The sequence below is a fragment of the Coffea arabica genome, chromosome 11c (genome assembly GCF_036785885.1).
Source record: "Coffea arabica cultivar ET-39 chromosome 11c, Coffea Arabica ET-39 HiFi, whole genome shotgun sequence".
NCBI lineage: Eukaryota > Viridiplantae > Streptophyta > Magnoliopsida > Gentianales > Rubiaceae > Coffea > Coffea arabica.
The window spans coordinates 2,994,135-3,064,790 of NC_092330.1; the positions used below are offsets into that span (position 1 = coordinate 2,994,135).

Consider the following 70,656-nt stretch of genomic DNA (forward strand, 5'->3'; position numbering starts at 1 on the left):
ATTTGAGAGTATTGTTATTAGAGTACTATTGATATTATGTTGTTGATATTATGGGAGTTGTATTACTTATTTACTAAGTCATTTAGTCTCCCAACTCTTGTGATTTTTTGATTTTGCATGTAGTATCAGAGTTTTAGATTCAAAATACTGATCTTGGGGTGAGTTGGATACAAGGTTTGCCCAGAGTATTCAGCTGTTGAGTTAGATTACAAAATTGGTCCTAATGAAGAATAGACCAAAAAAATAGTCCTGAATTGTCATATAAATTGTAGCTGTGAAGGCAACGATTGGGGAAGAAACCTATAAATTGAGTTGTGATTACAAAGTGATGTTGGGTGAATTTGTAATGGAGATTATTGTTCGTGATTATAGTGAACCTAATTCAATGGAGAGCTTCATTTAACGGAGACAATGTTGGCATATTAAATCAAACCTAAAAATAGAAGTTTCTATGTTGTTATTTAGTAACAGTATTTTAGTCGAGTTTTTAGTAGTGTTATTGGAGTCAAATTATTGCGGTTTTATTGTTTAGGAACTGGTGTTGTATTAGGTAATTCTTATAGTATGATTACTTTTTTACTGAGTTATCTAGTTTATAAATAATGAGTCATATTATTATGATTGGTTGAGAAAAGTGAAAATTTGAAAGTATCGTTATTATAGTATCATTGATATTACATATTAGATATTATTTCTCTTTTCTTACACATATTTGTATGCATGCAAATTGCCTTCCCCTTCATTGGTTTATTTATGTGTGTTAAAAAATTTAATCTCCCAACTCTTACGATTTTTTGGGTTTTACATGAAAGACTCAAAAGGAACGCTAAAAGCTGAAGAACAATTGGCGTAGTTACTATCCCCTCATGATATCATAAAAGTTTGACGTTATTAGATATTTAATCAATAGGTTCAGCTAAAGTGGCTAATACGAATTTTTAGCCTCACCTATTATACATTCCATCTTGTACACTATATTTCGTAGATATTCTCCAGGCATGGAAACCCTTCAATTTACGTGTTACTCTAAAAGAATGGTACATTAATTAAGTTAAATGACTTATCAAGTTTAGAATGAAAAATTGGTGAGAATGCAAGTTACAAGATACAAATGAAATAGATGATTTTTAAAGAGATTACTTAATGAATTAATGAATATTTAAGGGGCTTTATTGTCCCAATAGGCTAATCTAGAGGGGTAAATAGGTTGATCATATTTCCTCAAACTGAAGATAAAGAGTTGTTAAACTGTTGCCAAAAAGATACCGACTTTTGGGGTTCTCACGGGATTTATGGTTAGTAAAACTGTTGCCAAAAAGCTTTGGGCTTTGGTTAAGGTAAAGAGTTGTTTCTTACAGTGCAATTCCATGCCTCATTCTCGAGCCTTTCATGTAACGAGCATTACTTAATTAGGATCTAAAAATGGGACCGGACCAGAAGTGCACCGTCTTGAGAGAGGGAAGTGGGCAGTTTCGAACTTCTGATAAATACATCGAGCATGTTCTTGTTGATTATTTTAACTACTGATTATAGAGTCTATTTTTGTATAATTAGTTTTTGTGATATTTTTGGTTACTTTTGTATTCTAATTATAAATTTTTAATAATAAAAATACTATAATCTAAAATCACCCAAAAAGTAATTTTGTTAATTTCAATTTTTATAATAAGATTTTGTAAAATCTAAAACAATTGTCCCTTAAATTGGTTGAGATGGTATAATTGATGTTATACTTTTCTGTCAATTCAAATTCGAATATCTCCTGCGACAATGTCTGTCGCATAGGATTTGCCTAGTGCGTCTTACCTGCATGTGATTGGCGGACGGAGCGGAGTTTACTCAAGGTGGCGGCCTTGCTTATGTGGCCGATTTTCCACTTCGTGTCCACAACTTCTACCACATCCACCGCCACAGTTCAAACCATTTTGAGTACTGATATATTAGTACTAATCCACATGATTTAACAGTGGCATATTCAAAATTGACCACTTCGCGTCCACAACTTCTACACTTTTACCACATCCACCGACACATCAGTAACCATTTTGAGTACTGATATATTAGTACTACCCAACATGATTTAACAGTGGCCTATTCTTTCGATATAGTAATATGCTGAGTTGGTTGAATTGCAGGCCGGCTCTGATTCCCGGAGCTAGAGAACGCTTCACCTCAATGTATTCGATGCATCTGTGGTTTAATTCTGGAGGAAGACTGGGTACAAATGCAGTTTCTGTTGATGGTGGGTTTCCTTCGTTTATACCTGCGGAAGTTAAAGAAATCAAGGATCCGTTTGCTCGAGCTTTGGCTCAGAGGATTCAAAGACTTCCTGTAAAGGTATATATGCTTTTTTATTCCTCTGCACTACATGTTGTAGCATAATTTGTCTTTGATCATCTAGCAAGTTTCTGTTTAGAATATTGCTCAAGAGGTGAGGCCCAGGATCATAATATGCATCACCCACCCGATTGGATCGATAAAAGGAAAGAATCTTAATGTGTGTGTGTGTGTCCTTCTGACTTAAAAGACATTTCACTTCTATTCTGATGATTATATGCTCTGACAAGTAAATTGAGTAGTGGTGGTCCCAGACAAGTCTGCAGAATTTCTCCTGTCTGACTGCAACTTATCTTTGACCTGTTTTTGATTCCTCATATTCTGCCTCTCCTAAAGCTGCAGGTTGGATTTTCTGAGAGTTGTATAATGAGCAGCTGTGTGAAGCCAAGGTTTCAACGTGATACCAATCCAGCTGTCCTACTCCATTGTTTCGACAGGTTTTCTACTCTTGTAATTTTCACTAGTTACTGGACACCTTTTTGTTTTTATTTCTTTTGTAATTATTACTACTTTTGTTATCCTTACTAGTTACTGATATTTACTACTTTTGTCTCTTTTCCCTTTTGCCCTTTTTCTTGCCTGGTGTGCATTCGAATGAGTAGCTCTTGTTTAGAATGGACACGAACATACCCATTACTTGAGGACGCTGCAGTGGAGACTTGGGCAATAGACATTCTTGGATGGGGTTTCTCCGACCTAGGTTCGTCTTCAATTTCAGCACAGAGATGCAATCATATTCTTCTCTTAGTTCAGGTGCTTTTGATTTGTGTTATGGTTCTTGTTCATTAATCATCTTAGCTAATCCTCAATTGGTGTAGAAAGACTTCCTCCCTGTGACGCAGCATCCAAAAGATATCACCTTTACCAGGTACTTTGGGAAGATAGCATCCTGGATATATGCTGATTGATTGTTACCATCCGTCACGCAAATGCTAGGAATAACCTAATTTGCAGTTATTGTCAGTTCTTAGACATTGATCTAACTTTGTGAGCTTCTATTAATTATAGCTTTGGAGGACTCACATCAAACGACCGATGATATTAGTCGGACCAAGCCTTGGTGCAGCAGTCGCCATTGACTTTGCTGTCAACTTTCCAGAAGCTGTAAGCAGTTTTCTTTCAACTGAGATTTTCCTTGAATTTGACGTATAACCACTCAAGTTTCTAAAGTATTCAATGGCAATAAGGCCAACACATTCGTTGATACATTACCAGATGTACAAAGAAAATCAATAGGGGTTAACACAGATAATAAGGTTTATACATCTTGTGTAAGGGAAGTTCAAGTTAGAGTTGCGTCGCGAGCAGTCTCCCGTTGATAGGCTACTGAAAAATGCGCCAGTGGCCCGGGGATTTGCATTTTGTGTAGACTTTTTTCTACCATGGACTTCAATAACCTCCAAAAAAAAACAAAGAAAGATGGAAGTGCTTGAAGCCTTATCCTGCTAGATGTTGGGGAAACCGGGTATTTTCCCACTCAAAATTACAACTAGTGATTAAACCGATTCAGTAATTCTCAGGAAAGATCGTTGAAACAATCTCCTTAGACAGAATTACCATTCCAAGTAAATTCCCAGGAAAGGCTGGAGGGGTCACAAGCGGTCCCACTTAAAACCCAGTCTCCTAAACAGAACTTACGTGCACGGTGTATTATCACAACTATACCCGTGTATACATAAATAATACGTAAACACGAATAAGAAAATACACCCAAAAGAATCGTATAATACACTATGAATAAACCCGACAAATATATATTGAATACTATACTACAATAGAAAAGAAACTAATAAATAAATGCGGAACAAATAAAAGAGATAAGGAAAGAACACACCCGAAAAATTGATAACGGAGTTCGGCCAATTTTGCCTACTCTCCGAGCACCACTCAAGCAGCCCGCTTTTATAAATTTTGGGAGAAGAAAGACTTACAAAAGAATTACAAAATCCTTTTTGGTGTAATTTTTTTGTTTTCTTTTTCTTTTGGTACTTTTCATTTGGTAGAACTTGAGAGTTATTTATAACTCTCAAGCCATGCTCCTACCATTAATCCTACTGATGTGGGATTAAGATTTCTGCCACCAAAGTCCACAATTGTGAGTTGTGGAAAAAATTGTCAAAGTCCACAATTGTGGCTTTGATTCAACAAATCTCCACCTTGGCATAAATCTAATCCCACCCCAAAAATACAAACCTTCTCCCTCAAACAAAAACAAACGGTACTTGTAGTGCTTCCAAATTTTGCGCCCTCAAGCGCCAACTCAAATATGCAGGATATTGACCAAGTCTAAACAATGTTCAAACTTGAATCTTGTAACCACCTTGGTCAGCATATATGCAGGATTTTCCGTAGTCCGAATCTTCTGAAGAAAAATCTCATCTTCTTCGAGAATTTCCCGCACAAAGTGATAGCGAACATCAATGTGCTTCGTTCTTGCGTGCAAGACCTGGTTCTTTGCTAAGTGAATAGCACTCTGACTGTCACAAAACACATCAATGTGTTTTTGACCAACTCCCAAGTCTTCAAGCAATCCTTGAAGCCAAATTGCCTCCTTCACAGCTTCTGTAATCGCCATGTACTCTGCCTCCGTTGTTGACAAAGCCACCGTTGACTGCAAAGTAGACTTCCAACTAACTGGCGCCTTGACAAATGTGAACAAGTAGCCAGTTGTAGAACGTCGCTTATCCAAATCACCTGCATAGTCAGAATCACAATATCCAACTACACATTGACCAAGTGATTTATCCTGCTCAAATACTAATCCAACATCTACGGTATTTTGGATATACCGTAGAATCCATTTCACAGCTTGCCAATGACCCTTGCCTGGATCATGCATAAACCTGCTTACCACACTAACTGCCTGTGAAATGTCGGGTCTCGTACACACCATTGCATACATCAAGCTACCAACTGCATTAGCATACGGGACTTTCGCCATGTATGCTTGCTCTTCATCCGTCTTTAGAGATAATAGGCTACTAAGTTTCAAATGAGGAGCAAGCGGAGTACTTACAGGTTTTGAATCTTCATTCATGCCAAAACGTTGTAGTACCTTCTTCAAATACTGCTTTTGTATCAGACAAAGCTTGCCGCTCGTTCTATCCCTGCTTATCTCCATGCCGAGAATCTTCTTGGCTTCTCCCAAATCTTTCATCTCGAACTCTTTGCCCAACTGAACCTTCAATTTGTCAATTTCAACTTGGCTCTTTGATGCTATCAGCATATCATCAACGTACAAGAGTAAGTAGATGTAGGAATCATCTCGTAGCTTGCGCAAATACACACATTGATCGTATTTGCTTCTTGTGTACTTCTGACTCATCATGAACTGGTCAAATCGTTTGTACCATTACCTCGGTGATTGTTTCAATCCGTACAACGATTTGCTCAGTTTACAAACCCAATTTTCTTTATCAGCAACTTTAAATCCATCTGGCTGAGACATATAGATTTCCTCCTTCAAGTCACCGTGAAGGAACGCAGTCTTCACATCAAGTTGAACTAGCTCCAAATTTAACTGCGCTACCAAGGCCAACAAAATTCTAATAGAGGAATGTTTAACAACTGGAGAAAATACCTCATTATAATCAACTCCCTCCTTCTGAGCGTAGCCTTTAGCCACCAATCTTGCCTTGTAGCGAACATCAATCTTGTCAGGAAATCTTTCTTTCTTTGTAAATATCCATTTGCATCTAATTGCCTTCTTGCCCTTCGGTAGTTGTGTCAACTTCCACGTCTTGTTCTTCTGAAGAGATTGCATCTCTTCTTCCATAGCATCTTTCCATCTATCATTTTCTGTACTTTGAACTGCTTCAGAAAATGTGGATGGAACATCATCAATCACTGGAAGTGCATAAGCCACCATGTCAACAAAACGAGCAGGTTTATGAATTTCTCGTCTTGCCCTATTGACGGCAATTGACTCTTGCTGCTGTTGAGGTTCTTGGGTTGAAACCTCTTCCTCATCTGACTCCTCTTCTGCCATAGGAGAGTCACTAATGGTGCTGTTTGCTGGACTCACCACTATTTGCTCAAACTCCACCTGTTTCGGCGTACACTCCACCTGTTGAGAAGTACCACTGGTTCCATCTTGTGTTACCTTATTCAACATGGCAGATTCATCAAAGGTAACATCCCTGCTGATAATGATTTTCTTTGTTTCTAGACACCACAACCGATATCCCTTAACTCCAGCACTAAAGCCCATAAAGAAAGCCTTCTTTGCACGTGGATCCAATTTTGATTCATTTACATGATAATATGCAGTAGAACCAAAAATACGCAAAGAATCATAATCTGGTGATGCGAGACGCGGAAGCAACTTCGGATCTAGAGGAACACGATGAAGATTGGATGGAGTTGAACCTGAACTTGGACCACTCAAGAACAGATTTAACGGTAGATTTAACGGCTCAGCGAGGGTACTTAACTGCAGCTTAGCCCGCTATCTGGAGTTTGAACACTTGCATTTTCAATTGTAAGCAGCATTTTAGTAGTCGTGCAAGGATATTCCAACTCAATCCCTTCAATGGCCGGTTTCTCTTGAATTTGGATGGCACGTACCAAGGCTTGGAGGGACTTAGCTCGTGCTCGTGTCACCGGGCCTAGGGGCACCTTCACAGGGTCTACTTGTACACTTTGGGTCTCGTGCTCAATCGCATCATTCCCCTCTTCTTGAAAAGGATTTGCCCTCAAATCGTACTCGTCCCCTGCAATAAATGGATTTAGATCAGCAACATTGAATGTAGCACTAACATTGTACTCACCAGGCAGATCTAAGCGGTATGCATTGTCGTTGATGCGCTCAATGACTTGAAAAGGCCCATCTCCTCTTGGTGACAGCTTGCTTTTCCGTTGGTTTGGAAATCTCTCCTTGCGCAAATGTAACCAGACCCAATCACCTGGTTCAAAGACAAGCTTGCGCCTGTGCTTATTAGCTTGTTGGACATATTGGGCCGTCCTCCTCTCGATATTGGTACGAACCTTGTCATGTAATGATCTCACGAACTCAGCTTTCTTCTTGCCATCTAAGTTCATATGCTCAGAAGAAGGTAATGGCAACAAATCTAAGGGAGTTAAGGGGTTCAAACCATACACAACTTCAAAAGGCGAGAATTGTGTAGCACTATGCACAGCCCTATTGTATGCAAACTCAACATGAGGTAGACACTCCTCCCATGACTTGATATTTTTCTTTATGGTTGCACGTAGGAGTGTGGATAAAGTCCTATTGACTACCTCAGTTTGTCCGTCCGTTTGAGGATGACTAGAGGTAGAGAACAACAATTTGGTTCCCAACTGACCCCATAAAGATTTCCAAAAATAGCTCAAAAACTTGACATCTCTATCAGATACTATAGTCCTAGGTATGCCATGCAAACGAACAACCTCTTTAAAGAATAAATCAGCAATGTGTAAAGCATCATCCGTCTTATGACATGCAATAAAGTGAGCCATTTTGGAGAACTATCTACCACAACAAATATAGAGTCATGGCCACGCTTTGAACGAGATAACCCAAGCACGAAATCCATGGAAATGTCAACCCAAGGTTGGTGAGGTATGGGTAAAGGAGTATACAAACCGTTTGGGTTGACCCGAGACTTAGCTTTGTGGCACACGCCACATCTTTCAACAATCCTCTCCACGTCCTTGCGCATGCGAGGCCAATGGAAGTGTTCCTGTAATACAGCTAATGTCTTGGTGACACCAAAGTGTCCCATTAGTCCACCACTATGTGACTCCTGAATAAGTAAGTTACGTATGGACCCTCGAGAAATGCACAACTTGGTAAGATAAAATAAGAACCCATCATGTACGAAGAATTTTTTAAAGTCAGATTTTCCCCAATTCGCATAAGCGTTCGCAAAATCCAAGTCATTCTTATACAACTCCTTCATGAGTTCAAAACCTAGGAGTTTAGCATCTAAAGTAGTGAGCAAAATGTGTCTACGAGATAAAGCGTCGGCTACGACATTAGATTTACCTGTTTTGTATTTGATGACGTATGGAAAAGACTCAATGAAGGCTACCCATCAGGCATGTCGTTTGCTCAGTTTTTTTGTCCTTTTAGGTGCTTGAGAGACTCATGGTCAGTTTTGATGACGAATTCCCGGGCACGTAGGTAGTGTTGCCATGTCTCCAAAGCACGTACAAGGGTAAACATCTCCTTGTCATAAGTTGAATAGTTGAGGACCGCGCCATTTAATTTCTCACTAAAGTAGGCAATCGGTCTCCCTCCTTGCATGAGTACGGCTCCTACTCCTACACCTGATGCATCACATTCCACTTCAAAAGTGAGATCAAAGTTAGGTATTGCAAGGAGTGGTGCATGTGTGAGTTTGTGTTTCAGCAATTGGAAAGCCTTATCTTGGGCTTCCCCCCAAAAGAACTTCTCGTTCTTCTTTATGACTGCGGTAAGAGGTGCAGCGATGGTGCTAAAATCCTTCACAAAACGACGGTAGAAGCTTGCTAATCCATGAAAGTTGCGCACATCACTTACTGAGGTAGGTGTTGGCCACTCTTGGATGGACTTAATCTTCTCGTCATCTACGTGAATGCCCTGCGCACTTACAACATATCCTAGAAACACAACACGATCAGTGCAAAATGTGCACTTCTTAAGGTTGGCATATAGCCTTTCCCTTCGAAGTACTTCAAAGATGGCTTTGAGGTGCTCAAGGTGTTCCTCTAAGCTTCTGCTATAAATCAGAATATCATCAAAGTAAACCACTACAAATTTCCCAAGAAAAGGTCTCAAAACATGGTTCATAAAACGCATGAAGGTACTAGGTGCATTAGTTAAACCAAATGGCATTACTAACCACTCGTATAGACCATGTTTAGTTTTGAAAGCGATTTTCCACTCATCTCCCTCTTTCATTCTTATTTGGTGGTAACCACTTTTCAAATCAATTTTAGTAAATATAATGGCACCATGCAATTCATCTAACATATCATCTAACCTAGGGATAGGGTGACGATATTTTACCGTGATTGCATTGACTGCTCGACAGTCGGTGCACATTCTCCACGCTCCATCTTTCTTTGGCACGAGAATCACTGGTACAGCGCATGGACTTAGACTTTCTCTAGCCCAACCTTTCCTTAGCAATTCCTCCACTTGCCTTTGCAATTCCTTTGTTTCCTCAGGACCCATTCTATAGGCTGGTTTGTTAGGCAATGGTGCTCCAGGAATGAGATCGATTTGGTGCTCGATTCCCCTTAGTGGTGGTAGTCCATCAGGTACATCCTCAGGAAATATGTCCTCAAATTCCTGCAAGAGAGGTAAAATAGTAGAAGGTAAGGAGTCAGTGGATATGGATGAAGTGACCAACTTTTCTTTGCACACAAGCATAAGTAAGAGTTGGTTGGAAGACAAAGCTCGCCTTACATCTTTGGCTTTTGCTAGCAAGCTTAGCTTCCCCTTATTTTCTTCTCTCATAGCCGACCCACTTGTTGCCTTTTTCTTCCCTAGGGGTTCGGCCCTTCTCTCTCCTTTTTCTTCCTCACTTTTCTCTCGCTTTTTCCTCTCAAGTTCTAGCTCATACTCCTTTTGGAGCCTCATTTAATCTTCATACACTTGTTTTGGGGTGAGAGGTACAAGTGTCACCTTTCTATTGCAATGAGTAAAGACATATTTATTAGCTCTTCCCTTGAATTCGACATCGCGATCATATTGCCAAGGCCGTCCAAGAATGAGGTGACTTGCTTGCATTGGCACGACATCACAAGTAATCTCGTCTTCAAACTTGCCAATTCGGAATGACACTTTCACTTGTCTAAACACACGTATTTCCCCTTCATTGTTCAACCATTGAAGGCGATAAGGTCTTGGATGTTTGATAACTTGGAGCCCTAGCATTTCTACCATGAGTAGACTAGCGACATTGGCACAACTCCCACTATCAATAACAACACTACACACCTTATCCTTGATATGACACCTTGTGTAGAAAAGGTTGTCCCGTTGTACCTCCATTTCCTCCTCTTTGGCGCGGGTAGTGAGGACCTTTCGAACCACTAGGCATCCAATCTCCTCATGCGTAGGTATCTTCTCACTCGATTCATTCTCTTCCTCTTCTAGAGGTGGCATCCCCTCGTACTCCTCTTCCTCATCTGATACAATTTCCCCATTTGGCAACATCAGCATGGTCCTTTGGCTGGGGCATTGAGAAGCGATGTGGCCAAATCCTTGACACTTAAAGCACTTGGTGTCTCGGCCACGTGGTTTGGAAGCTGCATTATTAGCCTTAAAGTCAGGCTTGGGCGTCGCCTTGGAAGGGAGGCCATTCGGCCTTGGAGGGTAAGAAGGAGCTGCGGCCTTCTCCTCCCTTTTTGGTTGAGAAGTGCGCCAATTTCCAGCTTGATAAGTAGTGCTTTGTCGTGCAGTACCCCTCCTCTTGAAGCGCCGTTCAATTGTAACCGCCTTCTCTAACATTTCATTCATGTCGAGGTAGTGTTGGAGTTCCACTACTTCAGCAATCTCGGGCCTCAATCCATGTAGAAAACGAGCTATCGTGGCCTCTCCATCTTCACGCAAATCCGCCTTCATGATGGCCATTTCCATCTCCTTGTAATAATCCTCAACTGACATGGACCCTTGGTTGAGAGCTTGTAGCCGACGGTGTAGATCTCGACTATAGTAGCTCGGAACGAACCTTTTTCTCATCAGACTCCTCATTTCCTCCCAAGTTTCCACAGGTCTCTCACGATTTCTCCTTCGGCTTAGTCTAAGTTGGTCCCACCAAATGGAGGCGTAGTCAGTGAATTCTACGGCTGCTAGTTTCACCTTTTGCTCCTCCGTATAGGTGTGACATTCATAGACTAACTCAATTTTCCGTTCCCATTCCAAGTACGCCTCGGGGTCCGACTTGCCTTGGAATGAGGGAATCTTGAGTTTGACACCTTTAATGGTGTCATCTCCTCGACGTTGGAACCTTTGATCATTTTGGTGCCTCCCCTCAAACGCTTCCTCTTCATCGTTTGAGTATGCCGATTCTTTGCCCTTACTCGGGGTAGGTGGAGGTTTCGAGTTCTCCAACTGATCAATTCGATCATGCAATGGTTCAATTTCATTCTTAAGCAATCGTTTGAACTCCCTCATCATGGCTTCCAACTGTAGTTTGATGTCCATGGTTTGTTCACCAACTTCACTAGACATATTTAGTCCACCTGCAAAACAAATAAACAAAACGAGTTCCTCTCTTTTTTTTTTAATACAATGTATAGGTCACTCACACTCGTGTTTCACTCAAGTGTATCACTCTCTAATAATCTTACCAAGCAATTCCTTGGCTTGCTAGTTACTCGAGTTGAACAAACCAGGCGTCACCGCAGTGTACGTTCTTGACTAGTCAACAAGTGACACACAGGCTAGTAGCAATAAATGGAGGTTAATGACTAAGACCTAGACACGACTCAAGACTCAGAATATAGCTGGACAATAACTAACAACTCAAAAGAAAGTAAGACAATTAACTTGAATGCTGAAATTTTGAAAATCCTAGAAAACTCTACCCGAAACCCAATTTTCTGGAATTTGTTGAGCTGCTGGTCCGTGGTCTTTTTGGTAAGGGTTTTGGAGTATTTTGGGTGGCCTTAGGCTGCTCAAATAATGGGCACTCTACTACCTAAAACTCAGCCCAATCGGGTGTCACAATTGCTCCAACGATTTTAGGAAAATTCAAGAATTCAAGATTCGGAAATTGGAAAGTTTGATCTGATTTGGACACTTGGGGTTGCCAAGGATTGGAAACCTTGGAGTTTGGTTAGATTTGGGAGTCCCAAGTGGTTCAAATTCGAAATTTTGGGGCTGGTCAGATTTGGAAGTCAGATTTTGCACCAAATTTGGTAAACTTGTAGGCTGTCAAGAATTGGAGGTTGTTCAGATTCGGAAGTCCAAGTTTGAATCAGATTTGGTGGCTTGAAGGTTGACCAAGACTAGGGCTGTTCAGATTTGGAAGTCCAAGTTTGAATCAGATTTGGTAAAACTTGAAGGCTGGTCAAGAATTGGAGGTTGTTCAGATTTGGAAGTCCAAGTTTGAATCAGATTTAGTAAAACTTGAAGGCTGGTCAAAAATTGGAAACTAGAGCCGTCTTTCTTGAAAATTTTTGTTTTTGACTTCTGTTGGGGTGTTTTCACACAATAGCCAGCTAGTTTAGACCACAATCTCACAGCAATTAACGTAAACAACTTGGACAGATTTGGTTTCAAGATCAAAGTTCCATGAAAACAAGAACACGGTTGAAGGTTTATTTCAGGTTTCAAGACTGCCAAGATTAACCTCTTTGATCCAAGAAGCTCAAGACTTCCCCAATAAGGTTTTGATGTTCGAGTTTTGCAAAGCAACAACACAAAGGTTCAAGAAACAAGTGCAAACAGATTCGGTATCCCAGCAAATTAATTCCAGCAACGACTCAAGGGAATGACAATAAGGTATGCATCACAATAGATTTTTTTTTTTGGATTTAAACAGAACATAAACACAAGACAAAACTGGACCGAAAATTTCGTACAACAACTAAACAACAAAGACAGATTTCTGACAAGGAAACAACCAAGACAGATTTAGGACTTGACAAACCCGAGCACTTGAGCTACGAATTTAGAAGACTAAAACAGATCTAAAAACAATAAAAAGGGATATTCGTGATACCTCTAACCAGCTCTGATGCCAGCTGATGCGAGACGCGAAGCAACTTCGGATCTAGAGGAACACGATGAAGATTGGATGGAGTTGAACCTGAACTTGGACCACTCAAGAACAGATTTAACGGTAGAGGACGCCACAATCAAGTATGTGTGCTTGATTGATAAGTCAAGAACAGCCTAGGATCAACTCTAGGATATTCAACTTAGCTTTCACAAGCTAAGGAAATTTGCCACAAGGAATGGACGAAATTCTGAAAATTTTATTCAATACTCTCAAAAAACTGAATGTAAGCGAGATCCCCGTACGGCTCAGCGAGGGTACTTAACTGCAGCTTAACCCGCTATCTGGAGCTTGAACACTTGCATCTTCAATTGTAAGCAGCATTTTAGTAGTCGTGCAAGGATATTCCAACTCAATTCCTTCAATGGCCGGTTTCTCTTGGATTTGGATGGCACGTACCAAGGCTTGGAGGGACTTAGCTCGTGCTCGTGTCACCGGGCTTAGGGGCACCTTCACAGGGTCTACTTGTACACTTTGGGTCTCGTGCTCAATCGCATCAACTTGAATGCTGAAATTTTGAAAATCCTAGAAAACTCTACCCGAAACCCAATTTTCTGGAATTTGTTGAGCTGCTGGTCCGTAGTCTTTTTGGTAAGGGTTTTGGAGTATTTTGGGTGGTCTTATGCTGTTCAAATAATGGGCAATCTACTACCTAAAAGTCAGCCCAATCGGGTGTCACAATTGCTCCAACAGTTTTAGGGAAATTCAAGAATTCAAGATTCGGAAATTGGAAAGTGTGATCTGATTTGGACACTTGGGGTTGTTAAGGATTGGAAACCTTGGAGTTTGGTCAGATTTGGGAGTCCCAAGTGGTTCAAATTCGAAATTTTGGGGCTGGTCAGATTTTGAACCAAATTTGGTAAAGTTGTAGGCTGTCAAGAATTGGAGGTTGTTCAGATTTGGAAGTCCAAGTTTGAATCAGATTTTGGTAGCTTGAAGGCTGACCAAGACTTGGGCTGTTCAAATTTGGAAGTCCAAGTTTGAATCAGATTTGGTAAAACTTGTAGGCTGACAAGGATTGGAGGTTGTTCAGATTTGGAAGTCCAAGTTTGAACAGCCCAAGTCTTGGTCAGCCTTCAAGCCACCAAAATCTGATTCAAACTTGGACTTCCAAATCTGAACAACCTCCAATTCTTGACAGCCTACAACTTTACCAAATTCGGTGCAAAATCTGACCAGCCCTAAAATTTCGAATTTGAACCACTTGGGACTCCCAAATCTGACCAAACTCCAAGGTTTCCAATCCTTAACAACCCCAAGTGTCCAAATCAGATCACACTTTCCAATTTTCGAATCTTGAATTCTTGAATTTCCCTAAAACTGTTGGAGCAATTGTGACACCCGATTGGGCTGACTTTTAGGTAGTAGATTGCCCATTATTTGAGCAGCCTAAGGCCACCCAAAATACTCCAAAACCCTTACCAAAAAGACCACGGACCAGCAGCTCAACAAATTCCAGAAAATTGGGTTTCGGGTAGAGTTTTCTAGGATTTTCAAAATTTCAGCATTCAAGTTAATTGTCTTACTTTCTTTTGCGTCGTTAGTTATTGTCCAGCTATATTCTAAGTCTTGAGTCGTGTCTAGGTCTTCAGTCATTCAACTCCATTTTATTGCTACTAGCTTGTGTGTCACCTGTTGACTAGTCAAGAACGTACATTGCGGTGACGCCTAGTTTGTTCAACTCAAGCAACAAGCAAGCCAAGGAATTGCTTGGTAAGATTATTAGAGAGTGATACACTTGAGTGAAACACGAGTGTGAGTGACCTATACATCGTATTAAAAAAAAAAAAAAAAAAGAGAGGAACTCGTTTTGTTTATTTGTTTTGCAGGTGGACTAAATATGTCTAGTGGAGTTGGTGAACAAACCATGGACATCAAATTACAGTTGGAAGCCATGATGAGGGAGTTCAAATGATTGCTTAAGAATGAAATTGAGCCATTGCATGACCGAATTGATCAGTTGGAGAACTCGAGACCTCCACCTACCCCGAGTAAGAGCAAAGAATCGGCATACTCAAACGATGAAGAGGAAGCATTTGAGGGAAGGTACCAAAATGATCAAAGGTTCCAACGTCGAGGAGACGACACCATTAAAGGTGTCAAACTCAAGATTCCCTCATTCCAAGGCAAGTCGGATCCTGGAATGGGAACGAAAAATTGAGTTAGTCTATGAATGCCACACCTATACGGAGGAGCAAAAGGTGAAACTAGCAGCCGTAGAATTCACTGACTACGCCTCCATTTGGTGGGACTAACTTAGACTAAGCCGAAGGAGAAATCGTGAGAGACCTGTGGAAACTTGGGAGGAAATGAGGAGTCTGATGAGAAAAAGATTCGTTCCGAGCTACTATAGCCGAGATCTACACCGTCGGCTACAAGCTCTCAACCAAGGGTCCATGTCAGTTGAGGATTATTACAAGGAGATGGAAATGGCCATCATGAAGGCGGATTTGCGTGAAGATGGAGAGGCCACGATGGATCGTTTTCTACATGGATTGAGGCCCGAGATTGCTGAAGTAGTGGAACTCCAACACTACCTCGACATGAATGAAATGCTCGAGAAGGCGGTTACCATTGAACGGCGCCTCAAGAGGAGGGGTACTGCACGACAAAGCACTACTTATCAAGCTGGAAATTGGCGCACTTCTCAACCAAAAAGGGAGGAGAAGGCCGCAGCTCCTTCTTACCCTCCAAGGCCAAATGGCCTCCCTTCCAAGGCAGCGCCCAAGCCTGACTTTAAGGCTAATAATGCAGCTTCCCAACCACGTGGTCGAGACACCAAGTGCTTTAAGTGTCAAGGATTTGGCCACATCGCTTCTCAATGCCCCAGCCAAAGGACCATGCTGATGTTGCCAAATGGGGAAATTGTATCAGATGAGGAAGAGGAGTACGAGGCCTATGATCTATAGTTAGTTGGGCTAGCTTTCGGTCAAGTGAAGGCCCAAGGGGCTGGCCGAACTTTCCTTGTTATTTTTCCAGTTTATTAGGTCTTAGTCACGGCTATTAATAGCCTCAAGCCGCATGTTACATTCAGTTTTTGAGAGTATTGAATAAAATTTCCAGAATTTCGTCCATTCCTTGTGACAAATTCCCTTAACTTGTGAAAGCTAAGTTGAACATCCTAGAGTTGATCTTAGGCTGTTCTTGACTTATCAATCAAGTACACATACTTGATTGTGGCGTCCTCTACCGTTAAATCTGTTCTTGAGTGGTCCAAATTCAGATTCAACTCCATCAAATCTTCATCGTGTTCCTCTAGATCCGAAGTAGCTTCCGCATCTCGCATCAGCTGGCATCAGAGCTGGTTAGACGTATCACGAATATCCTTTTTTATTGTTTTTAGATCTATTTTAGTCTTCTAAATTCGTAGCTCAAGTGCTCGGGTTTGTCAAGTCCTAAATCTGTCTTGGTTGTTTCCTTGTCAGAAATCTGTCTTTGTTGTTTAGTTGTTGTCCGAAATTTTCGGTCCAGTTTTGTCTTGTGTTTATGTTCTGTTTAAATCCAACACTTAAAACCCAACTAACTATAGAAATCTAATTTGTTGATTTTTTCTTCAACGGCCACAATTGTAGACTTTTGGCCACAATTGTAGACTTTTTGGCAAAATTTATTATCCCACATCGGGTAGCTTAGCATTTGAGAGCTTGGCTTGAGAGTTATAAATAACTCTCAAGTCCTCCAAATTTAATGTACCAAAAGAAAAAGAAAACAAAAGAATTACACCAAAAAGGATTTTGTAATTCTTTTGTAAGTCTTTCTTCTCCCAAAATTTATAAAAGCAGGCTGCTTGAGTGGTGCTCGGAGAGTAGGCAAAATTGGCCGAACTCCGTTATCAATTTTTCGGGTGCGTTCTTTCCATATCTCTTTTATTTGTTCCGCATTTATTTAGTAGTTTCTTTTCTGTAGTAATATAGTATTCAATATATTTGTCTATATTTGCCGGGTGTATTTATAGTGTATTATACGATTCTCTTGGGTGTATTTTCTTATTCATGTGTACGTATTATTTATGTATACACGGGTATAGTTGTGATAATACACCGTGCACGTAAGTTCTGTCTAGGAGACTGGGTTTTAAGTGGGACCGCTTGTGACCCCTCCAAAACTGGATCTGTTTTAGATCTGTTTTGGCTCTGATGCCAGCTGATGCGAGACGCGGAAGCTACTTCGGATCTAGAGGAACACGATGAAGATTTGATGGAGTTGAATCTGAACTTGGACCACTCAAGAACAGATTTAACGGTAGAGGACGCCACAATCAAGTATGTGTACTTGATTGATAAGTCAAGAACAGCCTAGGATCAACTCTAGGATGTTCAACTTAGCTTTCACAAGCTAAGGGAATTTGTCACAAGGAATGGACGAAATTCTAGAAATTTTATTCAATACTCTATCCCCGTACGGCTCAGCGAGGGTACTTAACTGCAGCTTAGCCCGCTATCTGGAGCTTGAACACTTGCATCTTCAATTGTAAGCAGCATTTTAGTAGTCGTGCAAGGATATTTCAACTCAATCCCTTCAATGGCCGGTTTCTCTTAGATTTGGATGGCACGTACCAAGGCTTGGAGGGACACTTGTTGGGGAAACCGGGTATTTTCCCACTCAAAATTACAACTAGTGATTAAACCGATTCAGTAATTCCCAGGAAAGATCGTTGAAACAATCTCCTTAGACAGAATTACCATTCCAAGTAAATTCCCAGGAAAGGCTGGAGGGGTCACAAGCGGTCCCACTTTAAACCCAGTCTCCTAGACAGAACTTACGTGTACGGTGTATTATCACAACTATACCCGTGTATACATAAATAATACGTAAACACGAATAAGAAAATACACCCAAAAGAATCGTACAATACACTATGAATAAACCCGACAAATATATATTGAATACTATACTACAATAGAAAAGAAACTAATAAATAAATGCGGAACAAATAAAAGAGATAAGGAAAGAACGCACCCGAAAAATTGATAACGGAGTTCGGCCAATTTTGCCTACTCTCCGAGCACCACTCAAGCAGCCCGCTTTTATAAATTTTGGGAGAAGAAAGACTTACAAAAGAATTACAAAATCCTTTTTGGTGTAATTTTTTTGTTTTCTTTTTCTTTTGGTACTTTTCATTTGGTAGAACTTGAGAGTTATTTATAACTCTCAAGCCATGCTCCTACCATTAATCCTACCGATGTGGGATTAAGATTTCTGCCACCAAAGTCCACAATTGTGAGTTGTGGAAAAAATTGTCAAAGTCCACAATTGTGGCTTTGATTCAACACTAGATGTAGTAAAAAACTAGATGTGTCCACTAGAATGTACTACAAGAGATTATTTTATTGTGTGAAGTGAATTGATTTGCTCTTTGTTCAGCAGAATTCATGAGATTGATAAAGTTAGAACTTATTGTTGACGTGTCCATTCACAAAGATAGTAGATCGTGAGATGAGGGAAAGTGTATAGATATACAATCGCAACAGATCTGCAAAATCCTTGTTCTTCGAGGTTTACGAGATAACTCTGCAGTCTGCTTCTTCACTCAGTATCATCCATTGTGCTATTCATCATTCTTATGCTATCTATTCTGTTGTTTACAGGTTGATAAGCTGATTTTGATTGGTGCAAGTGTTCATGTTGAAGGCACAGGGCTTCTGACAAAGCTACCCAAATTTTTAGCATATGCTGGGGTAAACTCCTCTTCATCCTCATCGTCGTCTTCTTCTTCTTATTCTTTTTTCGCCTCTTCTGGAAAGCTAATCAAGGGAGTTAAGCATCAGCGGTGCCCATCATAACAGAAAAGGAATATCATTCTGAATTTTGTAACAAATTATGTCAAGAGGACGAAAGGGTTTTCTGAAGAGCTCCAATAACAACTTTTACATTTTCATGTGGCCCGAGACCTTTGGGATTTATTATCTTTTATCTCTGCAAAGAGAGCTATATTTCCTAAAAATGTGTTGTACACTCTTGTTTTTACCCAGTCTTTTGTAGGATAACAATTTAAAGAGGACTGTTTTGGCACATATTCTGGTTCGACAGAAACGACAAGGAATGTCTATGAACATCGTATCTTTGAATTCGTTCATTAATTGGATCAATGAATCCATTTTCTCATTTTACTTCTTAGGACATTTTGATGAACAAAATTTGGTCCTACCAGATAAACACAATCAGTAATTAGTATTGTCTAAGAGGATGAAACTCAGGGACTTGGTGCAGCTCTATCTTTGCTCTAAGTAATGAAGAAGCTCTTAGAACATGATAAAGAGTCTTTTATAGAGAAGCTTGAATTTGTAGCCACGAAGATAATCATTTGAGCAGACTTGATGTTCTTAGACAAACTAGGTACTGCTTGTATCATCTTATTTATCATGTTTGCATCTCACGTAGACATTTTTCAGGTCTCTTTGTTGAAAAGCCTCCCACTGCGGCTGTATGCAAATTTACTAGCTTTTGATGATATATCCTTGTCAACGTGCTTTGATTGGACCAATGTGAGTGTCCCTATTGATCTAGCTCGTATCAAGCATGGAATTTTATTACACTGATTTTCTGCAGGTTCCTTGCTCTCAGCAGATGCAAGTCTTGAGTGATAGCCATCTAACAGATGCATTCTGCTTGATTGCCAAGCAGGTTGGCCGCCTACACTGTCTTTTGCCCTGGTGGGAAGATGCTACAGTGAATTACATGCTTAGTGGTGGCTACAATGTTGTTAATCAAATAAAGCAGGTATAAAATCTTCCATGCTGTATCTCCATTATCAAACAGAAATTTCGTTAATGATTCACCTTGCGTACATTCTATGTTCATGCCTTTGTGCATGGAAACCCCATGCTGTTTTGGGTACGTTTGTGGCTGACTAGTACAGCCATCTTGTCATCCTTTGACAACCATTAATTGATAGTCTCGTTGTTATGGTGTATGATTAATATATTATTATTAATTTATTCCTTTTCTCTCACACATTTGAGTTCTATATCTTGTATTAGAACCATAGGTTAAAGAAATTGATCCAAAAGTGCCAGTGAACATACCAAAAAATTGTGGGAGATAAATTTCATTGTGGAAGCAATTGATAGACATACAAGTATGTGTAAAAGAATAATAATAATAAATCAATAATAATATATTAATCACACATAATAGTAACATGTTCTTCTCAATTGATGATAATAATAAAACCCTCTATTTATAGATGATATGATTTGGCAAACAAGTCTTACAATCACAAGAAATTTTCCAATAAAATAATAAATTCGAGATACTAAAACTATCATAACTAGGCACGAATAGAATTACTAAAATATTAACTTGACTAAAACATGCTAAATAATCATATGAAAATTTTTGCATTTGAGCCTTGATACAATATGCCAACTACCATATTAAAGGCCAAAATCTTAAAATCTACTTCCGCAATTCATCATTATTGACTAAATGATTTAAAGTGCTCACTTTTTGCAGGTGAACAAGAGAGTTCTTATCATATGTGGAGAGTGTGATAACATTGTCAGCAATAAGCTTGCAGTGGTCAGCTTCCATCTATTTGAGCTTTAGTTTTAAAGGAAAAGTTATTTTTGTGGATAAGCGCTATTCATATGGAAATTGTGTCGAAGCAACTAGCCAGTTTGAATAGTGGTAAATATGCATGGGTGCTTCTTTTTTAAATTCTCCAAAAGATGCACAAAACTAAAAGATATATTTTTTGTGGAACAAATTGACAGCAAAATATCTCAGAGAAAACTTCTCCCTCCTACAGAAAAAAATAAAATAAAAAATCATAGAGGTTGTTGTCAGGATGGAGCTAGAAAGGAAATTCAGTGGGAGCAAAGTTTATATATGTAATTTTACTAACTATAATACGAAAAAAAATATGTTTAACTAACAATATATGCCAAAAGTGATGTGTGTAATTAATGCAATAAAAAAATATCTCCCAAATCTCAAATTCCTAATAAAGAATCCTTTTACTACCCTGATAAATTTTCTCTAGATTTTTATTAAGATGAAATAAAAATTGAGCAATGTTCGTGAGTTCGAATCTGCAGTCAAAAAAGATAAAAGAGCTTTTTTGTTCTAAGAGCACATTAGAGTAGATGAAGAAGAAGAAGAATAAATGTAAATTGAGTCTCTTTCTTTGTTGATGTCACTTATTATAGGTGTTGTTAAATTATTTGAATATAGAGACATATGAACAAAGTGTACACTCACACTGCTACTTCAGATTTTGTTAAACAGTAGTGAAGGTAATTTCATCAAGTGTAGAGGTGAACCTATAATTTTATATGCATATATGGAGATTTTAGTGGGGACAATTCTCTAGTACTTAAATTTTACTGAATGATGGTGGAGGCAATTTCATATGAGTTTGGGCGCAAAGCTACAGTTGCCCCCACTGACTCCACTTTGTCTCCGTCGTCATCCCGGCCTCCGGCCTCCGGGGAGGTGGGCTAGAAAAGGTGGGATTGATCGTTCAAGAAGTGAAACACTCATTTTCAACTCTTCCTGCATGTTGCATAAATTGCAGAGACTGCATAGTGAATTGCCAGATGCGAGTATCCACCAGATACCTGACTGTGGTCATCTCCCGCATGTTGAGAAGCCTGAGATGGTTGCGAGGTTAATCGCGGATTTTGCTCTGTCCGGCGCACATAAAGAGGAGCAGAATCCAATTGTCTTGAACTCGGCTGGGGAGAAAAACACATCGTCGTTCATTTGCTAAAAGCAGCAAACGCTTAGGGAGCATTTTAGACTAACAGTCTAGCGCAGGCTTTATGCAAGTAGAATGATGGCTTGTCTAATTATGGATTGCTGGATTCATTTAGCCGTCTCTTTGAAGTAAAAAACAGATAATGATATATATCACCGGTGTATCACCTCCTGCATGCATGTCTATGTAGGATATGCCACATGTCAACGATTTATTTATAAAATTAAATTTATATATTTTTTGATTTAGAAACATTTATATTTGAGTAATTTTCAATTTTTTTTTTATCAAGTTCCTAATACACATATGGAAAGCTTTCCCGAGGAAAATATATACTCTAATTATATTTACGTTTATGCAGTTAATCCTCTCTACCACCCCACCTTCTTCTTCCATGAATTCAAGTAGACTCCATAAGCATCTTTAATTATAAATTTTGCAAGCTTTAGGGTAGTTTTACACAAAATATGAAAATTAATGAGGGTAATCCATACCTATCAAAGTTTCGTAGCAAGAATACTCCTGATGTATTCAGAACTCCAATGATTGAGGTATGCTTTATAGTTTTCTTTCTTTTTGTGCATTTTTCGTATTTGTTCAATAATTGATTGATTGAAGTGGATAGTTTGATCATGGTGATTTTTGTAACCATAGGATTTGAAAAAGGTTTTTTCCAGTAGCCAATTAGGATAACTAAAATCAGTGATCCTTTTTCACATATAATGATTGAATTTACATGTTTTTATACGTTTATTGTTCAATTAATGTTGTTCGAAGTAGTCATACATTATGCATTAAATAGCAAATCAATCAATTTCAAACCAAATTGGTTTTAGTATATTGCCGTAATTAGCCGGGAAAGAAACATTCCAAAATGATAACCAGTTATTAGTTTGGAAACTTACAAACATCAAGCCTTAATTGATTTTGTGTAGGAATTATTTATGGTAAGCTTGAAAAGAATAATTAAGCATTATAAATTTTTTTATTAATTTGATATATCCACATAATTATTGCCATGCCATTTGTCCTTAAAAGTAGAAAATGAAACCTTGTTACACATTATCACTCCGTATAGCGCATCAAATCCTCTATCCCGACATTACATTCTATCTCATCTATGTTGTGTTTATATGACTGCCACGCATATTGATGCGTTAATAATTCAAGCAAACTGAATAGTAAATAGATCAATTATATTTCCTCGAAGCAAAGTTGAAGGGTTCTTTCTCATGGTGCAATTCTATCACCCACTTTAGGTGAATATAAAAAGTTCGGTTTCGAGCAATTTGGGGTATATTAATTCTTACACTATGTTCAAAAATATTTACACCAAGCGATGAGAAATCAAATGTACTTGATTTGCACTTGAATCCAACTTGTTTACATTCAAATCCAATTTATCTATAACAAACTCCAACTTTTGGATATGTAAAATGATTTATACACAAATTCTACTTATTTACGTTAGGCATAAACTTGTATGAAATTGTGCCAGACATAACTTGTGAGATCCCAAATCCATAATTAATCCATCCGTGGCAAATATGCCGTCGAAGACTAGGAGGAGAGCAAGCCCCAAAGACAAAGCATGATCCTTTTGCCAGGCCATACCCATAATGTAATTACTTTGATGATCATTCAGGAGATCAAGATTCTATGCCACTTGGATTATGCGTTGGTAAATTCTGCATTAAGCCAAGCCTATTAATAAATGTTTTTGGTGTTACTCCACTTACAAGAAATGATTATTACAGGTGATGATTTGGATGGTGTTTAATAACTTAAGTAAACACTCATTGAACAATTTGACATGAAGGATCTTGACTTTCTTAATTATTTTCTAGGTCTTGATGTATCTTTAGATGCTATTAGTTAGTACTCGTCTCAGGTTAAATATACTTCTGATCTTTTGGCTTTACAGTGGCTTAACAGATAGTAAGGCAATTTCAACTCCAATTGAGGCAAATACTTATCGAACTCCTCTAGATGGCACTTTATTGGACAGCCGTATTCGATGCTCTCAAATGGTTGATAGTCTTGTCTACCTGACTATTACATAGCCTGACATTATTTATGTTGTTCAGATCATCAATTTAGTTCACGAGTGCTCCTCGTTCTATTCTTTATGCTATTGTTATATGAATCCTTCGCTACTTCAAGGTACACTTTTTCATGGTCTCCATTTCTCAGCCCATCTAACTCTTCAACTTCATGTTTACTCTGATGTTGATTACGCTGGCGATCCTACTAATCATCATTCTACTACAGTCATGGTTCGAAGTCTCGGCCGAGTCGTCACCGTCTCGATCCCTACCGATACGATACCGTGACGAAACGATACCGAGATATTTGACTCGCCGACAAATCGGCCGAGACGTCACCGCGACGGATTGACTCGGCCGAGTCACACCGAGTCACTCCGAGTTATCCCGAGTCAAGACGAGAAATTGGCCGAGTTACACCGTGACAGATTGACTTGGCCATTTCTTTTGCTATTTTTTATTATTTTTGTTTAGCATACTTTTTTATATTATTAATAATTTTTAGAATATTAAATATTTTAAAATTTGCGTCTCATCGAGACCGCGACCGATATGCCGAAACCGATGTGGAACGTTCCAAGGCGCGACCGTGACCGTGACCACGACTTTGAACCATGACTACAGTCTTTTACTTGTTAGGTGATTCTCTGTTTTCTTATCATAGAAAGAAATAGACAGTCACAACCTGATTTAGTTTTAAAGCTGAATATCGAATTTTAACTGACATTAGAAGGGCTAGTTTGGCCTCATTGATTTTTTTTTTTTTTTTTTTTGTCAACATTGCTTTCATTAAACACAAAAACTCAATGCCCAATGCCTCTACTAATATTGCAAAAATACCAAATCTGCACTAATTTGAAATCTATCAGGAGAAAAACAGATTTTTAAGTCTTTAATTGTTTAAGCGATAAACAAACAGAGAGTACTCCAAAACAGCACGAACTTAGTAACCCCCTTTGAGATCATTGACCACATCATATGGAATTGGAGTTACAGTCCATTTTGATAATCATGGTGTTACAGTCATTGATTACTTGAAGACATAGGTGTTACTCACTCATCTCCTATTAATTACTGACCATTTTGATAATCATGGTGCTATCCAAGCAACGCTGGTTTTCATGAGCGCACCAAATATATTAAGATTGATTGCGATTTTATGCAGCAATATCTTTTTCGTGGTATATTATGCCCCTCTTCTATTCCTTCATTGGATCGAATGGCTGATCTCTGCATCAAAAATTTTCTTCTGATTGTTTTCATGATCTCAAGTATAAACTTAAGCTAGTTTCTTTACAACCACCTTAAGTTTGAGGGGATGTTAATGTAAACATGTTAATATGGATATTAGTGTATCAACTAGTCTATTAGCATCAATTAGGAATTTCTTTATGTAGACGAGTCTAGATTCAAGGTAATATATATTGTGAGAAATACATTACAATTATTATAAATAAGGCCATATGTGCACAATTCCTTTTATATTATTATGAGAAATGCATTACAATTTCCCAAACTTCAACTTCTCTAACACATATCACAAAAATTTTTTAAAAATATTCTCTTCACAGATTTTCGAGTTATCTTTTTATTTCACATATACTTTAGCATATTTTTTCACAAAAAATATAAAAACTTGCAATTTAAACAGGCTATGAGATCTTCAAGGCTTTTTTTTTTTTTTTTTGGCATTAAAACCCAAGGAAGCTACGCGGCTGGTCGAGCATCCACTCCATGGCCCCCCGGCTGTTGGTTTACTAGAGCCCTCAGGTAAATTTCCCTCTGGAGATCTGCAATATTTAGAGTTCTTCCCTCCCGAATAGCAGACATAATGGGTGGCATGACTATAGTCCGCCAGTTTTTGATCAGATGCCAGATATAATAGGAGTCATAGGAAATTGTAGTGCTCCACGCCATGACCACAATAAGCACAATCACACCTGTCTCACTCAACTTACCTCTAATGTCTTTTGGTACAACCGCAACAAGTGATATAGCATACGTTAAAAGTAGGCTCATAATTGCCACCGACATAATACGAAGTAAAACCACGAGCGAGACCATGCTACTTCTAGTAAACCTCGTCTCGTCCATGAGCAATACAACTGTGGTCAAGGACGAAACAAATGCTGTGCTAGCTGCCCGAATCAGACGCCGGCAGAGCGCGGGATGAGTCTTGGCCATGACGGCTTCTCCTATTTTATGTGGATTAGGTCCTTCCGATAAGTCATCTTGCCATACCCCTCCTGGAGGGTTCACCACAACTTGAAAAGCCATAGTTGCTATGAGCGAAGCCACTACCATAATAGTTTTTCTGTTCTTTGCCATCAGCACCCGGAACGTCTGGTCTCCATTAAGAACGTCCTTGCCTCTTAAGGCTTCGGACTTTTGAAGAGAGCTTCGAATTTCGGATCTGATTTTACCCTGAGCCGACAAAAGGTCTAAAGCTGTTTTCCCATTTGCATTCTTGATGTTCACCCCAACTCTGGCCTCATCAAGCAAGTATTTGATCGTCTGCATTTCCCAATCATCAGTTTATGTAGTTCTAAATTCTAGATCGATCAAGGGTGGATCCTTTCGGTTGTTTGTTAGACTAAGAATCAGTACGATGTATTTGAAATTATCAAACCAAATAAGAAATTTTAAAAAAATTGTTTATCCAATTAGCTTTGAGCTCGTGCAATTGTGGTTTGGGGTTTAAGCTTTACTAAGAAATTAAGTTTGGTTGATTTTTGAGTAAATGCATTGTTGCATTTTTTATGGCAAAAGATTTTGAACTTGTTTATTGGCTTTGCTCCCTTGTAGGATTGTAAGTGAAGCCCGAGTCCAGTTGGAATCTTAACGTTATGCCTAGTTTGGGGGTGCATGAGATACAAGAAGAGGGTTTCAGTTAAGAAAGGAAATAAGGTTGAGGAAGAATGACGACATTTTTCATGTTGTTTGGGAGTACCGGAAAAACCAAGGAGAGGAAGAGATCAATTAACGTATTTATCATACATATCTTCAAAAAATTGAATTATTTTTGGTGTTTGTTTTGATGGACAAACGTGACAAATCAAGGGCCAAGTTTTTCTTTCCTTTATATTTCATCATCCATTTCTCTTCTTCTCTATTCAGTTAAGACTCCTAATAAAAGAAAATGACCAAATCCCTCTTTCTTCTGACCATTTTACTTCAATCCAAACTCATTGCAAGTACTGACTGAGAAAACGTATTTAGAGTCAAGTAGAGCTTGGGTGATAGTTGGGCTCAACTCCGATGAATTTGACGCCAGATCCCAGGTAAGGATCACCGTGAACATGGACTCTATTTGTAATTCCTAAGTCATTCTTAGTGTAATCCTATTGACATTTGTGAATTTTTCGCGGTTTCCCCTAGAGAAAGACAAAGTCACGGCAAAAAAAAAAAAAAAAAGAACATGAAAAAAGTACCTCAGTCTGCCTGTAGACTATTGCCATATGTAAAATTGTCATGCCATCATCATTCTTAGCATTCAAAAGATCGGGATGATCTATCGCATTCAAAGGATCGGGATCATCTATAGCATTGACAACCATCTTCAATGCTTCCAGCCGACCATACTTGGCACACAAATGTAGAATGGTCCCTCCGTCGTCTGTCTTTTCTCTAACTGCTTGGGGGGTGGAATCAATAATTGCTTTCAAGACCTCTAGTTTGCCGCTCATGGCAGCGAGGTGTAAAGAATTCCTTCCAGCCTTATCACGCAGTAAACACATGTAAGAGTTCACCTTCATAACTTCTTTTACGAACTCTACATGCCCTAGAAAAGCAGCTGCATGTAGAGGAGTCTTATGTGGAGAATTTAAAATTGCTCGATCAAGAATGAGAGGGTCATTTTCAAGTAACTCAGAAAGTTTATGAACGTCGCCTTGTGTTGCAGCATCATACAGAGTTTTCTCCATTAGATCCATCCAGCTTTTGTAGTTAGTGTGCCCCCTTACCTAAAGGCTTGTTTGAGGAAAACCGATAGGCTTTGGAAGAGTTTTTGGTGGGGATCCACGGAGGAAAGGAGGAAAATGCACTTGGTCAATGACATCAATTTGAGAAGAAATGTCTCCATTAATAAGAAATGTCTTCAGAAGGAACTTCAGCTGTTCAAGGAAGGGATTACTTGGATAGTCAGGATCCAGGAACAAGGATGACTATGACTGGTTAGGAAAATGACTCTTAGACAACTTTTGATGATACTCCAATATTCATCCTGACTGCCAAGGACATCTTTGAATTTAACTTTACTTGGGAACTTAATAAAATAAAATTCTTATTCCTCAATGGCTAGCTGTCCTCGTTAAAGCTAGCTTTGCTAATTAGAATGACTCTTTTTGACGGAAAGGCACTGCTGATGGTCTATTCTCCCTTAAGCTTGCCATCAGTGTCTGATTCCCAAACCTTTTCTGAATCCCCTCTAACCTATAGTCCAAAATGGCTGTTAAGGACACTCAAAAGAATGCAACTTCCAACAATATGCCCGTTCCTTGTATTTCAACAGTTCGGGTAATTACGTTGCTAGTAGCCAATTACTGAACCTCCAAGAAATGGTTAACTTCTGGTCATCCAAAAGACCATATTCCAAGCGACTCGATTGCCTCTAAATATAGGGTTTATCTAATGAGCGCTCATTAGTCACTCATTAAAATATAATTCAGGTATTATACATTTGAAAAAATAAATTTAATTAGACAAAGTATATAAAATAAAGAAGCGGGCTTCAACATTCATTTGAACCAAACGGTTATATTTTGTGCGGAGGATACGTTTTCACATGATTAATTGGCTGAAAGTTGCATGGTGAGCGAATCATTTGGACTAGCACTAAATTTTGTTGTCACACTTGCAAGGATTAGAGTTGTAAATACTTCCTGTTATTAATGGAGAACCATTACCCACTATTCCAATTTAAGTAATTCATGTTACCTCAAAGTGTAGTTTCAATTTGTTGCCTTCCGATTGCAAAGGATTGTTGTACTTTTCGTTTGAGCAATTCTGATCCTCTACCAAAAGTATTTGCTGCTGCGCAAATAACACCCTCTATAATTTATAGTGATCACTCCTGATATTTATCACTAATGAAGTTTTTGAAGGTAAATACAATATAATTATGAGGACTTCACCTCCAATCAAATTTGATAGCTTTTCCTTATACTATGTAAGAAGGAGTTTAAATTTGGTCAAAGCATGAATTTAAATTTCAACCATAAGAATAGGAGTATTTTGGGAATGTGAGTGCTTGGAGCGTGGTTGAGCTTAAGGTACAACTTATGGCAGTATGTGTTTCCTTGTGTTTACTAAAATACCCTTTATTCATTTAAATGCATTGCTAATGTGTCGAAGGTTATGGGTACTTTGAGAATACAATAGGAATTGGAGTGTAGTTGGACCAGTGGATACAACTCATGGTAGCTTTAGTTTTGCTATTATTACTTAGAAGTCCTTTGATTCATTTATTAGCTTTAATTTCTTATGAATTAAATTAGCAGTTTCAATTGGCTATTTAGTATAAGGATTTCAGTACACTATCGTTGTGCAAGGAGTTAAATTAGCAATTAATATTTTGTTTCTTGGTTTACACTAATACCCTTAGCAAGGAGTTAAATTAGCAATTATTTTTTGTTTCTTGGTTTACACTAATACCCTTAGCTATCAAGATTAACCATCAAAAATCATCTATATATTAACATATGTTGCTGTTGCAAAAGATGACCAATTGAAAGTCTCCTATTAGCTTAGGATGCATTTGATAAAATTAAAATTTGAAAACAGATGTCTGAAATCTGAAATCTAGAATTTGAATTCATTAAATTATTGAATTTTTAAATACTAAATTTAATATATTTGAATGCATATCACATTCAGTGATAAGTAAATAGTTTATCACTTAATTTTGGAAACAAGTTTTGCCTAGAAAATGAGTACCATTGAATTAATTCAGATATTCAATTTTTTTATTATAAAACGATCTGAATATATTAAAATCTGAATCTATTAAGTTTAGGCAGACATGTCCATGTAATAAAATTTATACTTATTGAGTGCACAAAATACAAATCGTTAGATTTTGTTTAGTTTGAGGTTCTTAATTGTAACGCGTTCTTTAATTAAGCTATCAAACTAGTTTAGCTTCTCTTTAATTTCGTGCCCTTTTTCAATGGTTCCTTCTTTGGTTGTGTAATATAAGATAGAAAAAAAGTGATTAATGCAAGTGTTCCAATCCTTGGAGTTACATGCTTGAACTTGCTTGATTCCAAATAAACTACACCTACTACTATTTCCAAGTACACGTTATTAGAATTTATACTATTAAATACTTAGTTATTCAACAAATTTGATTGGTTAATGGGGAGTCAGTCCTCGATCACCACATATTTATGAAAAGTAGCCAGTAAATTGAGAAAAATGTTTCACTCTAATTGACAATTAATGTTACAAAATTAATATCAACTGCAAGTATAATAAGTTCTTTTTTTTGTTTTTAAATAATCTTTTTATTTATTCATGGAAAATAGAACCAAATATTCCTCTTACATAATCCTCATTTTTCTAATTGAAGGTATCCCTATTCTGTCCAAACGGATTGCCCCACGAGCCAACCTTGGGAATTTACTGAAAGTATCGTAAACCTCAATTTGTTTATTTGGATGAGATATACCCACATTAGATAAAGCATCAGCAACTGTGTTAGCCTCCCGATAGCAGTGCGTGAATCTAGGTGGATCATCTAATAATTGCCAAATCTGGTTGACGTATCTTCGAATTTTCCACGGACACTGAGTACGACGTTGAATGATCCCAATTAAAACCAAAGAATCTGATTGTACACATATGTTTCCAAAACCGTTATGTATACAGATCTGAAGACCAATAAGAAGGGCACAAGCCTCTGCACGGAGACATGTAGTTTCTCCCAGATATGCCGAAAAACCAATCATTGGTAATCCAGTAGAATCCCGGAGTATGCCCCCACCTCCACCTATTCCTGGATTACCCTTAGCACATCCATCCGTGTTAAGAGTATACCTCCATGTCTCTTTGGTTTCCCAGCGGATACGTTGATAAACAACCGTACCCCCAGGTGCCTTTGACCAATCATACAATTGACAAAAGGATTGTAGTCTTATCAATTGTTTAAAATGTATTCCTACCATGGATTGGATTTCTGAGAAGATGGCTTGGCGAATGGCCGATGATTGCATCTGAACACCCTCAAACATTGCTTTGTTCCTTTCCTTCCAAATCTGCCAGCAAATTACACTAGGAAGAATACGGCAAATAATCTTTCGTAACTCAGAATCCTGTGAATTCAACCACCAATCAACTATGCGTGCTCGTAGAAAAGATCCTGAGAATTTTATTCCACATAACCCTCCAAAATAATTCCAAAGGAATGACGCAATGTGTCCATTGGAGAATAAATGCTCAATAGACTCCTCGGAAGGCTCAGTACAGCAAAAGCACTTTGACGGCAAATGGAAACCAAATTTACGAAGCTTATCCGGTGTCGGTATTCTCCTCAGAAGTAATCTCAACATGAAAAATGAAACTTTCAAAGGTATCAGAGGGTGCCAAATGGAAGCAAATACCATAGACGTGGGTCGGGTCTGCCTAATGTCCCCAAAAGCCGAATGTAGAGAGAAATTTCCAGTTGTTGTAGGCATCCAAAAGACTACAGCTATACTTCCTTCTTCTGGGACCATTTGTTCTGAGATGGAATAAGCAATTTCCTTTGGCAATGTGTGGTATAGAAGATTCAAATCCCAATGGCCGTTGTTTACGAAGTTTCGGAACGTCAAATTTGGGATAACTGGAACCTTTAGAAACAATGCACCACTCCCCAACCAGTTATCGTACCAAAAATGACACGCCCCATATTTGGCCACCCATAATATTGAGAGTTCCACTTGCCGACTCACATTGAGCATCCTTCGCCAAATTGCCGAATCCGTTGGCCTGAGTTCTACCTGACAAGGGTGCAGACATTTACAATACTTTGCTTTCATGAAGGTCGACCACAGTGATGATTCTGTTCGGAATTTCCACCATAACTTGGAGGAAAAGGCTGTGTAGACGTCACATAATCTCCGAAATCCAATTCCCCCTTCCTCAACTGGATAGCACAATTGAGGCCAACGTATCCAATGAAACTTCGATTCCTCGGGTGAGGATCCCCAGAGGAATGCCGAGCATGCCTTTTCTATAGTTTTAAACACCGAGCTGGGAATCACTGCAGCTGACATTAGGTGAACTGGTATTGAAGATAGTACATGCTTGATTAGAATAATTTTTCCTCCAAAGGAAAGTAACCTTGATTTCCAAGACAGAATCCTTGCTAGTATTGCGTGACAAACTTCTCCAAAATAAGATGATTTGCATCTTCCAATGTAGAGCGGAAACCCTAAATAGCGTATTGGAAATGACTTGCGGGCAAACCTAGAGATGCGATCAAGCAGCCGTCGTCTTGCCATTGATACAGATGGATGAACCAGATAACAGCTTTTTTGTACATTTAGTAATTGGCCCGAGCATCTTTGATAATCATCTAACACTTTCATGATAGCCTTCAGGGAAAATGAGGATCCATTTGCAAATATAAGAACATCATCCGCAAATGCCAAGTGAGTAATAGACGGGCATCCATATGGAGCTTTGAAACTCACGAATCTTGGTTGCATGACAAGATTATTCAGTGCTCTAGATAACACCTCTGCCCCTATAATAAATAATGCTGGTGATAATGGGTCCCCCTGGCGGAGTCCTCTCGAAGACTTGAAAAAACCATATGAGGATCCATTTATAATGACGGAAAACCAGACATTAGAAATCAGTCGCCAAACCATATCAATGAATCTCTCACCAAAACCGAACCTTCTCAGAACATTTATAATATGACTCCATGCCACTCTGTCATATGCCTTAGACATGTCTAGTTTCATAACCACATTTCCACCTCTATTCTTTTTCGCCATACCCGATATCACCTCCTGTGCAAGTAGGAAGTTTTCGGTTATATTGCGACCCTTCACAAATCCTGTCTGCTGGAGAGAAATAATTTTTGGCAATATTCCCGCCATTCTGTCTGCCAAGATCCTTGATAATAGCTTGTTGAAGAAGTTACATAGGCTGATGGGTCTAAATTGAGAAAAATCTTGAGGATTTGGCACCTTCGGAATTAGAACAATTGAAGTAGAGGTGATGAAACGAGGTAGCTCTGCTCCACAGAAAAAACTGAGTACCGCCTTGTAGACATCTTGGGCGATTATTTGCCATGCAAAAGTAAAAAATTTTCCCGTGAATCCATCTGGGCCAGCAGCACTTTCTTCATCCATTGCCTGCAGGACTCTATAGACCTCTTCAATTGAAGGGATTTCTTCCAACTTCACATTATCCTCTCCCGAAATCATAGGTGGAATGAGATGTAGCATATCTGCAGATGATCCCAAAGAATCCGAGAAAAGTTCAGAGAAATAGGTGGTTGCTTCACTTGCTATATCAGCTTCATTGTCCACCCAAACACCATTGGCTTTTTTGATACGATGAATCATAGCTTGAGCCCGTCTCTGTCTTACTATCGCATGAAAATACTTTGAATTAGTATCTCCCTGTCGAAGCCATTTTACCCTAGCCTTTTGCCTCCAAAATTGTTCTTCAATTGATAATGCATATCTCAGCTCCGCGTGAGCCTTTTTGAGTTCGATCTGGCACTCCTCCGAATCATCTTGATCTACCACTTCTTCTGCCCGTTGCACCGCCATTTCTGCAGATCGCACATTATCGATCACGTTTCCAAAGTGTTCTTTGTTCCATGTCTGAATAGCTTTTCTTGTTGCCAATAATTTAGAACATAGAGCACGCATCGGAGATCCATTGACATCTTGAGTCCAAGCTTGGCGTATTACCTCCAAGAGTTGTGGTTTAGTTGTCCACACATTCAAAAATCGAAATGGACGCGGCTTAGTATCTGATTGAGCAACAAATGAGAGCTTTAACGGTGAATGGTCAGATGGATGTCTAGCCAAGTGAATGACAGAAATGTTATGAGAAAGATCCAGACATGCCCCGTTGACTAAGAACCTGTCTAACCTCTTTGAAATCCGAGCTCTACTTCGTCGATTGTTTGACCATGTAAAATTGGGTCCTGAGAAGCCTACATCGAATACTCCAGCCTCCTCCATGAAAGACAGAAATTCCACTCCTTCTGTTATAGCAAATGGACGACCTCCCCTTTTTTCATGAGGTGCTACAATAACATTAAAATCACCCCCAATACACCAAGGAAGAAAACTAGGCTTATCAGCTAACAATGAGGACCATAACTCACGCCGCTCGTCAACTGAGCATATTGCATGAACAAAGGACAAAATTATTGGAGAAGGAATTAGGGGACTTTGTACATGTAGAGAAATATGCTGATCCGAATTACCAACAATCGAGCAAAGAAAAGGATTATTGTAGAACACCCAAATATCACTTGAACAATTAACAAGCACGTAATCAAATAATAGACGTAGACGAATGGTTTGTATTTTAGATACGTCTAACTTTGGCTCACAAATCACAACAAATTGGAGATGATGTGTCCGTACTAAATTGATTAATCTTCGTAGATTAGGTGCTTTAGCTACTCCTCTAATATTCCAAAAAATGCCATTAATCATGAGAAAGAACCTGGAATGAGTTTTTGGATGATGTCTCTGACCGTGAGCGCAAAATTCTGTCGGTTTGCAGATTAGCCCTCAAACCTTTTGTCCTTTTTTGTTTGGGATTACGGTCAGCCCCCCCTGATTGATCAAGACTTGAAGAAGGACCAGATGATTCAGTCAAATTTTCTTGTGGGACACCCGGTCTGGGAGACAAATTTCCTGCAACAGTTGGTGAATTAACCTCCACTATCCCATGCTCTGTAGGACCGAAATTCTCCACTCCTCGCAACTCAACATAGAGATGCTCCAAAGAGTTATTGTCGGCCATGGACTGAAGTTTCTCTTTTGATGCTTCAGACGATGTAGCTTGGGTCCCTTCATCATTTCCATGGGTCTGTTCTGAATGCTTTTGCATTAACAATTGTTCCCCAACAAGTGCTTGCTCTCTCATATGAGCCGTATTCAAATTCCCTTGCACATCATATGTTGTCGGCTTGGATGCAGCAACTATCACCACTTGGTGATCAGTATTTAGATGATGAAGAGTATTTTTGTCGGCCTTACTCTGAAGTTTGTCTGTGGGATTTATATTAGTTTCAAAACGGGTCCCTTGGTATTCATTCCCGTGGACCTTCTCCAGCTGGTTTTCCATTTCCCTTCGTTTCTCACGAACTGTCAGCTCCATTGCAAGATCATTTTGTGGTTGTTCAAATCCAGCAGAGGACAGCAACTTAGTTACTCCAAGCTGAATTAGGTGATCATCAGGCTTATTAACTTCTTGAACCTTTGTGGCAGTACAAACTTCCTCCACCACTGCACCTTTTAGTTTTTCCGCATAATTGCCCATCTCAGTATGCTGCACTTCGTCGGAATCAGTCACGGCATCTGTTGTTTTTTCCAAGTTAGCATCTGGGTTTTTCACGAGGTCTAAATTAGACACTTGAACATTATTAACTTCTAACGATAGATCCGTCTGCAGCTTTGTGTTATGCTTATATAGATACCGAGACCCAACCTCAGTTACGTTCTTCTTGCATTGCTCTTGGGAATGACCCAAACGTGAACAAGTTGAACAATACAATGGCATATTCTCTGGCACAATCCTTTGCCAAAATCCAGACTCCCCTTCAACAGCCACCCAAACTCTTTGTGTAAAAGATTTCGCTACATCGAGCTCCACACATACCCTGGCCAAACTTGGTCGAGTCCCAGCTGCCGTTGCCGAATCTAGAAACAGTGGTCTTCCTACTGGAGAAAGTATGGAGAATAATGAATGTTTGTCGAAATAATGAATGGGCAGAGCTGGAAGAACTACCCAAACCGGAGCCAGAGATGATTCCCTAAGCACATGAAACTCCCTTGTCCATCTAAACACACGCATCGGATATTTACCCAGCTGCCAAATCCCTCTCATCCAAATTCTGTTGAAGTCAGCTTCAGCCATGCACTTAATGAGAACATGCCTATAGTCCATCAATCCAATAGAAACATGATCCTTCAGGTTTAAAGAAGCAAAAAACTTTCGAATGTCTTCCAAAGACGGTCGGCCATGAGAAAATTTTCCCACCAAAGCCCATTGAAACGGCGCTGCAAGTTTGTCTGCATCTGCTTTAGAAAAAACTACCGCAGCTTCTCCCTTGTAGACAGAAGCCTGCTGAATGTGGATAGGCGATGTAGCCGGCTGAGAAAAAAGTTGAGAAAAAGATTTTTTTTTTTGTAGGTGATAATCCTTGCCCCTCAGCCGACGGCTGAAGGGCAGCCATGAAATAGTTGAGAAATTAGAGAAAATAATAAGAGAGAAGGAAGAGAGTTTTTTCTAGAGAGAAGATATTGTTTACTATCTAAGTATAGTATAATAAGTTCAAGATAACAAAAGAGCTTCGAAAACATACTAATAGTCGCGGAGCCAAAAATGCAATTCAGTGAGGGCGAATGTAATGTGTAAATGTAACCGTGCAAGTATTGAGGTATATATGTTTACCACATAATTTAAACAATATACTTGAACAATTATGTAGACAATCACTATGTAGATTTCTTTCTTCTTTTTTTTTTTTTTTTTTTTGCAAAAGTGAAATGAAGAAAAAGCAATTTTTTTGAGTTTCAATCACAGTTAAAAATTTGACAAAATTTTACAAATGTATTTGTGTTTTTAAAGTGTATTGAGAATGAAGTCGAAAATGAGTAAAAGTAAAATTTAGTCTTTGTTTGTGGTTTTAATTAAGTGTAAGAGGTGAAATGTGCAGTTATTTATTTATTTATAAATTGTTGACTTAGAATATCACATAAATATTTTGTTGAAGATTGATGGCCAATATTCACTAAATGTGGGCGCATAGTTATTAATTTACACATATAAATTAAAGATTTTGATTCGATTCAAGCAGTTAGGGCAAGTAAGCAATATTTTATTAATGTTGAGCCAACCGTTTTAATTTATACATATAAACTAAAGATTTTGGCAGGATTAGTGGAGGCAAAATTGTTAGTTTACACATAGTGTAGTTTACTCTAAATCCGTCTCTGCCTACAAGTTTCTCTAATTTTTTACCAAAAACAATACAAGTTTCTCTAATCAATTATTGTGTAATCCAAGGGATAGTCCACTTATACTTTGTTTATTCGTACTTAAAAGTTTTTGTTTCTATTGTTTGGCTCGTATACTTTTGTTGTTAGGTCCATGTTACTTGTGACCCACAGCGGAAAAGAAAAGGACAACAAGCTTCGTAGGTATCTAAAACTTCGACATATTTCGCGCGAGTTTGTCCATCGAATAGTCAAATTAAGACTACAATAACGACTTTGGTCAAAGAAGTTCATAGTGAATATAAGAAAGAAGTTCATCCTTTTTTTCTCATAGAAATTAACGTTTCATTCACAAGCTCTGCAATAATGTAATAGCAGAAAATACATCATCAAATATATCATAGAAATATTAGATTTGAAAGATCTACAAACATAGCAGAGTTGAACAAATTACGAATATTACATAGTAAATATCCAACCTACTATATGATACTATCAATCTTTCTGAGTCTAACAAACATATATGATATATACATGTCTTCTCTCACCAAATCTATTATTTAACTACTTTCAAATCCATATATCAAGTTGATATCTGACAAAATAAATTTAGAATTTTCAAATCCGAATTGAAGAAATTGAGTGGAGGGGAAGCCTTGGATTTGGAGAATAAATGGGATAACACATGAGAGGTAAAGGAAAGACTGGATAGAGTTCTGATGGATAGTGAATGGAAGGAGACCTATGCAAGAGCAAAGTGCACTCACATTCATGTTGAAGCATCGGATCAATGTATGATGTCGGTGGGAACTGAACCAATAAAAAGAAATTGGAAAAGGAGATTCTATTTTGTTAGGAAATGGCTTGAATATCAAGAAGTAGGAGAGGTAGCTGCAAAAGCATGGGGAAACAGGCAGGAGGGTTCTAGATTTTTTAGACTTCAGAATAAAATCAAAGATTGTAGATTTGAGCTCATGAGATGGAACAAAAAGTTAAAGGGTAATGCCAAGAAGGACATTGAGGTACTAAAGCAGAAAATCACATACAGCAGGCATGCAAAGGGGCCTAATGCAAAAGAGGAAACCAATTATCAACTAAAAAAGCTTGCTGATGCCTATAAAAAAGAGGAAGTCTTCTGCGGACAAAAAGCTATAATAAACTGGCTTCAGGAGGGAGACAAGAATACAAGTTATTTTCATGTTGTGGTTGAGGCTAGGGATGAACTCGCGAGCAGCTCGGTCAAAAACTTGATTCAAACTCGGGTTGACCGAGTTCGAGCATCCAGAAGCCATGCTCAAAGGCTCGTCGAGCCTTATCGAGCCTTTTAATTTTAATTATTTAATATATTATTATTGTAAAATCACCCTTATACCTAAAAGAATTGTTGAATTTACGAAATGTTTCAAGTCGTATAAAAATTTTAAAAGGGCAATAATGTCTTTTCGCTCAAAAATTATCAAGAAAATGAAATTTAGTAACTCGAGCTCGACCGAGCTCGATAAGGCTCGCATTGACTCGAGCCCATGCGAGTCGAGCTCAAGTACTGCGAGCAAGCTTCAAGCTCGAGCTCCAATAATACTACTCGCTCGAGCTCGAGCTCACCTTTTTTGTATGTCAAGTCGAGCTCGAGTATGGCGATACTCGAGCTCAACTCGACTCGATTACAGCCCTAGTTGAGGCCAGACGAAAGAGAAATAAAATATCTACACTTCAAATGCAAAATGGAAATTAGTGTAATACTGAATCTGAAGTGGAGAAGGAAGTAACAAACTACTTTGACAACCTGTTTAAAGCCTCACAGTTGAGCCAAGTTGATGTAATCCTTGAAGGAATTCCTCAGACCATTACCACTCAGATGAACATAAGGTTAACAAGACCTGTTACAGAATGGGAGGTCAGGAAGGCAGTGTTCTCATTGCATCCAAACAAGGCACCATGGCCGGATGGTATGACACCAGTCTTTTTTCAAAGATTTTAGAACATCATAAAAGGTGATCTAACTGCTGCAATTTCTAGCTTTTTCCATTCTGGCCACCTTTTGTAGTCTATCAATGAAACCATCATTACTTTAATTCCAAAAACTGAATTTCCTGTGATGGTGTCCCAATTTAGGCCTATAAGTCTATGTAATGTTGTGTATAGAATCATGGAAAAAGCTCTTGTCAATAGAGTTAAGCCTTTACTAAAACACCGTATCAGTCTTAACCAATCTGTGTTTATACCTGGTGGACAGATTCTGTGTGACGACCCCACCTCCCCCTAGGGCGTAACCCAGGAGTTCGGCGGACCGCCTGCCTAGTTCTCACCAGAACTCACTCACTCACATCAAGAAAATAGGGTGCAGCCTCAAGAATAAAGGAAATAACAGTTCCCATGTTTGGAACATACAGATATATTCATTTCTATCTCAAACATCCATACAATCTCAAATATATCAAACTAGTGCGAGTACAATCGCAAAATTTCAAAAAAACTAGACTATGCTAGCCTGTACCAGTCTCACACCTCGCTCATACCCCCTGTAAGAAAAACAAATGGCGTGGAATGAGTTAAAAGCCCGGTGAGGTTCCCAAACAAGTAATCAGGTATAGAAATCAGGGAAACGTTACATTTAACAACTTGCATATTTTGCACAGTAATATCCAGTCATTCAAGAAATAAACACTCAATTATTGGAAGGATGCGTGCTCACTTAGAACCATTCATTCAAGTCATTCATTCATTCATTGGCCCATCATTTTCCTTATTCTTCTGACATTAGAAAACATTTACAAGTGAAAATTCCTCCAGTTTATTGACATTTATTCATTGATTTCATTTCCTGCCACTAGCCAATTCATTGGCCAGTTCTCCACCAACTTTCATGGTCATACTCGAGTATACCAAAACACTGTCCCAGGGTCACCAGCCACCCGACCGAGTCCGCTTCTAGCTCGAGTCGACTGGTAATGAAGGACAAGGGCTCAATTCAGCCAAAAGACTTACATTCATGCACAAGTAGTATTCAATCATTGAAAATTCACTTTGGCTTGGGTTGAGTGCGATAAAATATACACTCGCCCATCCAAAATCCATTTAGCAATCCTTAGAAAGCATTTAACATTCAAGCAAACATTCACAAATAGTCACATAGTCACTTATTGTACAAACACACAAGGAACACTCACCTGTCTAAGCCAAAATAACGTCAAAAGTTTCCTTCCGGATTATGCCCTTGATCACCGACAAGCCCTAAGAATAACCAATCCCAAATTGAAGTGAGCAAATGTAATTCAAAGTTTTCGAGATAAAACTAACACTTTTCATCTTAGTTGATACCAAATCTTGGTCAAAAACAACTCATATACTACTATTAAAGTGCATTTAAGGATACATGTGTAATTTAAGATCCAACTAACCCTAAAATCAAACCTTACATCTTACTAATATTCATAAGAGCAAGTAATAGAAATTTGGGTAGCATGTCCTTTGTATTTAACTATTTTCCAGCCACTTAGGGCTTCATTTCTTTCCTCAACTCAACCCAAATTCACACATAAGCAATCTTAACACAATAGCTCTTCAACTAGGCTTAATATCATCCAATTACAAGTCAATTCTAACAATGAAACCACCAAGACCAAAGCTGGAAACTAGTTTTAAAGACAAATAGCTAAATAATAGGTTTGACATCTTCCGGCGTTTTGGTCACAATTGAAGCTACACTTATCAGATTGGGGTAAATTTTATGGTGTTTCGAAGCTAAGACAGAGACCTACATTTCCTATGAGACATCGACACCTAGTTCATGCATTTTCAAGGTCAAAATGTGAAATCTCAAAGAAAACAGAAAGCTGCCTGTGAAATAGGGCTTTTGGCAGTCAGCGGTAATTTAGTCATTTCACAAGATACAATCATCCGATTGAGCTGAAATTTTTCAGGTAGATATTTAACTCCATTTCCTACAACTTTTATGTTTTGAGCAAGACCTGATTTGGCCTTTATCATGGACGAATATGCAGTGCAGAAACAGGGCAGATTCCACTACACTTGCTGGCATTTGATGTTTTAATGCTTAAAATTAACATTCATGCCTTGAATCACTACCCCAATCATGTACTAACTAAACAACAATAATCACAACTGAAATTTTCAAACCCTAGCTAAACATTCCACCATATCATTCAAAACTAAATAATTAACCATAGGAAACCAAGAACACAAGTTTATCTCCCAATTTTAACAAGATTAAGCACAAGAAAAGGAAAGGAAACCATTATACCTTACAAGAGCTGCTTGTAAGTGAAAACCAAACCTCTTTCTTCCAAAACTTTTACCACACAAAGCTTGCAAAACACCACAAGGTAAGTTTAATCGGTTTAGATTTTGAGATTTCACTCAAACAAGATGAATTCAAGGTTGAAGTTGCTAGCTTTCCTCACTTGTTTTTCTCTCCTCTCACTCTCGGCCAAGACCAGCAAGAAATGAAGAAAAATGAGCCAAGAAGAAAGATAAGAAGATAGGAAATTTGCTTGGTTAAAGTCAACAAGTGTCACACTTTGATTTGTGGTCAATTTTTTTTCTTTTCTCTCTTTTTCTTGGTCCAAAATTTTGGTTGGCTTGAGGATATTTTGGGGCTGATTTTTCTCAATTAATAATAAGGAGATTAAGGTAATAAAATAGTGTTCAAGTGGTGCACTCAATCGGTAGCAAACGGTGCACGTCGGTTCAAGTTTATTTTTCGTAACTCGCGTGTACTAGGGTTTTAACCTATGATTCACTAACTTATTAATAGCACTTCTAATCACACACACTTCCTCTTATCTAAAACTCACTCTTAACCACCAAATTTAGTACCCACACATCACCAATTAATTACACTACCAAAATACGCGAAAACACTAATTTACCCTACCGATGAAAGTAAAGGAAAAACTCTTAATTCTATGATTTATTGCAACTATGAAGAAGGTAAATGAGTAGTAAAGCTATTATTAAGTAATTTATTCAAAATAAAAGGGAATTTTAAGAAAATAAGAAGAATTTTACGAGTCCTCACATTTTGGACAATGTGGTAATTGCTCATGAGTTTTTTCATTATCTAAGTACCAAAAGAGCTGGAAAAGTAATGCACATGGCTCTTAAGCTAGACATGTCCAAAGCCTATGATAGAGTCGATTGGGTCTTTTTGGCAAAAATTATGCAGAAAATGGGATTCTATCCGATGTGGATCCAGTGGGTGATGAAATGTGTATCATCTGTTAGCTATTCTTTTAATATTAATGGAGAGAGAAAGGGTTATGTTAGACCTTAGAGGTGACTTAGACAAGGAGATCCATTGTCACCCTACTTGTTTGTGATGATTACTGAAGGTCTATCTAGTTTGTTGCAACATGCAGTGCAATGTCAAAAACTATCTGGACTGCGAATAGCAAAGGAGTGCCCTGCAATTTCTCATCTGTTTTCCGCAAATGACACTCTTATTTTCTGCATGGCAACAAAGGAGGAGGCACAACAGGTAATGCAGATTTTAAAGATATATGAAAATGCATCTGGTCAAATGATCAATGCTGATAAATCATCTGTGTTTTTTGAAAAAAATATGCAAAAGGATAAAAAGGAAGAGGTGATAGAGGTGCTAGAAGGCATGAAGCAAATACAACAGAGTAGGTATTTGGGCCTACCGGTGGTAATAGGAAGGACAAAAAAACAGGTGTTCAGCTATATAAAGGAGAGAGTGGTGCATAGGTTGAAGGGGTGGAAGGAAAAACTATTGAGTCAAGCTGGTAAGGAAGTAATGCTGAAATCTGTCATACTAGCAATGCCTACATATGCAATGGGATGTATTAGACTGTCAAAAGGAGTCTGTGTTGATATATGTAAAGAAATGGCAAAGTTCTGGTGGGGTGGAAATGACAAAGATAGGAAGATTCACTGGTTAGGATGGGAGAGACTCACAGATGTTAAAGGAAATGGAGGATTGGGTTTTAGAGATCTAATGGAATTCAATACTGCAATGCTGGCAAGACAATTATGGAGGATTTTAACTAGGCCAAATCTGATGATGAGTAGGATACTGAAGGGAAGGTATTTTAAGGGGGAGTCAATCTGGAAGATGAAAATTCATGAGAGTGACTCTTGGATGTGGAAGAGTGTGCTCAGTGCATGTGAGTTGCTAGAAAGGGAAGCAAAAAAAAGAGTGGGAGATGGGCGTACAATTGATGTATGGGCAGATGGGTGGCTACCTGATAGAGGAAAAGGGGTGGTTACTACAGTAAAGCCTCCTGGTTGCTCTATACGAAAAGCAAATGAGCTTATTCAGAATGGGGAATGGAGAATGGAGCTCATGAGGTCCATTTTTAATGAGGAAGACTGCACGAATATAAAAAAATCCCTATTAGTATCTGCAATAGCAAGGATCTGGGAAGTATACTATTAAGATAGGATATGTTTTGGCAAAGAAGTTGCACAAACAAAGGAGTAGTAGGTATGAAATGATCAGAATGCAGGTGGAGGGTGATAGCAGAAATAAGCGAAATACAAAGGTTTGGAAGTTCATTTGGAATCTAAACATGAAGCATAAGCTGAAACATTTTATATGGAAATGTCTGCACAGGATCTTGCCAGTGAATGAAGTAATAAAGAGTAGAATTGGGAAAGGGGAGGACAAGTGCTTATGTTATGGAGAGGGAACTGAAACACTAGAGCATATGTTATTTTTCTGTCAGCAGGCAACAATGATATGGAAGGATGCACCTGTGAGATGGGATGGAATGGAACATTTTAGGCCCAATTTCCGGTTATGGTGGAACAGCCTAATGGATGCTCAGCAGAGAAAGGATAGAAGAGAGCATATAGTGTTGACAGTAAATATTCTGTGGCAGGTATGGAAGGCAAGAAATAAAGTTCAATTTAATAGAGAGAAAAAATGTCCTAGGATGGTAATTAACCAAGCGGTGCAAGAGTGGCAAGAGTATGAGTTGGCCAATCAAAAAATAAGAGGGGCTGAACAAGAAACAGGTCCACAAAGTCAAGACAGATGGACACCGCCAATAGGAGGAGTTGTAATGCTCAATACGGATGCAGCAACTGATATAAAGCATGGGAAAGCTAGCTGGGGTTTCATAGCTAGGAGGGGAGATGGTGATATTGTTGGAGCTTGGGCTGGTATTGAAAAAAAGATGTAGTGATCCTGTTGTGGAAGAAGCTTGTGCCATTAGGAAAGCTTTAACGGTGGCAATGCAGGAAGGATGGGTGAATATTGAAGTACAATCTAATTGCAAGATAGTAGTAAGCAAGATCCTAGATGAAGACATAAGGGATGCAAAGATTGGAACGCTAGTTGAAGACATAAAGCTGTTAAAAAACAACTTCAGAAATTGCAGCTTTTCCTTCATTAGACGAGAAGGAAATGTGGCCAGTCATAGTTTGGCAAGGTTTGCCTTGAACTTAGTAGAGGATGTCTACTGGAAGGTTTCCTTCCCTCTCTGGTTAATTAGATTAGCCAGGGAAGATTTAGGAGCAGTTGCTCCAGTTTGTAAGCAAACTTGCAAAAGTTGTTATGGTGCAATTTAATATACCGTTTTACGTTTGAAAAAAAAATTGAAAAGAAATTGAGATTTGAGAAAGAAAAACATATAACTAATAAAAACTCTCACAAGGAATCTTAGGAGAGAATAAACTCTCATAAAAAAAATTCTAGAAGACAAGAATTCTCTCAATAGAAAATTCTAGGAGTGAACATTTCTCTCATTAGAAATTTTGGAAGAGATTTTATTACCTACGGAAAAAAAATCATTGCGTGGATGGAAGGAGACCAAATAGCCTCCCCCCTCCCATGGAGGAAGGTGTTGTTTTGTTTGAAAGGAGTGGAGAAATTAGGGAGAAGAGGAGAATTTAGAAAGCGTGACTACATTAATTCCCTCCTGCTGATTTGTACATTTTGTATTGCATGCTGTTTGGGAATCTGCACAATTTGTTTGCAATAGGGTAATTATACATAACTCCCTAATGTTTCAAAATATTTATATCACCACCCTATAGTTTTATGCAAGTTATAACTTGACAGAAAATAGATTTTGTAACGTAATTAGTTAAAATATTAATATTACCCGTACTTAAATCTTGAATAGAACAAATGCTTGAGCACCTTATCCAAAAGCATGCGGAAGGAGATTATGTGGCTAAATAAAAAAAACACAGCGTGTAAAGTGAATTTTCATATAGTTTACTATAGAGGATTAAGTGAATGTTCATATAAACTATAGAGGATAAAGTGAATATATGATTTCATCACACCCATTTTTGAAAATTGGTCAGCTCAACTGTCAAAACCATTGGTGTTTTCCATCAATTTTTTGTTTCACATACAAACTATAGGGAGGTTACATCAACATTTTGAAACGTTAGAAGGGTCATGTAGTAATAAAGAACAGTTGATCCAATTGGAAGACACTATTTTGTTGGTTTGGATTTGGTTACCGCTGATATCTGTGTTCAACTCTTCATTATGGAAATTCTTCCATTTTCGTCCTAGCTCTTTATGGCACCAAAAACGGGTACTTTAAGACAAACTGCTAAAGAAAATGGAACAAACATATAAACACTCGATGCTCTTTGTACTTCTCTGTTTTGGGCACTTAGGAACGGCATTAGAATGAGGACAGAATGAAAAAGTCGACTGATTACGCGTATAATAATGTAACTGTTCATTCCTTTGCTTATTAGTAAAGATGTGACAAATGAATTATGACTTCTTGGGATATGATTAAAGCATATGGATGGAATGTCTGGTTCCCTGTCCATTGTTAGGAAAGTACTCCACTTTTTTCTAGTCAAGAGCTTGACTGGGCCAATGCAGACCATCCTCGTGCTTATCAAAGTTAGTGAAGACTTATGTTACCATATACTGGTTAGGCAGCCTAGATTTAACTCTTTAAATTTTTGTTTGTTTTTTGCTACTGTCTGTACATATTTACTTGTAGCCGGCATTGTGTAGATTTTTATGTGGGATTTTGCATCATCTGGTCTGAGTTCATGCCTAAGCTTGTCCTATCTTATTATATATGCAGTAATGTATTACCATCATCACACTCATCTTTTCATAGATTTATACGTTTCTACATGTTAGAATAATTTAGACTGAACTGATGGCATCTGAGATTACTGAAGAGGAAGATGAGGAGCCCCCTTGTGTTATTGATACAGAAGCTCAAAAACAAAACATTAGGCAGATTATAAAGTACCAAAAATCCCTCTACTATTCCTCATCTTCTTCATCTTCATTTTCCTCAACAGGGGCTTCTTGCTCTTCGTTTTCCTCTCCGCGGAAGAGCAGTAGTCTGTTAGACTTGATGAAGGAAGGAAGCACATCGCTTAGGAGATTGATTGACATGGAGCATACGAGCTTGAAAACATATTTGACGGATTACAGTGGCTCCCCCATGATGAAGCCTATTCTCTTGTGGGGTAGCGATGCAGATGATGGAAGTCATGATGATCCCTGGATGTCAATAAAGGAGGCTACATCGGCTATGATTCATTGCCAAAGTGATGGTCAGAGTTGGTTAGCTTCAGAGGAAATTTACATGAAAAGGAACCCCATGATCAAAAATGAGCTGCCAAAAACTGGCAAAAGGAGGCTGACCAGAAAAAGGTCATTTAGGAGATTACCTAGACTCAAGGTATGGATATTTGCAGGTTGGAAATTCAGGCTGAGGTTGAGAAGATTGAGAGTCATTATCTGTGGTAGAAAGTTTTGATAACGAAATTTTTTGACCTTTTTCTTCTTCATTGATTGAACTACTCAATGACTCGATGAAACACTTTTCCAATCCAGTTATATACACTTAACAATTATATTCCTTGTATAGAAATTAAGTACTGGGAAAGCAAGCACCAGACTAGAGTAGATGGTGAAAGTAAAGCTTGAATTTAGTAACGTTGTGGCCAACTGCCTATTTACCTTGTCAACAAATTCACATTGGAAAATATCTACCTGGCTCAACTGCCTTCATTTGAATTAAGCTGAAGAAAAGATTTCTTCAAGAACTAGAGACATTCTGGCATATGATGCAATGATCAGCGATTAATGTGGCTACAATACTTCCCTCTTCAATTTTAGTTCTGCTACTTTGCCTATTCCACAGGTGAATCCCATAAGTGTCACCACCAGTAATCTGGCGGAGCTTGGCCTTTGTCCATTTCGGATTACTTGTTCGCATGAATAGCCCATCTATCCGATTCCAGTCCACCGGGTAGAAGGCCGAGCTTGAAAACATATTTGACGGATTACAGTGGCTCCCCCATGATGAAGCCTATTCTCTTGTGGGGTAGCGATGCAGATGATGGAAGTCATGATGATCCCTGGATGTCAATAAAGGAGGCTACATCGGCTATGATTCATTGCCAAAGTGATGGTCAGAGTTGGTTAGCTTCAGAGGAAATTTACATGAAAAGGAACCCCATGATCAAAAATGAGCTGCCAAAAACTGGCAAAAGGAGGCTGACCAGAAAAAGGTCATTTAGGAGATTACCTAGACTCAAGGTATGGATATTTGCAGGTTGGAAATTCAGGCTGAGGTTGAGAAGATTGAGAGTCATTATCTGTGGTAGAAAGTTTTGATAACGAAATTTTTTGACCTTTTTCTTCTTCATTGATTGAACTACTCAATGACTCGATGAAACACTTTTCCAATCCAGTTATATACACTTAACAATTATATTCCTTGTATAGAAATTAAGTACTGGGAAAGCAAGCACCAGACTAGAGTAGATGGTGAAAGTAAAGCTTGAATTTAGTAACGTTGTGGCCAACTGCCTATTTACCTTGTCAACAAATTCACATTGGAAAATATCTACCTGGCTCAACTGCCTTCATTTGAATTAAGCTGAAGAAAAGATTTCTTCAAGAACTAGAGACATTCTGGCATATGATGCAATGATCAGCGATTAATGTGGCTACAATACTTCCCTCTTCAATTTTAGTTCTGCTACTTTGCCTATTCCACAGGTGAATCCCATAAGTGTCACCACCAGTAATCTGGCGGAGCTTGGCCTTTGTCCATTTCGGATTACTTGTTCGCATGAATAGCCCATCTATCCGATTCCAGTCCACCGGGTAGAAGGCCATAGGAGGCAAGACAGTAAAGTTGTACTTATGCAGCATCATATTGGTTGCCAGCCTCTCCACCACTCTGGAAACCAGGTATGGTCCATTGTGTCCCCATCTGTTTCCATCAAATGTCAATTGGAATTCCTCCATGAACTCGTACAGAAGTGGATGATTTTTGTCAAAAACCAGCACTGCATTGTTAAGTCTTGTCCAATTTCCATTCAAATCCGCGCTTTGAGCTCCAATTGCATTCCTTAACCTTGAAAAATCTCTCAAAACTATAAAATCTGTATCCAGATAAACACCTCCGTACTTGTAGAGGACTACTAGCCTGATCAAATTAGATAGATTTTGGGCCAATGGAACTTCACCAGGATTCCTGTTTCCACTCAGAATATCGTTGAACCAGGCTTCTGCAGATGTGTTCTTGAATAGATACAACAGGTCAGGTGTCACAGGAGCAACTCTATAGCCACGATCCAGCAAAGGCTTTAAGAGCATAAACCCTTGGATCGAATCCAGAGTTTCTGATAAGATGATCAAGCAAGCTTTTGGATGTGCTTTGAAGATACTCTCTAATGCAGAAAACTCCCGCCTACCAAATAATGATGCTGGGAATATCCAAATCATGAAGAACTGAACTTGACACTGCTGGTGATCATCATATAGGACTTCTCTAACTCTTTCATCGAACTTCTGTGTAATTCTGCTCGCCTTCAACATGTCAAGATCAGGCAACTTGTTCTTGAGCCAAGTAAGATTGAAGGGGGGCATAGAACTTCCATTGTTTGCACCATCTACTCTTTGCTTGGCTTCCAGTATTTGCAACCCTAGACGATCGCCTTTAGTTTCACAGGCAACCGAATTGAACAAAAGATCACAGGCAAGACTATCAGCTAAGACAATCACAAAGACCAGCACTGCAAACAATACAATTGCGAGGATATGCAGTTCTAGGCGGCTTAATTTGCAGTAATCCGACATTTTTCTGGAAACATTTGTCATTGTTCACTCGCTAATCTGATAGGATACTGAACATAGCTAGGAAGATGAGCCAAGTTTTCTTGACAGCAGGGAAAGAAACAAGTAGCTACAGGCAATGAAGCCTTCAACGTCAACAACTTCTATCTGTACTTCTCATTGGTAGTTTATCACAAAGCATTACATTATTGTCAATGTAAATCCACAATGGCACTTGATCACAAGCTTTGAGATACTGAATCTCCGTCACAGGAAGAATAATATGAGTTGTTGAAGTTTGATTTCTGGACGGAGAAATTGACTGAGCCAGAAAAACGTGTATGAATTGTTTACGTTCTCACGGTTCCACTAGGAAATAGTACTATATCCCGTTGAATTATGTTGCGTTGAATTGTATATATGAATTGCTTATCTGATAAGTATAGATTAGATGTGGTAGGTTCAAATCCTCATCCTTCACCTGATAGGGGGGAAAAAAGTCTATAGCAGGACTCCTAAATGGAAAGTTAGCTATATGTTAATTATTTTTAAGAAACAGTAATGTTTTGTGACTCCTATATAGGAAAGTTAACTACATATTTACTTCTTTTTCAAGATATATGTTTTCAGGCAGATGTGGTAACATTTTTTAAAACTTTTCATATACTCTATCATGCATATCTTCTTCTTTTTCAAGAGATATGTTTTAGGCTGAAGTGGTAATATTTTTAAACTCCTCACATGTACATCTTCTTTCCTGAGATCTGGTCTTGATGCCATTTATCAAAAAGCAACATCCACATAAACGCAACTGCAGGGAATGTTGTTAAATAATAAAGGGATAACTTCAGAAACCTCCCTTGAGGTTTTTAACAATTTCATTTAGCTTCCTTGAGGTTTTAAAAATTTTACATACCTCCCTCATCATTTAAAATGATAATACTACCCTTTTAATGAAATTTCCTTGTTTGGTATGCTTATATTTAGAATGACTTTTAAAATTATTTTTTCATTTTGTTCCTTCTTATTCATTTTTTTAAAATTTTTTGCCAATAAAACTGTAGAATTACCACTATTACCTCTAGCTTCTATTATAACCAAATGTCGAACAAGTGATTTTTTTAATCAGTTAACTTTATATGCAATCCAATGTTTTTGCTGATCTTCATTTTCTATTTTTTGGTATTAAAATTAACAATAAATAAAAAAGAAATGGCCCAAAATCACGACTAAATTATGATAATCCCACTACTCAAAAATTCATAAACTCAAAATGAATTATTTCAACATTTTTTTTTTATCTTATAAATCGAAATTCATAATAAAATACCATCAAAAGCATCATATCATAGTGATAAATTTTCTATTATGATTATAGTTGTTTATCAAATAGTAGTTATGAACATGAAAATTTTGACACCTTTTCCTTATAATTATACTAGATAATCTTATAATTGTATAAGGGATGTAAATTAAAACTCATTACACAAGGGCATTTTTGGGTATTCACTTAAAAATTTGACAAAGTCAATATTATTTTAAGGTTTTGTTACTAAAACTATCAAATCAAGGGAGGTAAGTGTAATTTTTCAAATCTCAGGGGAGCTCAGTTAAATTGTTAGAAACCTCAGGGGAGATTTCTGAAATTATCCCTTAAATAAATTGAATTTTGCACTCTGTCGATTGCAAACTAAATTTAACTTTCCATTTCCAGAATTGAGATTTAATCTTGAGGGCTCATGAGTTGATCGAAACAAATATTTGATCTTACCAACTAAATTTAACTTTCCAATTTCCAGAATTGACGTCGACTTGATCACTGGATTCCAACAAAATTATTATACTTATTAGTACTCAATTTTGACAGAATCGCAACCAAATCATTGATGAAACCGTAACATTAGGGCTCTAACAACACCACCCTAACAAGAACTTCCACGTAAACAGTCCGGCCATGGCCATCAGCCACAGCAGCAAGATCCAACCCCTTTGCCAGTTCTCCAGTAAGAGGCATTTCAGCGCGCATCTTAGCCTCCGCACAGCATCTTTGGGCCGAAAGTTGCCTAAATTCTGACTCCATCCTACACTTGCTTGGCTCAGAGGCCTGCTGTAGTTCATGTATGCGTCCCTTTGTAGAAGCAGTGTTTCCAATTGCCACAACTGAGTGACGCAAAAAAAAAAACAAGGGGGAATTTTCTCCCTTCCATGTCTTTCCAAACAAGATTTCTTTGTCTAAACCTTTTGGACATGCCTTCGGCCTTTATTTTATAGTTATTCTTTCTTTCTTTCTTCTTCTTTTTTTTTTTTTTTTTTGGGGTGCAAGTGCAATAAATAGATAAAGATGCGAACCGAAATGAAATTGTTAAGTGAAAAAGAGGAATTTTGAGTTACTGTCAAAGGCAGCCAAGGACTGACAAATGTATATATATTTTTCTGAGTTTGTACCTTTCCTTTTTTGCAAAAAAAGGGGAGAAAAAAAATTGTATGGCTTTGTAGTGGGTAACGATGGCTATGGACACGGAAGCGCACTGTAAAATTAACAAAAGATTAGATAACTAATCGTCTCCCACACCACCCTCCCTTCATGCAGCAGCCCCACTGCCCCTGTGACAACTCTTCTCCTTCGCCTGCCTTGCAAGCCCATTTTTCTTGTCCTTAATATGCTAATGGCCCTCTCTCCTATCCATTTCCGTAGCCCCATTCATTTCTTATTCAACCACCCTTCCTTCCATCTTGTAGCTAAGGCTTTGCCTTGGGCCGCAGTTTGCCTTTTTTCAACCTTGTGGTCCAACGTTTCAACTTTTTCATTGTTTATGATTTGTTTTCTCCTTTTTTCAAGCATTTTTTTTTTTTTTGCCAAATCAAAAGATGGAATTATGGTTTTGGAGAAAATTTGAGTTCGAAGTGTAAATTATGTGAAATTTTACTACCTTTGATATTTTGAACAAACATTCTAAAGTGGTTTTTAAATAAATATTTGCAGTAAAAAAAACTTTTGAAACAAGGCTTCCAAGAAATTAACCATCAAAGCACACATTTATTTATTTATGTCTGTATATGCAAATTTGTTTATATGTACTTTTTAATTTTTTTTTTTTTGTTATATGGTATGTGCACTTTTGATCGGGAACATGGGAACAGGCAAGGAACCAAAAAACTCTGAGATGGATAACAAATGGTCCTTTACCAATCCAAACTTCTTCAGGAATTTTTCCAAGAACACTTCTAGTTGAACACTTGTTCAACCGATAAATTGCACAAGAAACTACCTCTGCCCAAAATGATGTTGGCATATTAAATAAAGGCTCAAAAATAGAAATTTTCATATTATTATTTAGAAGTGTTTTAGTCAAGTAAGGATTATTATTTATGGTATGTTCGTTGTTTAGGAATTACTATTTTATTAGGATATTTCTTATGATATAAAACTTATTTATCAAGTCTATCTAATATATAAATATGGAGTCATATTATTGTATCAGTTGAGAAGAGTGGGGCATTGAGAGCTTGTTATTATGTATGATTAATGATATATTATTGGTATTATTCCCCTTCTCCTAAATAAACTTATGTATGTGTAAATTGTCTCACATTAGTTTTATAAAATGGTTTGTCTAACGGGTGACTTAAAATATATTTTAGATGTTATATTTTTGAAAATATAAAATTAATTAAGGAAAGTAAATAAATATAAGGGAGAGAAGGAAAAATTAAATAAGGAAAGTATAAAAATGAAAGAGAGAATAATAATTGTTAGTATATATATATATATATATATATATATATATATATAATAAGTTAGGTGAATACTATATGTGTAAACAAGTATTCTGAAAGTATCTATTAAAAAAACCTTTATAAAATATATCTCCTATATATTTTTTGTGAAATTTTTTGAGTTCTACAAAACTCGAATCGGGTCACTAACCGAGCTACTCGGAAGTTGCAAGTAGTTTAAATAATATGCAATCCCACGTCATATCCTCCAGCTGAAATCACCAAAAAAAAATCACAAAAATATACCTATAACTCATCCAAGTCACATAGTTCCCATTCCCATCAATCCTAGTACCTCTTATGGGTCCTCACCCTTCTTCTCGAGAATACTGTATTAAAAAAATCACTATCTAAAAATTGAAATGTGAACCCCTTTCCAACCATGATTTCCCCAAGCCCCCCCCCCCCCCTCTTCTCCCCTCCCCTCCTCTATTACCCACCCAATCTCCCCTTCTCTTACCACCCATCAATTGTGTGAGTGGGAAAGTGAGAAGTAGGAAGATTGTGCCAATCCTGGGATCAATGTGCAGGCAAGTTTTTAGATGTCAAAATGAAACTGATATTTCCTATTTGGTAAATCGCTTATTTGATAAGTGATATGCAGTGACTTCGACACTATAGTAGGACTCTGATATATGGAAAAGTTAGCTATACGGTATTGGAAAGTTAACTGCATGTTATTCGTGAGAGATATGTTTTATGGAAAGTTTGACAGATGTGGTAACATTATCATACATATCTTCTTGCTCGGGCTTGACATTTATCGTAAATAATGACATTTATCAAACTAAATCTAACTTTCCAATTTTGAGGGCTCACTTGATTGATTATTTGCTTTTACCAAAAAAAAAAAAGGAAAGAAAGAAACAAATATTTTGATGGCCAAATGACAACCGGTAAACCTTTTAAAATAAAAGTAGAATTCTATGTTAAAATCATTTGGTTTATTTTTTTTTTTTATTTGAATTCCTGACGTATGTGGACCAACAAAAAACCTACAAACAAGTATAAATAAAAGTCCACTTTGTTTGCAATCATGACTACTTGATTACTTGGTTCCAACAAGATGAAACCAAACTTTTGTTTAAAATATTCCTAGCGGCCATACAAAATGTAAAGGGGAAATGGCCAATTTAGTCCTTTAACTTTTTAACTTAAGGCAATTTGATCCTTCCTCTTTTATTTAGGTAATTTTAGTCCTTTAACTAAAATTAGTAACTAATTTCATCCTTTTGCAGCGTCACCGCCAGTAAAACTCTTTCAGCACAAAAATCACCATCAAGTTAAGGGCAATATAGGAATTATGAAATAGGGATCATTTTTAAAACAATGAATGCAAAATATTTTTTGTTACATTGGGGAGAAAACCAATTCTCCATTAATTTGGGGAGTAAAACAAAAGGTGCAATAAACCAAATTGTTCTTCTTCTCCACCCTGGCTGATGCCGAAGCCCCACGAAACTGCAAAAGCCAACCCACCAGTGGAATTCCAAACCCAAATTCCCAAAACCTGACTCAAAGCTGCTAATTCATTTATTTTTTTGAAACCCCAATACAAGCCCACTCGTCAAGTCTCATTTCCCCAGCAAAATTTACTACTAGCATCGGAGTTAAATTGTTGACAGGGGCTATGCATCAGGAGGGGATGGATAAGGATGTAAAGAGGTCGAAGCAAAAGTCTGAATTGTAAGCCTAAAGTTCAAAGTGAAAATGCAATTAAAAATGATGATTTAAGGAAGCTATTTTCCAAGCTTTGATGCAACGATGATGAGGTAGCTATCGATAAGGGAATGCTTAAAAAACAGCTAATCCATTTGCTAATTTGAATACTTTCTTGATTTTATCAAGAAAATTTTATATGTTGATAAGTCTTAATTGTAGGCTAAAATTACAAGACATATGATGATGTACAAAAACAATGTTGATGAAGGGTTTTTTTTTTTTTTAGAAAAAGAAAAGACATGGTTTTTGGAAGTTTGGTAGGAGCTAACCGAAAAAGAAGAATCAGAGATGTAGCTGCTTATTGAAGAAGGTGAAATGTTTTCAGCTTTACTCTTAGCATTTTCTGATTTTTTGTTTTGACCTTTAACTTGTAGTTCCTATATTGCGCTTAATTTGGTGGTGATTTTTGTGTCAAAAAGTAGTACCGACACAAAGAATGAAATTGGCTACTAAATTTAAGTTGAAGGACTAAAAACATCAAAATAAAAAATGAAGGATGAAATTGATTTAAGTAAAAAAGTTTGAGGATTAAATTCTAAAACTCACCAAATGACAATGTCTAAGAACTTACCAATAGGAAAAAATGATAATTTTGAGACATCAAATGACAATGTCTAAGAACTTACCAAAAGAAAAAAATGAAAAATGAAAAAAATCATGAATACATTTTATTTTTATGATTTGTTTCTTTGGCATAAACACCTTTTACCACGATAATTCTATCAATAGATCAAATTATTTGGAAGATTTAATGTCATTTGACTATCAGCATTTTCATCATTTTCTATAGCTCATCTTTCGAGGAAAAAAATTCTGCACAGAAAAACATTTCCAAGACTGTTTGGATAGAGTGTTATTTGAAATATTATTTGAAACAATTACCGTAGCAATTTTTATGATGTGATAAATGTGAGATAAAAAGATGATTGAAAATATAAAAATAGGGTTTAGAAATTGTGTTTATTATACAAGTAAAATATTATTTGTAAAAATTTGCTATCCAAACTTTCCTCAAGATTTTCAAGTTTTTGGTTAATAAAAAAAAGTTGAAAAATGGACCTGGCTATGCATGACAATCACTTATGGCTTGCTGCTTTTGTCATTGGTGCGGACCTTTTGGAACCCAAAAATAGTGATAATAATAATAATCAATACATACCATTTCATTGGAGAAGGGGCTTAGTACAAGTATGATTTTCGTACAATTGTGTGGCTGTTATACATTCTACATAATTTAGTGTATACTTATATATCTTTGTTGTACGCATAATTTCTGCTCTTGTACACCAATTCAATAATTTAATACGATTACGATTATAAAAACATAAAATACCTTTTGAAAAAGTATAATTACCATCTAATTGTACTAAACCCTTCTCCCTATTTCATCAAGTACGAACTTTATCGGTTTAATTTCTATGTATGCATGTCAACTATATTAAATTCTCATTTTGGTCCCTAAACTTCAAAATGAAATAATTTAATCCATAAAATATAAAATCTACTTCACTTCAATCCTTAAAGTATTCTAACCCACTATAGATTAAATCTTCTAATCAATTCTCTCACTATGAGAGCTTTTTTCTCTCTATTCTAGAGAGAGAAATCTCCCTCTCATGGGAGTTGTGCCCTTTTCTAACAATCTTTCAAATTTCGAATCCCAAAATAAAAGATCTTCTTCAGGAAAACTTTTTCCGTATTTAGCATTCATTCCAAATTAAGCATCTCAGCTAAGAACATCAATCTACCTTACATTAGCTAGAACATTCTTAGTTAATAGCCATATAATTCATCAAACAAGTTTGGCGGGAAGTGCAATACGAGTTTGCCATTTAGTGTTTTGCTGCTCATTTTTTCTCTATTTTTCTGCTTTTGTCTAGTTTTGTTTAGCGCTCTTTCAGGTTGCTCTGCCTAGATCGTCGATCTAGGGGCGTAGCTACTTGGTCAAGGAGATGACGTTCAGAGAATTGGAAAACGGTAACGATTCCCGGAACTGAACTGGTGCTGCAACAATCTGGAATTGAAGGCAGTATAGACTATAGGATTTGCGAGGATGGAACACATAAAGAAGGTATTGAGGAAATTCACCTTATCTGAGAGTGAAAGGGAGGGAGTTTGTTTGGGTAAGGAGGAATTGGAAAAGGGGATAAATGAGTGTAGATTAAGTCTAATTGGGAAGGTATGGGGGGAAAAACAGCTAACATTACTGGTGTGAGGAGTTTTGCTAACAATATGTGGCCTCAACTGAGAAATGTGAAAATTACAGAGATCAAGGCTAATATGTTTCAATTTGTATTTGAAACTAGGAAGGATATTGAGCTGGTGCTTAGCAAAAGACCTTGGATCTATGACGGTCAGTCTCTGGTTTTATTGGAATGGCAGGCAAATCTAGAGGAGGAGGAGTTGGCTTTCAGTAGGACTTTAGTATGGGTTCAGATTTGGAATTTACCTCTCCATTGGGTTACTAAGGAGGCTAGGCGCAAGATAGATGGAATATTTGCAGGGGTCCGAGAGGTCATTATTCCCCAAGAAAGAGGCAAGGAAGGTAAACACCTCAAAATTCTAGCTGAAGTGAATCTTACAAAGCCTTTTCCTAGAGGAACGATGGTGAAAAATAATGGAGGAACTAGATGGATTGAGTTTAAATATGAAAAATGTCCAGATTTTAGCTTCTGTTGTGGAATGGTAGGACATAATGAAAGAATTTGCACTAGGAAAGGGATGAATATGGAAAGGGAGAATCAGTATGGTAACTGGCTCAAAGCCAACTTTCCTAGGAGTCCAAGGAAGAAAGGTAGAAGTGAGGGGGCTCAAGAAATACCAGTGAGAGGAGGGCACAGGGATCAAAACCTGGATGAGGAAACTGAGAATCAACAGTATCCGTTACTCACCTACACAAAGGAGTTCCTTAGGGGGAGAAGGAAGACAGGCATCCCAATCTGGGGAAGTGAGAATCAGGGTACAGTAGCAAAGAGGGGACAAGGGGGAGAGTGTGATAAGAGGCAGGAGGGTGAGGGGGTCAGTAAGCATGTGGAAGGGGGAAAGAGTGCAGTTCTGAAGTTCATGTGCAAGAAGAGGTGAAGGAAATAACAAAAAAGGAGAGGGGAGAAGAACTGCTGATGCTTAAGGCAATAGAAGGGGTGAGTGTGGAGGAGGGAGGAAGTAGTAAGGACAATATGTGGATTGATGGTGAGAACAACAACAGCCTGGGAAGGGCGTAGGAGGGGGAAGAGAGAGTGAAGGAACTCAATCAAGTAGGTAAGGTGAACAAAACCAGTGTAGGGAAATATAAGGTCAGTAAAACTTGGAAGAGGCTGGTGCAGGAGGTGAGTAAGAGGAAACCTTTGGCTGAGATTGAAACAATGCAGAATGGTCTGGAAATAGGAAAAAGGAGAAAGGATGCCTGTGATGGTGATTAGGCAGGGAATCTGAGAGAGTTAGAGTGTAAGAAGAAGGCCAGGTTGATTAAGAGGACAGAGGATGTGTTGATGCTTTCTGAGGTGATGGAGCCCTCTCTTAATTGGGCTCCCACATCCAAATGAGAGTTTTGGTGTGGAATTGTCGAGGTGTGGGGAGCCCCTTGATAGTTCCCCAACTTAAGGAACTTGTAAAAGTCCACTCCCCATCTCTGATATTCTTATCAGAGACAAAAAAAGAAGAAGAGCTTTATGAATATTGTTAAGCAGTGGGTGAAGTTTGATGACCTGTTTGTAGTAGATCCTGTGGGTATTGCAGGGGGTCTGGCTGTTATCTGGAAAAGGGATATACAGGTGAAAAATATCTTATTCACAAGTTTTACTATAGAGCTATTAATAGGGGACCAAGAAGGCAGTAGAGATTGGTGGTGTGTGTGTGCTTATGCCAGTTCAGATGATGAAGTTAGGGAACAGCAATAGAAGGTGTTAAAGAGAATGACGTAGATTTGGGGTGACTGTTGGGCTTTAATAGGAGACCTGAATGATATCACTTCTAGTAGGGAAAAATGGGGAGGTAGAATCATGCCTGCTAGCAATTTTGAGACTTTTAATAGTTTCATTAATAGGACTGCACTGATTGACATTGGTTTTGAGAGAATGCCTTGGACCTGATGCAACAACTGGGACAAGGAATGGGAGATTAAGGAAAGAATTGATAGAGTAATGGGAACTAAGCAATGGTGTGAAAATTTTGGAAAGGCTAGAGTTACTCATATAGAAACAGAAGCTTCTGACCACTGTGCTTTGGTTCTAGATCTGACCCCTGTGGAAACACCAAGGACAAAAAGGTTTACTTTTGATAAGAGATGGATTATGCAGGAGGGTGTTGGGGAGGTGATCAAGGAAGCATGGGGGATGGATCAACAGGGGTCAAGGTTGTATAGGGTGCAAAGCAAGATAAAGCAAGTTCGAATAAACCTGTTGAATTGGAGCAAGAAGTTGAACCTAAACTCAAAAAATCAAATAGAACAGATCAAAAAGGAAATTAAAGAGATAAAGGAGAGTCAAGGTAGGGAGGATAGAACAAAGATCATAAGATTAAAAATGAAGCTAGTGGAGACCTACAAGAGGGAGGAGATCTACTGGAGTCAGACGGCAAGGATCAAATGGCTAAAGGAGAGAGACAAAAAACACAAGCTTCTTTCATGCTAGTTTGATGAGTAGGAAAAGACAGAACTGGATTAATGGGCTGAAAAAGAGAAATAGGGAGTGGTGTAGCAATGAAGAGGAGATAAGGAAGAAATTGTAGGCTATTTCCAGCATCTGTTCACGTCTGATAATCCAACTGACTTCAATAACATTTTAGAGGATATCTCACAGTCTATAACTGTTGAAATGAACAGAAAGTTGACAAGGCCTGTTTCAGATCAAGAAATCAGTTATGTAGTGAATTCCATGCATTCAAACAAGTTTCCTGGACCAGATGGTATGTCTCCTATCTTTTTTCAAAAATTCTGGCATGTTATTAAAAGTGATGTTACTAATGCAGTTCATAGTTTTTTTCACTCTGGCTATATTCTGAAATCCATAAATGAGACCCTGATCAGCCTAATTCCCAAATCTGACTCCCGAACTCTGATCACAGAATTTAGGCCCATAAGCCTATGTAATGTCATTTATAAGATCATTTCAAAAGTTTTAGCCAACAGGTTTAAAACTGTACTAGACTGTTGCATTAGTCCTTCACAGTCTGCATTTGTGCCTGGTAGGCAGATTCTGGACAATGTCCTAGTTGCGCATGAGAGTATTCACTTCCTGAATAATAAAAGAACTGGAAAGGATGGTTATATGGCTATTAAGCTAGATATGTCTAAGGCTTATGATAGGGTAGAATGGGTGTTCCTGGTAAAAATCATGCAAAAAATGGGGTTCTACCCAAAATGGATCCAGTAGATTTTAGAGTGCATAACCAGTGTCACATATTCCATCAATGTTAATGGGGAGAAAAGGGGGTTTATCAAGCCTTCTAGAGACTTAAGGCAGGGGGATCCTTTATCTCCATACTTATTCCTGGTTTGTGCAGAAGGATTTTCTGCTCTATTAAGGAAAGCTAATAGACAGGGTAGCATGTCTGGCATAAAGATTGCTAAGGAAGCTCCTAGTCTGTCTCACCTTTTCTTTGCAGATGATTCACTAATCTTCTGCATACCTAAGGCTGAGAAAGCTGTACAGCTTATGAGGGTGTTGGAAGACTATGAAAGAGCATCAGGTTAGTTGATAAACAAGGATAAGTCATCCATCTTCTTTAGTAAAAATGTCAAAGGAAGGCAAAAAGAAGAGGTGCTTAAAGAGCTGGAAGGCATGAAACAGGTCCACCAGAGCAAATACCTTGAACTCCCTCTGGTCATAGGGAGATCAAAGAGACAATTATTTGGTTTCATTCGACAGAAAACAGTAAACAGACTTGGAGGCTGGAAGAAAAAACTTCTGAGTCAAGCAGGGAAGGAGATTCTATTGAAGACTGTCATCCTAGCTCTCCCAGCATATGTTATGTCTTGTTGCAGGCTCCCAAAGACATTGTGTAAAAGTATATGTTCAAAGATGGCTAAGTTCTGGTGGAGACAAAGGGAGAATGAAAGGAAAATCCACTGGATTAAATGGAGTAGAATGACTGATATTAAATCTGAAGGTGGTTTGGGATTCAGGGATCTACAGGACTTTAATTTGGCATTATTGGGAAAACAACTATGGAGGATTTTGATGCAACCAAGCTTGCTGATGAGTAGAGTGATGAAAGCCAGATACTTTGCTGGGAAATCAATATGGGAAGCACAACTAAGAGGAATAGACTCATGGTGCTGGAAGAGCCTACTAAGTGCAAAAGGAGTTATGGAAGAAGGACTAAGGAAAAGGGTGGGAGATGGTGAATCAATTAAAATCTGGGAGGATAGGTGGCTGCCAGGGATAGAGGATGGGAAAATAAGATCTCAGAAGAATTTAGACAGTAAGATTCAGAGGGTAAGTGAGCTGATTAAGGATGGAGAATAGAATAGAGAGGTGTTGATGCAGGAGTTTAAGGAGAAGGACAGAATACAGATACTGAAGATACCATTGAGTCTGGGAAAGGTAAAAGACAGGATCTATTGGGCAAAATCAAATTCAGGAGCATACACTGTCAAGTTTGGTTACAAACTAATAAAGGAAATTAAGAAAGGAAATAGCCATTCCAGGAGAACTCCAGAACCAAGCAATAGCAAGAGGAGTAAATCTCAGAACTGGAGTTTTCTATGGGGACTAAACATGCAGAATAAACTAAAACACTTCATCTGAAATGCTTACAAGGAATCCTACCAACTAACATAGTGGTGAAAGAGAAGTGTGGCAAAGGGGACCATGTGTGCAAGTGCTGTGGAGACAACCTTGAGACACTAGAGCATATGTTATTTCTGTGCAACAATGCTAGAGCAATTTGAAAGGTTGCTCCATTAACTTGGGATGGACTGGAGATGTTTAGGAATAGTTTTTGGCATTGGTGGGAGGAACTCAGAGGGGCTGTGGCTAGGGAGAAGGGAAAGGAACACATAACTCTCACGGCAAACATATTGTGGCAGATTTGGAAATCTAGGAATGATAAACAGTTCAACAACAAGAGCAATGATCCTATAGTGGTGGTTAACAAGGCGCTGATGGAATGGAATGAGCATCATGTGGCATAAGGAGGGGGATCAGAACATGAAAACCAGACAGATGGAGGAAAGGAAAGGGGCAGGAGATGCGAGAAACCTCAAACAGACTGGATCAAAATCAACACTGATGCAGCTCTAGACCAAAACATAACAAAATAGGGTGGGGTATAGTGGCAAGGAATGGTTTAGGGGAACTGATAGGCTCATGGGCGAGACCAGCTGAAGGTTGTGCTGAGGCACAAGTGGAGGAAGCGCTGGCACTAAGAGAGGCAATGGTAATAGCTAAACGAATGGGATGGAGGAAAGTGGAGCTGGAAACGGACTGCAAACTAGTAGTGGATAAAATCAATGCAATGGAGGAAGAGGCCAGCATAGCTATAATTCAGTTGGACATTTGGAGGCTGACAAAAGATTTTGATAAATGTTGGTTGTGTATGGATTATGAGTATTCTATTAAATAATTTGTGGTTATTCGGTCAAAGACTTTGACCGAATAAGAATAACTGAATCTCGTATGGATAGTCGATTTAATGAGAATACAATATAGGATTCGTGTTTGGATAGTATATTGTATTCTTGCAAGTATTAAATTTTTTTTAACCACAGCTTTTTTTGGTTATATCACATTATTCACCTCAAATTGCAACCTCTTTGAACCACTCGGTTGACACTATGTGCATTTATTTTGCAGGGGCTAAATAGTTCTTCATAAAATTACGATATACCAAATTTAATATAGAATACAATACTTTCAATACAAACAACCTTGGCCACTCAGTTGTGAAGCAAGCATAGAGGAATTAGGAAACATACAGACGAAAACAAGCAAACTGTGGGAATTTGCCCATTTTTGCTACAATACTTGGATTAACCTTATTCGCATCACACTAGTATTAACACACAGCAGTCATTCACTACAAATCCCTCACCTTCGTCTCGCACTCCGATATGCATTCCACATTCCATTTGCCATTTCATCTCTCATTTCATGCCATTCATTGACCTCTTGTTGTGAGGCACTTAAGGGTTGAATTTCTGGCATAGGTGGGACCCCACCTTCTCCTTCGATATCCATCTCCTGATCATGATCATTGAATATGTCATCATCTGGCAATTCATCTCGTATGAAATTGTGTAGAGTACAACAAGCTATCACCACATTTATTTGTGTACTCATATAAAAATTAGGTACAGGACCGCGTAGGATAGTGAATCTCCTTTTAAGCACCCCAAAGCATCTCTCAATTACATTTCTAAGTGATGAGTGACGAGTATTGAAAAGTTGCTTAGGGGAGGAAGAGCCACGTCGGCCCTGAGCATTTTGTCGAGGTGTTCCACGATAAGGTGCAAGAAATCCAGGAATATTTCTGTATGTCGAGTCCACAAGGTAGTATTTTCCTACATACAAAGTGGAATGAAGGTCAAATATAAGTCAAAATACACTACTACTTCTTTCCCCCCCCCCACTCATACACTCACATACTACACTCACATACTATGAAAACATATAATTGGACAAAAATTTGACAACAAAATATTGTCGTGCACCTGAAGGGAGCATCGAAAAATGTGCAGGTCCTGTTAGTGCTCCGTCCAAGACGCGTGCATCATGGGCGCTTCCTTCCCAACCAGCATAAATATATGAAAATCGCATATCAAAATCGCAAATGGCTAGTACATTTTGAGTTGCTTGCCCATGTCTATTCGTATACGCTGCTTGCTGTCCAGGTGGCGGATGTGCTGGAATATGTGTACCATCTAATGCACCTACAGCATTCTAGTAGATTTGATATGCTAGTTAGTAAATAGTAAAGTTGGACATGATTATTGAATATTGATGCTTGAGTGTTGGTACAAAAGGGTAAGTAATACTTTATATAAAAAGCATAAATTTTTTCTCACAAAACTTTACCGTAAACCATTGGGCAAATCGCCTATCGGTGTAAATCTTTGGATGAATCTCGTTTTGTCCTCTCGGCTTTATGAGAATTTTTCCCAACTCACAAAGCCCCCGCAACACCTCATGAATGTTCTTGCAGATGGTTTCCGGGGAATGTTGGAATCGTTCGGCGAGGCAGCGCATTCGATGATTGTGACTCAACATGACTAATGTCATGCACACTGCTTCCTCTATGAGCACTCTTTTCTGGGAATTTTGTGGTACATATCCCCCACTCACAAGAATGTCACATAAGCGCATGAAAGAATCCACCGTTATTCTACAGTTCTCAAGTACTCTTGCAGGATGGCCATCAATTACTTCTTGCACATACGCACGGCCACTTAGCATGCTGTTTCTGCATGGTAGAGGCAATATATATCCTGCTAGACGTTCAGACACAGGGTTGAATAGAATAACCATTGCCCATTGGATTAGTTCCCAGTCATCGTCATCATCATCAACATTATTCGAAGACGATCCCCAGGTATTCCAACTATTATCCATACTTCTATTTTTGGCCGCCTATGAAACTTGGTACACCATGGCTCAAAATGAAACTTTAGCTAATATATTAAACGGATGACTCCAAAGTCACATATATAACTGGGCCTGTAGAATATAGTAATACACCAGTTGCTTAGCTAATGTACCTTAGCTAATAAATTTATCTAGTTTAGCTGAATGTTTAAATAGATTTAGCTAATATACCTTAGCTTAGACAAAGTAATGCCCGGTGGTAATATTTTGTAATAGTAAAAAAAAAAATCAAAAGCAATTTTTATAGTAATATATCCCAGCAAATATTTTTAATGGCTTAGCTAATAGATCTTATCTAATAATTTTGTAATAATAAAACTAACCAAAAGTGCTAGACAATTGGGTTGGCCCGCGTCTTCTGCATTTGGCCTTTATAGCACAAGACAAGTACGTGGCTAAAATGGGCTGCCTCTGTGTTGCAGGTTCAAATAAGGATGCTAATATACTTATATCAATTGCCAGAGACTTAAATGAAGCACTAGGGGATTGTAAAGTAGAAGATATCAACCCAAAACTTTTGCATGAACTGCCTCTTGGTGCTCGAGCTGTTGTAAATCCCATGGCTGTCATGGTTGGTGGTATTGTTGGTCCGGAGGTTGTGAAGGCATGCTTTGAAAAGTTTTATCCTCTTTTGCAGGTGATATATAATTTGTCTTTGTTAATAGTAAAAATAACCAAAAGTAATTTTTAGTAATAAACCGTAGCTAATATTTTTTAACAGTACAAAATATCCAACAATTTGTATAGTAATATACCTTAGCTAATATTTTTAATAGCTAAGGTAATATACCGTAGCTAATATACCTTGTCTAATATTTTTTAATACTCACTCAATGAAAAGTAATTTTTATACTAATATACCTTAGCTAATAAGGCCTTAGCTAATATTTTTAACAGTACAAAATATAGAAAAGTAATTTTTATAGTAATAAATCGTAGCTAATATACCTTAACTAATAAATTTTAATAGTAATAATATCCAAAAGTAATTTTTATAGTAAATCACTGTGAGCTTATATACCTAAACTAATCATTTTTTAACAATAAACCTAACCAAAAGCCTAAATTTTTTAGTAATATATGTTGGCTAATATTTTTAATAGCTTAGCTAATATACCTTACCTAAGAGAATATACACCTTAGCCAATACTTTGTAATACCAAGAAAAAACAAAAGTAATTTTTATAGTAATATACCGTAGCTAATATACCGCTGGCAATATATATGGTTTGCCTGGAGTTTGTAACTCGACTCCTTAGCTAATTTGGTTGCATGAACACTATATATATATATATATATATATATATATATATATATATATATATTCACACACACACATATATATATATATACTGGATAGAAAAATTAGCAATATGACAGATATTTATGAATAGAAATTCATCACCTGTACTAGGCTATGGCAAGAGCCTGTTTCGGGAGCCTGGTTGGCTATCGAAGAACCAGGAATTCTTATGGCTACCACGCTGCTGGATTTCTGATGTTAGTAGCTGGATATGGGATTCATGTACACACTGCTATAAACTTATGGCTTTATAGAAATACTGATAGTGGTCTCGGGGAACCCAACCAATTTCACCTACCGACATAGACATGTTGACATACTTTGAATGGTCACGACTGGTTACATAAATAAAGCTGCAACCAAATAGTGGATTGCGTGTCGGCACCTGTTTCTGATTGATAGATCACTGATGCTCGGACAAATAAGCACGCGAAAACAGTAGTGATAAGAACTTAAAGGGCCATTGAATATAGGAAGGACAGTATCCCGGATATCCCGGAAACGTCCAAATACCCATGTGCAATTCCTACAAAGTAGCTAGCGGCCAAAGTAGCCACTATATACGGATATCTTGGAAACGTCCAAATACCCATGTGCAATTCCTACAAAGTAGCTAGCGGCCAAAGTAGCCACTATATAACCCACAATCAAAAAAGAAAAAGAATCTAGCATACTAGTAGTCATATGCACACCTTAGCCAGGAGGTACCGACGTAGGCTAGCATGTGTTATTTCCCAATGAAAATAGTAGTCATAACTTTTGCTACTGGAAAAAATATCAGATGTCTTGTGTGGGTGTCAGTGGTCCATGCTTGTCATATATAATAGCACATTCTAGCCTCCCTATGTAAAGAAAACACTCTAATACAGTATATAGCTAATATAATTGGATTAATATTATCCAAGTAACCATATAAATGAAGAAAATACCCCACTCACTAGCAAATCAGTGTAATGGGAGTAGTAATAAGCATTGAACTATAAAAAGATAGTACATCAATAGCAGAATGTTCATACAGCCGCAGGATGCAAAGTCTCAAATACAGACATAGTGCAAGTTTATGTCAAATGGAAGCAAATTACATGTACTATCCGCAAGACTGAGATTTTTTTTTTGTGCACAATAGCAATCCAAAATTTGTCCTCCAGGACACAGTTATATAACCCAGCCAAATTTACTGAAATATCAAGCAAGGAAATTCAGTCTAAAGCTGCCTATGCAGCAGCTATTTCGGATCAAGAATGGTATCAGCATACCAATACTGGAAACCTTCATCCGACTGCAGAAACATGTGGCGCCACCTCTCACTATTTTTAAACTCTTTCATGCACGCAAGACGCTTTTGGGACCACAGTTCAACGGGCTCATGTTTTGGGTATGATTTGTCCCAAACTCTTAGCGCAGCTACGCACCACTCATTTCGTCGGGTGTTTTCATCAATTTTGATCTGAGACAGCTTACCAATGTTCGTTGCTGCGTCTCGGAGAGCTTCCCCGGTCTTCTAAGACTTAGTGCTCCTTGATCCATCGAAAGATGATGTCCCACGACTCGATACCGGGCGCTTACCTGGCCTACTAGCAACAAATTCAACTTCTTCATCCCGAACTGGAATATACACATCCTCCCCCCAGAAGTCTGAGGTCGGTCCGTCAACCTTTGCCTTCCCCTTTCGCCTTGATGCAGCCCCGGTGGTCTTTTCGGCAGACCAAGGAGAGTGGTGGACGTCACTCTGAGCAGAGGATTGGGCATGCTTTCCGGTGGCTGTTCGGCTCTCAAGAATTTCTCCCAATTCATAGAAGCAATCGCAGCTGCGGCCTTCTTTGAACCGTGCATAAAATTTGTTTTCCTGCAAGGTATGTGAAATGGCAACTGGTTCAACTAGACAAGCTGATACAGTTTATATAAAAAGCATTCTTGCTGTGTACTACTAAGCTGGTACTTCAAATAGCTATTATACACATGATCAGGCCAGCAATCAGCCATGATAAGGCCAGTAACGAAAGAAATATAGGCCAGTATGTGTAACAGATTGAATACTACCAGTCACAGCACCAAAGCTGTCAAAACCATGAATTCTTAACATAGTAATCAATGTACTCAACAGAAATACCCTATGAAACGTTAGAAAGGTCCAAAAGTCAGAAAAGCCAGAAAAAAGACAAACTCTTTCGGGCCATAAAGCAGCCAGATATACCAAAAAAAAAGATATAAACCTCTTTTCTCTCCTTACATATGAGACAGGCCATATTGGCTTACTCACAATGTACATACAAACTACTCAATCTTACCCCTTTTTAAGTTTTGTTTAAGCAACAGCAATGGTACTTTTTATCCTAGGTAGCAACAGCCCCTCCACAATTAGTCAGAGTTCATATTTAGGAATATACAAAATTATAGTCCTAATTAATGCGAGTGTTTTAGCCAAAAAGATATACTAGTTAATAAAGGAACTTTTTAAGAATCAAATTTTTTCTGATTATCTATTAGATAGTAATTATAGTGCTTAATCTTTACATGTGTATAATGAATTAGATTAAAATCTTCTATTCATTAATCTGATGCAGTCAACTAAGCTTTCTTTAAGTAAACAGCTCCAAGCTAACAGTTAAATTAGCAGTGCTCGTTGGAGACAAAAATGTGATTTAGCATATTAAAGAAATGTAGGCTAGAAATGTAGGCCACCAATCAAGCATAATACGGCCACCTTAAATTATTATTGTAACAACCTAATTGATACATAGGAATTTCTCCCCTCCTCCACTGTCACATTTAGGGGCAGTCGCAATCAATGATTAATAAGGCAGCCTCCAAACATAGCAAGTATAAAATCAAAGTACCCATCTATGCTTCCCAACCCAGTGCAGCAAAAGTGAAACACATAAAACTTGTCACAGCAACTGCTACATAAGTCATAATTTCAGGGATCCTCTATCAATGAAAGGGCTCAATATTCCATTGTCTCTCACCAAACACACAGGGAAATATATCTATCAAAGGTTAAGGGCAATTTGGGATACAATTAATAGAGACATAGAAGAATTTTACCCGCTTTAGAGCGCTCCATTTTTCCTTTGTAGCCTGAAAGCAGAGGAGCTCCGAATTAAAGCCAACTCCCGTCTCTGCCGTTGTCTGGGACATCCCCGATAAGCGGACGAAACACTTCCACTCGGATTCCATCCTATAGAACTTTGAACGATATTGCTCCCACCTCAAATTGACGTGGCACTTGTCGTTCATGTGTAGGGTAAGATGGTGCCAGTTTGACCTGCCCTTTTGGTGCTTGTCCCAAGCACCATTCCTATGCCACTCCACAAGTGTTGCAACGAAAACTGCCTCAAGTGTAGGGTGATTTTTCCAATCGGCTACTTCAGAATCATCATTCATCTAATGCAATAAACCAAAAAAGTTCATAGTAAATAACATTTAGATTGCACAAGGAAACAGAAAATTCAAAGTGAGTGCTGGAACTTCAAAGTAGGAACTACTTCCATACCTTTACGAAGTAATTTCTCGCGCAAGCACCCAAATCGTTTGAACCGCTCTCGGAATGTGCTTGTTGGACTGCATGAAAGAAAAATATAAAAAATGCTTCCTTATTTGGTTTAACAAATAAACACAAATAGGCATTCAAAGCAGTATAGCAATCCCAAGCTAAGAATTTTTAGCTGAACAGATTATGAGATCATTAACGAATGTATAGAAATTGAAAATAATAGCAACCAAAACCAAAATCATATATGGACGAAGGTCGTACCGCTGCTCTTACATACTCGACGGCGTTTATGTGGCATATAAACGTGGCAGCGACAAAAAATGGCGGACCTAACAGTCACGCACCAACTGGCTGCTTTAAAGACAAAAAGGGCAGCAAAAAAGAGATGTTAGTGACGAATGGCTGATAGTAAAACCTTTAACCAACCAGCAAACCTATTATGATGCCTTTAATTGGACAGAGACGTTTTAGACTCTACATTGTCGGGAACTACATGTGTAAGTATTAATCAAGCAACTTAGGATCCAAAATGCAGGTATGTGGATTAGCCTGGTCAATTTTTAAATCTTGAATAGCTAAGGCAACACTTGCTAGAAGAATACATATAATTTGAGTGAAGTAAAATTCATCTCGACCAATGCACAATTGCTGATGCTCGGACAAAAGGTTAACTAGTTCATTTTGCAGCTAAACCAAATTTGGATATAGGAAAAATAAAATGGACATGGAAACAACACCAAATACAATGAACATTTTCTTCTAGTATTATGGTGAAAAGGACCTTTAACCATAAAAACATCTATTCAGATCAAGAAAAGAAAAGTTCACTCATAGGTGAATTGGTATTTCAAATGATATGAAAGTATCGGCATTGAAAATAACCACTTTAAACTATCAAGATGAGCATAAGCCTGCCATTATAAGAAATTGTACTCTTAATAATTCATAACCTATGACAATAGCCAAGCCCCCGCTCTTCTTCAATGGCCTTGACTAGGAGGAGGCATTTAAAGGTTCTCCCTGTTTGCAAGATCTGAAGTTCGAGGCCTTGCCTAGTAGATTGGGGTTCAGAGAGGATTTGGGGAGTGGGAGGCAAAAAATATATCTGGGGCAGTAAAAGGAGAAAGAAAGCTAGCATAGCGATAGCTTTCAGGTACAGAGATTAAATTGGGGGAAAAAATCCTGATTATGGATACTTCTCATTTCAGAAGTTGTAGTTTGAATTACATCTCATACCACAGTTCTAGGAAGCCCAATGCGTTGCAAGCCAGGCAGGGAACTTCTTGAAGGAAAATTCTTCCATTTTTTTACGCATTAATTCTCAAGAAAATAAAAAACAACACTTTGTTCGTGATACTAGAAATTCTATAATTAAACACAGGAGCTTGATACAATTGTTTTGTTAAGAGCAGGCCGTCGCTGTGAAGGAAATCGAAGAATCAAATACTGCTGCATATTCATGTTGAAACAAATTGCAGATTCTACAGGGAATCTAATTTTGTAGGAGCTACCGAACCCTAATTACAATACAAAAAAAAAAACTCAGGCACTGCACATACCCATTCACTACTTAACATAATAACAAACTGGAATGGATTAGGAGAAAATTGGAAGAAAAAATCCCATCTTGATTCGCAAGACTGGGGAAACATACCTTGAGGCTTAAAGGTTGGAAACCACGCACATAATCAAAAGTCCAGTTAGATTCATAGATGGACGGCGCCGGAAAAATATCTCAGCCGCTGG

At 38.1% G+C, this 70,656-nt stretch overlaps 7 protein-coding genes across 9 annotated transcripts in view; 2 read left to right on the plus strand and 5 right to left on the minus strand.

Moving 5' to 3' along the window:
* The first annotated feature begins 1,970 nt into the window (after window positions 1–1,970).
* Window positions 1,971–21,998, plus strand: LOC113716543 (alpha/beta hydrolase domain-containing protein VTE7-like). 2 transcript variants are annotated; one of them, XM_027240925.2, is made up of 10 exons: window positions 1,971–2,337; window positions 2,674–2,774; window positions 2,940–3,037; window positions 3,156–3,205; window positions 3,346–3,441; window positions 18,644–18,733; window positions 19,448–19,540; window positions 19,680–19,775; window positions 20,511–20,576; window positions 21,574–21,998. In XM_027240925.2, the coding sequence occupies exons 1-10, from the start codon at window positions 2,113–2,115 to the stop codon at window positions 21,766–21,768; spliced, it is 1,110 nt and encodes a 369-aa protein (XP_027096726.1). In that variant the 5' UTR covers window positions 1,971–2,112; the 3' UTR covers window positions 21,769–21,998. The 2 variants fall into 2 exon arrangements, with proteins under 2 accessions (XP_027096726.1, XP_027096727.1); XM_027240926.2 differs by having other exon boundaries at window positions 1,973–2,337; window positions 2,680–2,774.
* A 3,211-nt stretch (window positions 21,999–25,209) lies between these two features.
* Window positions 25,210–27,916, minus strand: LOC113716572 (uncharacterized). The gene is made up of 2 exons (XM_027240960.2): window positions 27,233–27,916; window positions 25,210–26,315 (listed from the first exon to the last, which is right to left on the minus strand). Exons 1-2 carry the CDS (start codon window positions 27,731–27,733, stop codon window positions 25,509–25,511), a joined length of 1,308 nt encoding a protein of 435 aa, XP_027096761.1. The 5' UTR covers window positions 27,734–27,916; the 3' UTR covers window positions 25,210–25,508.
* A 2,424-nt stretch (window positions 27,917–30,340) lies between these two features.
* LOC140016422 (uncharacterized) lies at window positions 30,341–37,755 on the minus strand. The gene is made up of 3 exons (XM_072069936.1): window positions 37,750–37,755; window positions 34,556–36,137; window positions 30,341–34,146 (listed from the first exon to the last, which is right to left on the minus strand). Exons 1-3 carry the CDS (start codon window positions 37,753–37,755, stop codon window positions 30,341–30,343), a joined length of 5,394 nt encoding a protein of 1,797 aa, XP_071926037.1.
* A 24-nt stretch (window positions 37,756–37,779) lies between these two features.
* On the plus strand, window positions 37,780–44,536 carry LOC140016423 (uncharacterized). The gene is made up of 6 exons (XM_072069937.1): window positions 37,780–38,244; window positions 38,784–38,928; window positions 42,168–42,221; window positions 42,334–43,312; window positions 43,578–43,845; window positions 44,090–44,536. The coding sequence occupies exons 1-6, from the start codon at window positions 37,780–37,782 to the stop codon at window positions 44,534–44,536; spliced, it is 2,358 nt and encodes a 785-aa protein (XP_071926038.1).
* Window positions 44,537–47,732: 3,196 nt separating this feature from the next.
* Window positions 47,733–49,268, minus strand: LOC140016660 (uncharacterized). The gene has a single exon (XM_072070234.1). It carries the CDS (start codon window positions 49,077–49,079, stop codon window positions 47,868–47,870), a length of 1,212 nt encoding a protein of 403 aa, XP_071926335.1. The 5' UTR covers window positions 49,080–49,268; the 3' UTR covers window positions 47,733–47,867.
* A 13,081-nt stretch (window positions 49,269–62,349) lies between these two features.
* Window positions 62,350–65,660, minus strand: LOC140017011 (uncharacterized). The gene is made up of 4 exons (XM_072071356.1): window positions 65,520–65,660; window positions 63,548–64,186; window positions 63,184–63,412; window positions 62,350–63,033 (listed from the first exon to the last, which is right to left on the minus strand). The coding sequence occupies exons 2-4, from the start codon at window positions 64,079–64,081 to the stop codon at window positions 62,561–62,563; spliced, it is 1,236 nt and encodes a 411-aa protein (XP_071927457.1). The 5' UTR covers window positions 64,082–64,186; window positions 65,520–65,660; the 3' UTR covers window positions 62,350–62,560.
* A 674-nt stretch (window positions 65,661–66,334) lies between these two features.
* Window positions 66,335–70,656, minus strand: part of LOC140016679 (uncharacterized) — a 4,605-nt gene continuing 283 nt past the window's right edge. The window contains exons 1-5 of one of the 2 annotated variants that reach the window (XM_072070260.1): window positions 70,565–70,656; window positions 69,172–69,264; window positions 68,911–68,978; window positions 68,463–68,801; window positions 66,335–67,263 (exon numbers count right to left, since the gene is read on the minus strand). The exon at window positions 70,565–70,656 is cut by the window's right edge and continues 283 nt beyond it. In XM_072070260.1, the coding sequence (XP_071926361.1) occupies window positions 66,919–67,263; window positions 68,463–68,801; window positions 68,911–68,978; window positions 69,172–69,208 (789 nt within the window). In that variant the 5' untranslated portion in view covers window positions 69,209–69,264; window positions 70,565–70,656 and the 3' untranslated portion in view covers window positions 66,335–66,918. The remainder of the gene's footprint in view (window positions 67,264–68,462; window positions 68,802–68,910; window positions 68,979–69,171; window positions 69,265–70,564) is intronic. The other variant, XM_072070259.1, reaches the window with a different exon arrangement.

Coding starts and splice junctions, on each gene's coding strand:
- LOC140016422 (XM_072069936.1), bottom strand. Junction 34,147..34,555: donor CAAACAAAAAAGGACAAAAG/GTTTGAGGGCTA, acceptor CAATATGCTCAG/TTGACGAGCGGCGTGAGTTA.
- LOC140016423 (XM_072069937.1), top strand. CDS start 37,780: ATGTCGGTGGGAACTGAACCAATAAAAAGAAATTGGAAAAGGAGATTC. Junction 38,245..38,783: donor AAAACTTGATTCAAACTCGG/GTTGACCGAGTT, acceptor AAAGCCTCACAG/TTGAGCCAAGTTGATGTAAT. Junction 38,929..42,167: donor CAAGGCACCATGGCCGGATG/GTATGACACCAG, acceptor AAAATTATGCAG/AAAATGGGATTCTATCCGAT.
- LOC140017011 (XM_072071356.1), bottom strand. CDS start 64,081: ATGGATAATAGTTGGAATACCTGGGGATCGTCTTCGAATAATGTTGAT. Junction 63,413..63,547: donor GATTTGCCCAATGGTTTACG/GTAAAGTTTTGT, acceptor CAAATCTACTAG/AATGCTGTAGGTGCATTAGA. Junction 63,034..63,183: donor TTTTTCGATGCTCCCTTCAG/GTGCACGACAAT, acceptor CTTTGTATGTAG/GAAAATACTACCTTGTGGAC.
- LOC113716572 (XM_027240960.2), bottom strand. CDS start 27,733: ATGGATCTAATGGAGAAAACTCTGTATGATGCTGCAACACAAGGCGAC. Junction 26,316..27,232: donor TAGTCTACAGGCAGACTGAG/GTACTTTTTTCA, acceptor TGGGAAATGCAG/ACGATCAAATACTTGCTTGA.
- LOC140016660 (XM_072070234.1), bottom strand. CDS start 49,079: ATGACAAATGTTTCCAGAAAAATGTCGGATTACTGCAAATTAAGCCGC.
- LOC113716543 (XM_027240925.2), top strand. CDS start 2,113: ATGCTGAGTTGGTTGAATTGCAGGCCGGCTCTGATTCCCGGAGCTAGA. Junction 2,775..2,939: donor CTACTCCATTGTTTCGACAG/GTTTTCTACTCT, acceptor TCGAATGAGTAG/CTCTTGTTTAGAATGGACAC. Junction 3,206..3,345: donor AAAGATATCACCTTTACCAG/GTACTTTGGGAA, acceptor TATTAATTATAG/CTTTGGAGGACTCACATCAA.